At 45.4% G+C, this 63,851-nt stretch overlaps 1 protein-coding gene across 7 annotated transcripts; it reads right to left on the minus strand.

Annotated features, from left to right (window-relative positions):
* Nucleotides 1-15,316: 15,316 nt before the first annotated feature.
* On the minus strand, nucleotides 15,317-40,957 carry POLM (DNA polymerase mu). Of its 7 annotated transcripts, XM_075558086.1 has the most exons (13): nucleotides 40,575-40,954; nucleotides 34,466-34,520; nucleotides 33,384-33,577; nucleotides 28,878-29,061; nucleotides 28,043-28,141; nucleotides 27,740-27,910; nucleotides 26,080-26,151; nucleotides 21,060-21,180; nucleotides 16,670-16,802; nucleotides 16,401-16,503; nucleotides 16,056-16,301; nucleotides 15,896-15,979; nucleotides 15,317-15,647 (listed from the first exon to the last, which is right to left on the minus strand). In XM_075558086.1, exons 4-13 carry the CDS (start codon nucleotides 29,037-29,039, stop codon nucleotides 15,561-15,563), a joined length of 1,278 nt encoding a protein of 425 aa, XP_075414201.1. In that variant the 5' UTR covers nucleotides 29,040-29,061; nucleotides 33,384-33,577; nucleotides 34,466-34,520; nucleotides 40,575-40,954; the 3' UTR covers nucleotides 15,317-15,560. The 7 variants fall into 7 exon arrangements, 5 of the variants coding, with proteins under 5 accessions (XP_075414201.1, XP_075414202.1, XP_075414200.1 ...); XM_075558087.1 differs by lacking the exon at nucleotides 34,466-34,520 and having other exon boundaries at nucleotides 33,384-33,479; nucleotides 40,575-40,957; XM_075558085.1 differs by lacking the exon at nucleotides 34,466-34,520 and having other exon boundaries at nucleotides 40,575-40,944.
* Nucleotides 40,958-63,851: the final 22,894 nt, after the last annotated feature.

A 63,851-nucleotide genomic window follows, 5' to 3' on the forward strand; every position in this document is an offset into this window, starting at 1 on the left:
AATCGAAGCCCCGTGTCCCGTGCTCGTGCTCTCTTTGCTGTCTCTTTGCTCATTAGTCCAACCACACTCAATGTCAAGGCTGCAACATCAGGTCAAAGCCGGGAGCAAGGCTACCTTCTTGAGACTACGGAGAACTAGCAAATAAGCCTATTCGAGGTTGTGTGAAGTACAGAGAAGTAAACAAAATCATAGGCTATGGGAGTGTGTGTGTGTGTGGGGGGGGTGCACCCAGGGATGACCTCTGTGTGGTTGTTACCAGTTTTGTACCCTGGGGCAGCAGAGTCCATTCACTAACTTCACGTTAGAGAGGGAAAAAATGAAACGTACCAGTGTGTTAGCCTATGGAGACTAGAGAAACAAATTCATAATCACACATATGTGTATGAGAAAGAGGTTTAGATACAAGGACAGTTGAATATTGAGAAAATACCCCAGCCCAGATCAAGTCCATACATTTGATATTAGCCCATAGGCCTGATACCAATCTAAAGTCCTTTTCAGACTCACGAAACACATGCGATGATGCCGAATGCAGAGGATCACAGGCCTGTGGATGGAAAGTCTTGTGGATCCAGTGCGTTGTAAGCATCTCAGTGCTGGCAGGGGTCTCCACGTGGCTCCTCTGGCTCCAGAGATCGGGTAGTGGCTTCTCCAGCTTGCAGGGCATAGCATCATGTGCCTGTCAGTAGAGCATCTCCAAGGGAGTGAGCAGAGAGCGGGAAGTGTCTTTGGCCTCCAAAGAGGAAATATAGCAGTTCCCAGAATTCTCAGGAGAAGGCCATGCCCACAAAGAAGCCTCATTGGCTGTGACCCAATTGACAGACTAGACTCCACCTCTTCACTCTTAATCCTCTCAAGTCTCCAAATGACACCAGATTATGTAACTACCACAACCAGTGAGAAGGCCAACAGCAACACAGCCTGTCTGATGGCATCCTGTTTGAAATCAGAATACACAGAGAAAATACCGTATGTACTCGAGTATACGCCGACCTGAATATCAACCAAGACACCTAATTTCTTTTCTCTCTTTTCCTTTTCTTTTATTATTTTTTCTTTTCTTTAATCATTTTATTGGGGGCTCATAGAATTCTTATCACAATCCATACATACAGCCATTGTGTCAAGAACATATGTACACTTATTGCCATCACCATTATCAAGACATTTGCCTCCTACTTGAGCCCTTAATGTCTGCTGCTCATTTCCCCCCTCCCTCCCCACTCCCCCCTACCTCATGAACCCTTCATCATTCATATATTATTATTTTGTCATATATTACACTGTCCAATGTCTCCCCCCGCTTTCTTCTCTGCTGTCCCTCCCCAGGGAGGAGGCTATACATGGATTCTTGTAATCAGTTCCCCCTTTCTACCCCACATTCTCTCCACTCTCCAGGCATCGCCGCTCTCACCACTGGTCCTGAAGGAGTCATCTGTACTGGATATCCTGTGTTTTCAGTTGCTATCTGTGCCTATGTACATCCTCTGGTCTAGCCAGATTTGTAGGGTAGAATTGGGATTATGATAGTGAGGGGGAGGAAGCATTTAAGAACTAAAGGAAAGTTATGTTTCATCATTGCTACCCTGCACCCTGCCTGGTTCATCTCCTCCCCACAACCCTTCAGTAAGAGGTGTTCGGTTGGCTATCATTGGGCTTTGAGTCTCCACTCTGAAGACACCTACTTTTACCACAAAAACGGCATTTAAAATATGCTGGAAAACTCGGCTTATACTCGAGTACATGTGGTATCCTATTATTTTAGAATTGACACTTGGGAAGCCACATACTGAAGCTTTACATTCCTCAGGCTTTAGGATAACCACAGGAACCAATTATTGACCATGAGCAAAGAAACAGAACAACAAGGTTCTTTACATCTTAGGCCAGTCTCGGGATGTCGCTCCGAACCAGAGAACAGGATCTGGCTTTTAAAACCACTAACAGGCAAATAAGAGAAGGCTCTGAGCGTTATCTGGCCCTTCCGGTGACATCTGCACCCAGCCTGTTTGCCGCTGAACAAAGAACAATGCAGTGAATTATAAGAATGGTACGGAGACTGCATTAAGTAAAGTACCCCAGGCTACCTGCATCAAGTACAGTAACTTGGGCTACAAGGTGGCGTTTGAGCAGAGACCAGTGCATGCAAAGGACTCAGCTGTGGAGAGCTCTAGGGAAAGGGCACCCAACAGAGGAACCAGCAAAGACAAAGGCCCCCTGGGCAGAGCAAGGAGGCAGGGAAGAGGTGTAGGCATGATGTGCAGGGTCCAGCAGAACCCAAGAGAAGTGGCTACCACTGGGGAGTTCAAGCATAGTTAATTGATTATGCGTGGCTGCAAGTATATACAATTGTTTTGCTGCTCTGTAGAATGGATTGTGGGAGCCCAGGGCTTATGGACATAGGCGAAGATCATTCAAATGAGAGCCATTCAGAGGCTGCAATTGCAAAGAAGTGAGTCGCCATCTCTGGCATTTACAGATATTTTATGGTCGGTAGGAGAGTGGAGTAGCTTTGCCATGGGACAACACGGGCAAGCTTCAGGTTTGTCCCAATTGAGGGCTATTTGTGTGGGGGACGTTGGAGAGAGATGAGCTACAAGTAGAGCATTTTATAATATTGATTAGGGAAGTAGATTTGGCATTCTCTGGTCCCAAATTGGAAATTGGGCCCAAAAAATATCAAGAAAGTATCAGTTACTAATCAAATCCTGGCCATAATGGACCCATTGATTGATACAGGAATGACTGCTTTCCAGTGTCCCAGGCTGGTGAGAGTTCTGTTTATGTATGTATGCCCTGGCCATGACTTGTTCATTCCGTCTCTTAGTCTCTCTTTTGGTCATTTTTCAGTCTTTAGAAATAGGCCAATTGAGGGAAAGCTCGAAAGGTTTGAAACCAGTAGCCAACGCCACCGCAGGAAGTTGAGACTTCGTGCTCCTGTAAAGAGGTACAGTCTTGGAAACTCACAGGGGCACTCCTACCCTGTGCTCATGGGGCATTTACTTAGGAGTCAACATTAACACGACACGAGTCAGTGAGTCAGTGAGTTGAGTTTTTCGAGAGGAACTAGAAGCTATCTCACTGGTATTTCAAATGCAAGCAGTTCCTACGAAATTGACGGGTTTCATCAAAGCTTCCAGACTCAGAACAGACTGTGAAGCATGAAGAGGCTGTGCATTTCAGAGGAAGTAGCCACTGCATACCTTCGGGAAAGCATGGAAACACTGTCAGATCCTGAAAACCTCATGAGCTGAAGCAGAACCCTGTCAGAGACGGTGCCAGGTGCGGAGCCTCTGAGGCCGGAAGAGCTGCTTCCCACACACAGAGGTGACCACGGGTCGAGGGGGCCTATGGGACTCCCCCTTGCTGGTGACGATGACTCAACGGGAAAATAATTAGCTGCAAACATCTGTTAATGATTGGAACTTGGAACTTTCCAGTTTCTAGGAAAATTGGAAGTCATCAAAAAATAAAATGGAGCATATACAGATCGATATTCTAGGTGTTAGTGAGCAAAAATGGACTGCTATTAGCTATCTTGACTATTAAAGGCATATGCTTTCCTGTGCCGGGAATGACTGATTCAAGAGGAACGGCTTTATATTCATCGTCAAAAGGGGCACTTCAAGCTGTCCACTGACAAGGAAATCCGAGCTAGAGATAAAGAAATTGAAGAAGTTCACCGTCTTCAGACGGAAATCGATCAAACATGCGCTCAAGATGCACCGATGCGATCAGAATGCCAAAGTGGGGAACAGAGACGTAGGAGTAGCTGGGAAATGTGGACCTGGCGATGGAAACACAGCTGGAGAGCACACGACCGAGTGTGACAACACCAATGACTGCAGCGCAATACCAACGCAGACCGTGACCGGACACGTGAAGCCCTCTAAATGGACTATCCAGAAACCAAGTGGACTCATTCGTGGGAAGAGATGATGGAGAAGCTAGCTAAGAACAGCATATATATATGTATATATATTTTTTCCTTCAGCTTTAACCTGAACTTATATATGAGTATATATATGTATATATATGTGAGTGTATATATATAACATATATAGACATACACACATATATAAATTCAGGTTAAAGCTGAAGAAAAAAATTTTAAAGTCCAGGAAAGCCAAAATGTGTCCTTAAGTATATATATCTCACTTGAATTTGGAGAACACCGAATGACAGAAGACCTGTGTAATGACATCAAGAACACCATTCATGAAGAAAGCAAAGGGTCACTACAAAGATGGAAAAGAAAGAAAATGTCAAAGTGGATGTCAGAAGAGACTGACACTCTGTCTTACTCACAGAGGACTTAAGGCTAATAGAAGAAATGAAATGGTGACATCCGAGAGCTGAACAGAAAATGTCAAAGAGCAGCTTGAGAAAACAAAGTCGAACTTATGATGAAATGTCCGCAGCCCTACAGCTAGGACATCAAAACAGAACAATACACTCGGCCTATCTTAAACTGAAAGAACTAAAGAAAAATTCAAGCCCCGAGTTGCAAGATTGAAAGATTCTCTGGGCGAAATATTGAGTGATGTAGGAAGTACCAAAGAGAGATGGAAAGAGTACACAGTCACTATGCTAAAAGGAACTAGTTGACATCCCACCATTTCAGCAGGTAGCACATGAACAAGAACCAATGGTGCTGAAGGAAGAAATTCAAGCTGTACTGAAAGCATTCCAGTAACAGGGCTCTAGAAATTGATGGAATAGCAGTTGAAATGTTTGACCGAGCTGATGAAGCTCTGGAAGTACTCGGTTATCTATGCCAAGAAATTTGGAAGAGACCGAGTTGGCCAACTGATGGGAAGAGATCCAAATTTGTAGCCATTTCAGTGAAAGGTGATCCAACAGAATGCTCAAATTATAGAACACAATCCCTGGTACCACATGCAAAGAACATTTTGCTACGGACCATCCAACAGTGGTTGCAGCGCTACATTGTCAGGGCGCTTCCAGTTCAGGCTGTCTTCAGAAGAGGCTGTGGAACAAGGGTATCACTCCTGTGGATTTTTTTCTGATAGAATACCAAAAATATGTATACTTGTGTTTACTTGACTGTGTGAAGGCATTGGACTGTGTGGATCACAACAAACTAGGGATTGCCTTGAGAAGAATGGAATTCCAGAACACTCTGTTGTCTTCATGTGCAACCTGAACATGGATCAAGAAACAGTTCTGTGCACAGAAAAGGGGATTACAGCATGGCTAGAAATCAGGAAATGTATGCTCCAAGGTTGCATCCCTCACTATACTTATTCAGTCTGTACGCTGAGCAAGTAATCAGAGACGCTGCCATGATGTGAAGAAGAGTGTGGCATCGGGATCGGAAGAAGGCTTATTAACCACCAGGTGAATCAACCTTGCTAGCTGAAAGTGAGAAAGACATGGAGCACTTGCGGATGAAGATCAGGGATTTCAGTCTTCAGTGTGGATTAGAACTCAATGTAAAGAAAACAAAAAAATCCTGCCACCTGGACCAGTAGGTAACATCAGGAGAAATGAAGAAAATCTTGGCCTTGTCGAGGAGCTTGTCCTGCTCGGATCCACAATCAAGTTCATGGAAGCAGCAGTGGTGGTCAAAGGGCACCTTGCCTTGGGTCAGTCTCCTCACAAGCCCTATTTAAAGTGTAAAGAGCTAGGATATTACTTTGAGAACGAAAGGGCACCTGACCTGACCTGATTGGTCTTCAATCACTTCCTATGCATGTGGAAGTTGGACATTGAATAAGGAAGACCAAAGAATGCCTTTGAATTCTGATGCTGGCGAAGAATAGTGAAAGGACCAGGAACAAATAATCATGTCTTGGAAGGAATACAGGAAAAATGTTCCTTAGCGGCAAGGAGGGCGAGATTTTGTCTCATGTGCTTTGGGCGTGTTATCGAGACAGACCAGTCCCTGGAAAGAATCATGTTTGGTAGAGTAAGGGACAGTGAAAAGGAGGGAGACCTTCAACAAGATGAGTGACACAGTGGCGGCAACAACGGGCTGAGACATAGAACAAGTTGGAGGATGGTGCAGGACTGGGCCGTGTCTGGTTTGTTGTACATAGAGGGTCACTGTGAGTGGGAGCAGACTCGGTGGCACCTAACAGCAATAGCAACAGAGGTGCCCTGGTGGCCTAGTGGGTTGTGTGGCAGGCTGCCAACCACAAGGCTGGAAGTTTGAACCAAAGTTGTTCCATGAGTGAAACATGGGGCTTTTTCGTCTCACAAGAATTACAAGCAAAGGGGCAACGTTACTCTCTCTCAGAGGGTCACTACGAGGCAGCAGTGAGCTTGTTTGGGGGGAAGGTTCAGCTCTTAGCCACTCAGCGGTCATGCCGTTTTCCTCACTGGAAATTATTCTTGGGCTCCTTATCCTTGTTTGATTCTGGAAATCATCCGCTCAGAGTGTTGTGCATTAGGAACAATCAATACCAAGCAGGTTCCTATGTGGCAGTGTCCAGATAGCCCTTTGTTCTCCATCTTCTCCATACTTTCTGACCCTAACTGTTCCTCCCAGGGCACCCAGTCTCCATTGTGCTTGAAGTGGTATTGGATCAGTCCCAGGGAACGCATGCAAACAACATTAATGCAATAAAAACTTTAAAAATGGAGAAGGATATAAACAAATGAAGAGGTGCACAGACCAAGATGTGCACAGGCTTCAGTGTCTACAGGAGAACTGCTGTGTCTCCCAGGGGGCTGACTTACAGCTCCCCAGAGCCAATGTGCATTCTTTCCCATCTGGAAACTTTCCACAGAAACCGCAATGATGTCACTGCACAGGCTCCTCTCAGCTGCTGGTCAGGGTTCCGTCTGTGCACTCTGCTGCCACCATCTGGGTCTTCCAGTATTGCTTCTTCTGGTACCAAACCAAAAAATCAAACTCACGGCCATCGAGGAGTGGAGGCCAACTCACGGCGACTCTATAGGAAAGGCTTGAACAGCCCACTCTGTGTTTCTGAAACTGTAACTATTTATAGGAGTAGAAAAACCCATCTTTCCCCCTCTAAGGGGCTAGTGGGTTTGAATTGCTGATCTTGTGGGTCACAGCCCAGTGCATAACCAATACACCAACAGGTCTTCTTAATAATGAACCTGGATTTTCCCATGATTGTCATACAAGATGATACAAGAACTGTTCAAAGGAATGACAAAAATCCCAAGAGAAGTCTCCTGTAACTAACAAGTCTTTGGAAGGTTTCCGGATACCGGTCAACAAGTCAATTGCATTGCTTCATGCTAGCAATGAGTAACTGTAAACTAAAACAAAAAATACTTTACAGTGGCTCCCAAAAAGGAAATACTTAACTGTAAATCTAAAACACGACAGACTCTGTATGTTAAAAAATTACACAATACTGGTGAATTAAAAGAAAATGTAAATAAATGTTTCATCACATTAAAAAAAATAATTTCATTGGGGCTCACAACTCTTATGACAATCCACACATACATCAATTGTGTAAAGCACACTTATACATTCGTTACCCTCATCATTCGCAAAACCCTCGCTTTCTGCTTAGGCTCTTAGAATCAGCTCCTCATTTTCCTTCTCCCCCCCTCTCCCTCCATGGTCCCCCCTCTCTCATGAACCCTGGATAATTTATAAATTATTATTTCATCATATGAGATCTAGTATGTTTAAAAGCCTGAATGATTCATGACACTGGTCATCATACAAGAGGGCACCCCCACCCAAACAAACAAACAAACAAACGGAAAAAGCTCTGCTAGGCGATGCTTTTGTAGTACACATTTTTCCTGCTAGGCGAGCATGGAGGAATTCGTTCTGCCTTGGAAGGTTCTCGTTGGGCACAGTGAATTTTTTTGTAAAAGCAGTTTCACTCAAATCTCATTTTTGGTGATGGCCAATTTAAGAAACAGTGTGTGGCTGTGAACTTATGTTTTTTGCTCAGGAAAAATGCCGCAGAAATTTTTGTGATATTGAACACCACTTAGAAGGGCAGCGCTATGGGAAAAACCCAACTTACAAGTGGTTTTCTCATTTCAAAAAATGGGAAATGTCGATTGATGACAAACATTGTCTGGACTTCCATCAACTTCCCGAACAGATGAAACTGTCGACAAATGGTGTGCACTTGTGCTCTAAGACTGACGGCGGACCATTGAAGCGATGGGGAAGTCATCTATCTTGCAGCTCGGGTCAGCAAATTGTAACGGACCATTTGGAAATGACAAGGGTCGCCACAAAATTTGTGCCTGGGGTTCTGGCTGACCAGCAAAAAGAGCGCTGACACGAAAGAACAGCTCCGAAGCAACCCAGACTTTTCCCCAAGGTCATGGCTGGTGAGGAGACATGGTGCTATTCTTGTGACCCTGAAAGCAAACATCAATCAAGCCAGTGGAAGATGCTATGGTCACCTTGCCTAAAATAAGCTGGCCAAGTGAAACCAAAGAGCAAGGTGATACTCCTTTGTTTTTGGTTTTTATGTGAGGGGGATAGTGCATTTCGAGATCACTCCACCAAGCCAGACGTTCACCGAGCTTTCCTTTCAGAGGTTCTTAAATGATCACATAACAGCGTGTGACCAAAAAAGGCCTGATGTGTGGCACAGACTGGGGACTGGTCTTGCCATTGAGACAATGCACCTGCTCACACCATCTCAGTGCACCAGTTTTTGGCAAAAAGCAGCACGCCTCTTCGCCATGCGCACTTTACTCACCTGACTTTGCCCCGGGCGACTTCTTTTTGCTTCCATGAATGAAGAGGGACATGAAAGGACAGCGATTTGACAATGTAGAAGAGATGAAGAAAAAAGCGAGGGAGGTGCTGTCAGCCATCCAAACAGATGAGTTTGAAAAATGTTTCCAAGAATGGAAACGCAGCTTTTATTAAAGTAATGGGGGGTACTTTGAAGGTGATGAGGTTGTTTTGTAAAAAAAAATTTAAATACATACCTTTGAAAAGAAAGTTGTTTTTTGGGGGGTGGGGTGGGGATATCCCTCTACATCTTGGTGCTTCAAATACTAGACTTGTTTCTGCATGTTTGATCCACGGATCCCCAAAATGGCACGTTCCCCCTATCAGCTCTAGTTTTTGAGATACAGAAGATATGCCATATGTCCCTCTTCACTCTGCTCACTCATTAAAACCAGGATATTGTAAAGTAGTGTTAGCTAGCCTGATCTAGAGGAAGCATACACTGGCTTTATTTGCTTTTTGTTGCACTAAATAGCTAGGTCAGGGTATACTTCACATAGTGTCCTTTCACCCAAAGAGATAGTTCTATAGTGTAAATCACATGAACTTGAAGATTTCCCCAAGATTCACTTCCTTTATTAAAAATTGAATAGCAGGCAGTTCCCATTTGTTGTTTTAAAATGGGGGCAGAAATCAGAGTCCCTGTAAACTGAAGAAGGAGCTCTGATTGTGTGTGGGTTATGGGCTTCACAGCAGCTACTGGCGCCCACCAGCTGTGCTGCAAGAGAAAGATGAGACTCTGCAGCCTCAGAAACTCACAGGAGCAGTGCAACTCTGTTCTATAAGTTTAATCAACTGACTGGTGGTGAGTTTGGCACACAAAAATAGAGATTCTTGCCATTACTCACCTGTTCATTTAAATTTATTCAGTGCATTAAAAAAGGGTATTCATAGCGGTCTAAACAAAGGCATGTACATATGTAAATCTATTTATATAGGATGGTGGGGAAATAGATCTACGTGCATATATGTATAGGTTTAGTATTAAGGCAGCAGATGGACACTGGACCTCCATTCAAGTTCTTACTCAATGCAAGAACATGTTGTTCTATTAAATTGGCGTTCCATGATACACACCTTCCCGACACGATTGCTGAAGAAAAATGAGTGCATAAGCAAATGTGGTGAAGAAAGCTGATGGTGCCCACCTATCAAAAGATATAGCGTCTGGTGTCCTCAAGGCTTGCAGATAAACAAGCAGCCATCTAGCTCAGAAGCATCAAAGCCCACAAGGAAGAAGCACACCAGCCTGTGTGACCACGAGGTGTCAAAGGGATCAGGTTTTAAGTATCAAAAGAAAAATCATATCACTGTAAATGAGGGTGAGTGCAGAGTAGAGACTCGAAGCTCATCTGTAGGCAACTGGACATGCCCTTACTGAAGGGTTGTGGGGAGGAGATGAGCCAGTCAGGGTGCAGGGAATCAAAGATGAAACATTATAACTTTCCTCTAGTTTTTTTAATGCTTCCTCCCCCTACTATCATGATCCTAATTCTACCTTACAAATCTGGCTAGACCAGAGGATGTACATTGGTACAGAGAGGAACTGGAAACACAGGGAATCCAGGACAGATGACTCCTCCAGGACCAGTGGTGAAAGTGGCGATTCCTGGAGGGTGGAGTGAGGGTGGGGTAAAAAGGGGGAACCGATGGCAAGAATCCACATATAACCTCTTCCCTTGGGGATGGACAACAGAAAAGTGGGTGAAGGGAGATGTCGGACAGTGCAAGATATGACAAAATAATAAATTATGAAGGGTTCATGAGGAAGGGGGGAATGGGGAGGGAGTGGGAAAATGAGGAGCAGATATTAAAGGCTCAAGGAGAACGCAAATGTTTTGAGAATGACAATGGCAACAAATGTACAAATGTGCTTTACACAATGGATGGTGATAAGAATTGTACAAGCCCCTAATAAAATTATTTTTAAAAACCCTGCTGCCATTTCATCTGTTCGAGCTCATAGAGACCCTGTAGGACAGAGAAGAACTTCCCCTTTGAATTACCAAACTTTAACTCTTTTAAAGGCTGCAGAGTGACTGGTGGGTTTGAACCGCTTACCTAATGATTGGCAACTCAATGTGTAACCAAATAGCCACCAGGGACCCATATACAGTTTTTCTTATAAGTCCCTTAATAGATCATTCTTTTTCCAATTAAAAAAAATCTGATCCTATAATTTGTAGGTCTGAGTTTTTTTATATTTTATTTTTATTTTTTAAACGTTTTATTAGGGGCTCATACAACTCTTTATCACAATCCATACATACATCAATTGTGTAAAGCACATCTGTACATTCATTGCCCTGGTCTGAGTTCTTATATTTAAAACTAATACTGTATGTATGTATGTATGTATGTATGTATACACTCAAGTATAAGCCAACCCGAATACCAGCCAAGGCGCCTAATTTTACCACAAAAACTGCATTAAAATGTGCCCCCAAACTTGGCTTATATTCAACTATCTATGATAAATTAGTATAACTTAGTAGCTGAAAATACAGTGGAACACCATATCAAAGAAACTGGAGCTGATGTGATTTATCCGATGTAATTTTCTGAATGAGCTCCCCAGATAAGCCCAAGAATAGGCCTAAAAACCAAGACACTAAGAAAAAAAATTTGTTGTTGGACTGTGTTATAGTTGCTGTCAGTTTTCCCCAATGTTCCATCGAGAGAGTACAACTCAAATAAAAATCCCAGAAATAAAGACTACCGATCTTAAAATTTATATGGAAAGTCAAAGGAAATAAAGCAGATTTGAAAACTAATTTGGAACAGCACAAAGGGGGAAGAGGTACCACACCTGGTATTACACATTACTGTGAAATTAGTCATGTACTTGTGAAGAGGCAAACGCAAAGATAAATGGAACAGAAAAGGAGATTGAGAACAAGAGGCAATTGATATAGTTTGGTGACCAAAAAATAACATTTGTCAATGCAAAAATATTCATAGATATCATTCAGTGATATTATGTTTATTAGGCTGTACAACAGTTACCAGTTGCTGTCAAACTCATTCCAAGTCACGGTGGTCCATGTAGTTATTGTGCCACAGAACCTGTGTCCGTACGGTTTGCATGCCTTTGGGAAGCAGCTTGCCATGCTTCTGTTCTGAAGGGGGGACCACCACCCTTTCCATTTCTAGGACAGCAATTCAGGTTACTCTGGAACCCTCACCACGCCCCCTCTCCTAATTGTTCTTCCACAGTTAGGAGAAGCTGTGTCTCCTGAGAAATGACCCATTTTAACCTCCTCCCCGCCACACTAGTACCCCCAATAAACTCTGATCTCTATACCTTTGCTTACTTCATATAAGTAAGTTCAAACAGTATTTGTCCTTTTGCGACAGATCTCTTTCACTCAGCATATTTCAAGGTTCACCCAGATTGTGACCTTTATTTCTCTACACAGATGAGTAATATTCCATTGTATATATGTGCCACATTTTGGTTATCCATTCGCCTGTTGATGGATGTTCAGGTTGTTTGTACCTTTTGATTACTCTGAATGCTGAAGGGATAAACACTGGTCTACCCAATTGATTATTTTTTTTTAAACAGAGGTTTAAAGCCAAATGATAAAGAGTGTCTTTTCAACAAATGGTGCTAGAGCAAAAATATATAAAACTTTAATGTCAACCTCACATATCAAAATTAACTAAAAAATTAATCATAGATCTCAATGTAAAATGCTAAACTATACAAGAAAATATGAGGAAATACTTGTAAGTTAAGGTCACATACCCAGAGAAATGACCCCAAAAGCATGATCTAGAAGAGAAAAAAAATGGATAAATTGAACTTCATCACAATTTCAACTTTTGCCTCTGCAAAATACAGTGTTCAGAGAATGAAAAGATAATCTACAGGCAGGGGGAAATACTTGTAAATCATGCAACCGACTAAGTACTTGTAGACTGATTTGCGCACTCTCAAAGATCGACAGAAGGAAACCCAACAGTCCAACTTAAAAAGTGGGTGAAAGACCCGAACCGATACTTCAGCAGAGGATATACAAATGGCCTATAAGATTGTGAAAAGATGCTAAATATTATCAGCCACAGGGAAATGCGAGTTAAAACCAGAGTGAGCTACCACTGTACACTTAGTAGAATGGTTCAAATAGGGCTTCCCCCCACTGTTGGTCTCCCCATCTGGAACAAAGAGGAGCGAGGAAAACTTAAGATGCATGGAGACCACCAGCCTCATGGGCCCACGGAGCACACAGACCAGCTTCCAAGACTCTGAAACGAACAGGAATACATGTGGCTGGCTGCCAGCACCGGTCCCTCTAACAGGAACCCCATTAGAAGGTCCTGGATAGAATCTAAGAAAAACGTGGTACAAAACTGAAGAACAAAAACGCCTCCCCCACCCCGCCCCCCAAACCAAACCAAACCCAAACCAGGCTTAGTGGTCTGATAAGAGACTGTGGGGAGCACACAGGGAGTGGACCTTTGTCACCCTTCAGGTGTGGAAATGAACTCACCCTTGTGGCTCCATGGTTAGCCAAACAATAGGCGAGGTCTGTAATGTGAACCGTAACAGTAGGGCCACAAGAGGACCTTAAAAAATCAGCCACTTGGGATCAAAAGAGTAGCATTTGAACAGGGAGAAGTCAGGAAGGGTTAGGAAAGAAGGAAGAATGAACTGCAAGAGGGAGGAGGCAGGGTATCTGATTTGCTTTGTGAACCTTAACCCAGTTCACAATAAAGTGCCTCTTAAAATCAAACAAAGCGATGGGCATGAGGTGGGTCAGAGTGGAGACCCAAAGCCCATCTGTAGACAACTGGACATCCCCTCGCAGAAAGGTCACAGGGAGGAGTCAGCCAGGGTGCAGGAGAGCACCAAGGCACACACACAACATTCTTCCAGTTCTTTAATGCTTCTCCCTGCCATCATGACTCCAGTTCTACCTTACAAATCCAGCTCGACCAGAGCATGTACACTGGTACAGTTAAGAGCTCTCAACACATGGAATCTAGGACAAACACCCCAGGAACAGTACTGGGAGTAGCAATACCAGGAGGGGAAGCGGAAGGTGTGGGGAGAAAGGGGGAGCTGATCACAATAATTTATGTGTAACCACTCCCATTGCCACCCCCACCCCTATCCCCACACCAAGGGGGAAGAAAACAGAAACATGGGTGAAAGGAGACAGCAGATGGTATAAGATACGAAAACAATAATAATTTATAATTTATCAAGGGTTCATGAGGGAAAGAACTGATAGCAAGGGCTCAAGTAGAAAGAAAATGTTTTGAAAATGATGGCAACATGTGCTTGATACAATGGATGGATGGATTGTTATAAGAGCCCTCAGTAAAATGATTTTTAAAATCCTAACTCATAAAACTGCACACCAAGAATGGTTTTACTGCACGTTATTGCTGACATTACGAACGGTGGGAAATCATCCACTGACAGTGACTTGAGGAGGAAGGCGATCAAGATTGAGACCCCGGGCAGACTGTCTTCCAGGAAGATGACGGGCGTGAGTCTGGGGTTAAAGAAACACAGCGGAAACCTGGGAGCTAGCCACCCTGGTACTGTTGAGATATTTGGTTGATGACATCAAGGGGCAGGTTGGCCTGTGGCTCTTTGGGGGCAAATGTTCCAGGCAGGGGCACATCAAGCAGGAGGCGGTAACGGGTGGAACAGGGCCACAAGAGCAGCCAGTGTGTCCAGATGGAGGGAGAGTATAGGACGTGAAGTGGTCAGAGAGGACCGTGTTGAGGCCTTAGGTTTTTAACAAGTGAGATAGGATTTGAATGACATGATCCAACCTGCTTAACTCTTTCATAACTCACAGGATTTACAGTACCCACCACTATCCCTCTCGAGTTTATTAAACAGCTGCTTTCCCACTAAAAGTACATGCAGCCATCAAAGGAGCAGAGAGTGGGGGGGGTAACCGTGCATAATTGGAGTATTAGAACTAGGTGTATGCCAAAAATAACTCTTTAGACAGGGAAGCTATCGAATGAGGTCCTGGGAAATAATCCTTGTACATGTATTTCCAGGTTCCTGCTTTTGGAAAGCTTCTTGTGATGATTCTAAGTTCACATGAATACCACATTGTCAGGTACCCTAAGTTTGTATGCACCTGTCAAGGTAGCTAGAAGGCAGTTCAGAGGTCACAAGGACATACATGTTCTATATGATCCTACCTCAGAGTTGAAAGAGGGGACATGTGCATCCCACATAGTTCTACCCCCAAACCAAACGAGGGGCTTCCGAAAGTTCATGGAAAGACCTGTTGGTTCAATGTCCTGCAATGGCCATCATAATCACCGCCAGTGTCCCCTGAGCCCGACCGAGGCCTGGGCAGGCACCGAACTGAGCTACACACATTCCGTCTTAGGCTCACGGATTCCATGAAGAGGACACCCTTCAGAGTCACTCTGCAGGTGAGGAGCCTGAGCAGAGGGCTCAGTGCTCACCCAAGGGTGCCCTCCTGGCTTAACCTAGGAGTAGCACAGTGCTCCTTCCTGCAGTCTAGACATAGCTGTTCGGTGGGTAGTGAACCAACAGCACTAACATGCAGAGCCGCATCTCCCCGGCCCAATCACATCCTACACAGCACTATGTTAAGAAAACACAGTGCTTTAAGCCTTTAATGAGGGAATACTTTCATCTGCTCAACAGAAACAACACAGCTTCCAGGCCCTGGGCTGGGCTGGACAAGTGGCGCCTCACTCCAGGGCGCTAAGAACTCCGTGGAGACGCAGGGACAGTAGCCTATCTTGAACCGCCAAGGGGCATGTGGAGTCTGGCTTCCTGAGATGCCCCCATACAAGGACCTGGTGGTAGGGGAAGTGCTGGTGGAAACGATCAGGCATTTCTCTGCTCAGGGGGAAGGTACTCCAGGCCCAGATGTCTGAATATCTCCTCTTCTGAGGTCAGGTGAAAAAACTTTTCCTGCAGTGAGAGAAGAGGAAGGGTAGGAGCCAGGCGTGGAATATCCTACAACCCAGCGTCCTACCCATGGCTGGCACCTGGGGCGTCCAGGGCTGCCTTCACAGAGAGACCCTGGGGCATCCTGTGAGGGCAGCTGAGGTGAGCTGCCACTACCAGGAGGGCTGGGACCACAGAGGTACCCAGACTCTGTGCCAGGGAGCGTACTGTGAGGGTGATGGCCTGTCCCCGGCGCCCAAGCCCCAGTGTACCTGCTTTGGGTCGAAGAGTGCATGGCTGTTTAACCACAGCCCCTTCTCTTTCCTGCTGAACCAGCGCAGGTCCCGTTCAAAGTGCTGAGGAGACAAGAAGCTCATGAGCCCACCGCACCCCCAGCCCCGCCCAGGCTCACTGCACAACACAAGGCCTTACCCTGGAGCCAGTCCACCCAAGCAGGGCAAAGGGGAACTGGCTGAAGGGGGTGACTACGAGGTCTACCCTCACAGCCTTCCAGGGCCTCTGGGCCGCCCCCCCACTGATCCCGGGGGGCTGCAGCAGGCGGACAATGCAGAAGCTCCTCTCAAAGGAATCCATGGTTGAGTTTGGTAGTGCCAGGTGGGTACTGTCCCGCATGTCCCCATAGTGGTTGTGCTGGTGCAGGTGGTACAGGATAAGACCCTGCAGGGACAGGCATGCAAGACAGGCAACCAGCCAATGGCGCTGGGAGAGTTAGCAGCCAGGGCCCAGCCCGGCCACTCCTGCCCCTCCGCCCTTCACCTGGTTCTTCAGGCAGCCCACCACTCTGGGCAGCAGTCCTGCCTCCTGGCCCTCCTGGGGATGCGTGATGAGCAGGTCCACGTCGTGACCCTGCAACTTGCCCCTGAAGGACACAAGGCTGCCTCTGTGGCCCCGAGCCGGGAATGCAGTCCACCAGAGAACCCCGTGCCTTTCAGTGGCCACAGTGCCCCAGCCCACGGCCCTGCGGAGATCTGGAGCAGAGCCAAGAAGGACACATTGGGATCTCTGCTGGGCAATGGCCACCTTACCTCCGGAAGCCGCCGGTCAGTGTGACAGTGGCGCCAGGGAGAGTCTGCACCACGATGGCCTCCACCACCCGCTGCAGAGCCTCCGCTTCCTGCCGCTGCACTGGGGTGCTCAGGTCTTGGTGGTGCTGGAGCCCTGGGAGCACCCACCTCTGCTGAGTCCAGGCCTCCTTACCCGCTGGAACCCACTGCCTTCCCAACCACAGGCACTAACCCCAGGGCTCCACAGAGCCGCCAAGCAGCCCCTGAGCAGGGACCAGACTTAGAATTTAGGTATGACACTATCTTCTCGCCCTCGGTTTTGTAAAAGTGACCCAGAGAAGCTGGGTGTCCTTTGGCCAGGTTAACCCCCACCCCCCACCCCGGGGTAACACTGAACAGAACTGGGAGCACCATCACACCAGGACACCTGCATGAGCATAGTCAAGACACGCCCTCTTCCTTTTCACACCTAGGCTTCCTATCTGGAGAATGGGATAGGATGGGACATGGTAGGGAGAGATATGGTTAAGAATATGACTCTTGGTTTAGGGCAGGGGTGTCAAACTCAATTAAAACATGGGCCATTTGGGGCAACAGGCAAGAGTCATGCGGCCACATCACATTTACAAGTTTTGTTAAATTTATATTTTGAAGTGAGGATTCAGGAATAGGGATACGATAATTAACACAATCTATAACTCCTTTTATTTAAACATTTATTTTATTTCATGGATTTATAAAACTAAAATTATTCTTTTTCACCCAAAACTTGCAGCGCTTTCCCCCTACTAGTTTCCACTTACCTCTTAATGTTAGAAAATATGACAAAGTAACTAATAAAAAACACAAAATGTTGGACAGCGGACAAGCGTGATGCACCATCGTAATGGCTTCCCTCTAAACATGTTCACTAGCGCTGCCGTGAGGTATGATTCATAACAGCACAACCCAGAGTGCTCTTTTTAACCTTTTCGCTATTGGGATCTGTTTACATTACGTGACACTGACAGTGGCAGACATATCACTTCCAAACATCGCTGGAACTGAGTCAGTGCGTTTACAGATGTCCACAGGCCCCCAGGAAAGGCACTGGACCACGTGTATACCCGTCCTCAGTAGTTAAAGGGTTAATGAGGGAATGGGGTGTACGGTATAGGTGGTATTTTCTTCATAATAAGAAGCACACCAGCCTGTGTGATCATGAGGTGTCGAAGGGATCAGGTATCAGGCATCATCAGAACAAAAAATCTTACCATTGTGAATGAGGGGGGGGGTGCAGACTGGAGACCCAAAGCCCATTTGTAGGCCACTGGACATCCCCTTACAGAAGAGTCTTGGGGAGGAGACAAGCCAGTCAGGGTGCGACATCGCAACGATGAAACATACAACTTTCCTCTAGTTCCTACATGCTTCCTCCTCCACTATCATGATCCCAATTCTACCTTACAAATCTGGCTAGACCAGAGGATGGACACTGGTACAGATAGCAACTGGAAACACAGGGAATCCAGGACAGATGAACTATTCAGGACCAGTGGTGAGAGTGGCGATACCAGGAGGGTGAGGGAGGGTGGGTTGGAAAGGGGGAACCAATTACAAAGATCTACATGTGACCTCCTCCCTGGGGGACGGACAACAGGGAGACGTTGGACAGGGAAAGATATGACAAAATAATACTTTATAAATTATTAAGAGTTCATGAGGGAGTGGGGAAGGAGGGGAAATAAATGAGGAGCTGATGCCAGGGGCTTACGTAGACAGCAAATGTTTTGAGAATGATGAGGGCAATGAATGTACAAATGTGCTCTACACACTGATGTATGTATGGATTGTGATAAGAGTTGTATGAGCTCCTAATAAAATGATATAAAAATAATAATAAAATTACAGTCTTTTCTATGAAAAAAACAACAACCCCAAAACAAAAAAACAATTTTTTCTATTTTCATTTTATTTCAGAGCATCACAGGCCACAAAAATTACCGTGGAGTCCGCATGTGGCCTGCGGGCCACCAGTTTGACACCCCTGGTTTAGTGTACAACAGAGACCCCGTTTCAAATGTAATTTCTTTTTTCAAATGTAATTTATGGAGGTCACTTAGTAAGTCTTAAGAGACAAAGACAACACACAGTCACAAACACATCATCTTGGACGAGGGAGGTCATTAGCATGAGGTCAAAGTGGTGTCACAAATGTTTAAATAAGGCATGGGACACAAGGAAACTGTCGCGAATTCGTGACTAGTGGCAGATCAATCGTCAGTTACAGGTGGGACTACGACAGAGGCAGGAATGAAACCATGAGTGGAACACACATATTACACTAGATAGAAGGACTTATGCCTTCCGACCAAGACTTTGCGAGCCCCTGGACTGTCCCGGGACAGTGACCTCCATCAATGACACATCCAGTCAGAGAGACTGTCCGTCCTTCCTGGGCTGGCTGGGTGGAGGTAATGTACTTTCTAAGGGGGTAATTTACCCAAGGGCAAGTTGATCTACCCACTTGGTGATTGATCAGAAAAAAATTCAATGGAGGCCTAGTCTACTTGGGGACCCTGCACATGGAGTTTCAGGAGCCCTGGTGGCACAGTGGTCATGTGCTGGGCTGCAACCTGCCTGGCCTGAAGTCCACCTTGCACAGTTACTGGGTCAGAAACTCACAGGGGCAGTTCTACCCTGTCATACAGGGTCACTGTGAGTCGGCGGCGACTGGATGGCCATGGGTTTGTTTGGGTTAGCAAATGGATCTTGGGCTGACACTGTCATCCATGCAGCCTTTTGCAAACGAGGGGGCTAAAAATTTAAGCTCTAATACACTCTTCAATTTTTTCATACTTTTATTGTGGGCTCTTACATCTCTTATCACAATCCACACATATGTGTCAAGCACATATGCTGCCATCATCATTTTCAAAGTATTCTCTTTCCACTTGAGCCCCTGCTATGGCTACCCATTTCTTCCCCCTCCCTCCACATGCTTCAGTTTTTAACACCTTATCAACACTTAACAACTTAGTGATGCTTTATTGAGCCTAGGTCTCTCAGCCTCCTCGTTGCCTAGTCGAAATTATAAAGCTCTCCACACACAGTTGGGGTGTTTCAGTGAGGAATCACCAGGCCACACTCAGAGCACGTGCTAAAAAAGGTCTCCTGGCTACTTTCACTTTATTTGTGGGGAGGGTGGAGCCAGGGGAAACTACACACTGCACACGCCATTGGACAGGGCTCTCAGTTCCTGTTGGCTAAACCAGGTGGCCCTTCTAAGACCTGTTAGTGGCCTCTCCTGCCCCCGCCCCACTCCTGCTACAGCCTCCAGGAATGGCTTTTGAAACAATCGTAAGAACCGTCTTCGCTCCCCACCCCCAGGGAGCTGTTCAAAGATGCAGAGAGCTTGGCCGCGGGCACCTCCTCAGCATGGAAGGAACCTGGGCCACCGCTGAAACAGAGCTCCCAACCAACCCATTGTGAGTCTCGCAACCTGGCACACCTCCATGGAGGAATGCCAACCATGGATCCAGTGTTCCCAGAAAAACCTACAGGATCCCATCAGCAGTTTCCTCCTTTCACAGAAAAAGGAACAGGCACTGCCATGGGGTCCATTCTGACTCACAGGGACGAATCACGCCGCCCCTGTGAGTTTCCAAAACTAAACCTTTACGGGAACAGAAAGCCTCATCTTTCTCCCATGGAGTGTCTGGTGGTTTTGAACTACTGAATTTGTGGTTAGCAGCCCAGAATGTAACCCTCTTTGCCACCAGAACTCTTGCAACAAGCTTCTCACTCCCTGTCACTGAGTCAATTCTGACTTGCAGTGACCCTGGAAGGCAGACTAGAGCTGCCCTGTGGGTTCAAGACGGCAGCGTGACCCACCACAGCACCAATGAGGCCAGATCACCTATAGACTAGGTGGCAAAGACAGGACTCAAACCCAGGCCTGAGAACTAAAGCGAATGGTCTTTCTAGTGCGTGGTGTCATCTCCCAATAGAAAGCACTTCACTATCCCCTGAGGCCACCACTCCCTTCCCAACCCCTTTCTTGGCATGGGCTGCAACCTTTGGTCAGGCCCATGTGCACCCAGTGCCAGGAGCCACACTGGGCTTGCCTAGCCCATTTAGGTGTATCTCCCCATCATGTGTGCGCCAAGACAGTCTTGGAGTCAGAAGTAAGAAGCCCAACCCGAAACCTAGTGGGAGCCCACAAAATGTCACCATCATGAAATAAGAGGGCAGGGTGGAGACCCAGGACCTTTCCTTGGTTGCCTGCTCCCCAGCTTCTCTGCTCCTGGCCCTGTGTCAGTGCAGACGACTCTACCGTATGGGAAGCTTTCAAGGTCTTCTGCACTGACACGTAGGAAATACGGATTGCTTTCGGAGAAGCCCAGAGCTCGGTCCCTCACAGATAGCTCACCTGCTTTCTGCTGCTGGGTCAGTTTCTGGTTCTGCTTAAGGAGGTCATCCAAGGTCCGCAGCCCTTGCCGGTACCACCGGTCAGCAGTCTTCACCCCAACGCCAAAGATCTGAGTGAAGAGCTGTAAGGAAAGAAAGCGCACAGCGCGCTCAGAAGTCACGCTCTTGCCACATACAGCCAACGGTCCTGTTCCCTATCGAAGGTGCAGTGTGCTGGTCTTGCGGCAGGGGCTTCACCTGCACCCCTACAGGAGCTTCCCTGGACCCCCTGCACTCAGTTATTATGGCAGGACAGGGCAGGCAGGCAGGACTATCATCTGCATCTTGCAAATGGAAAACTGAAGTTTCGGCAACTTGCCCAGTGTCACACAACGGAAGGCACAAACCCAGGGGCCTGGCTCAGAGAATGTGCTCTGCACCTACACCAGTGTGGCTGCCCTCCCTGGGCACTCGGAGAAGTGAATTCTTTCCTGCCTCCCAACAGCAGTGTGCGGGCTCAGCTTTGGGGTCTACCTCCCACTTGCTGAAAGACCTTAGAGAACCACCGACTTCTCTTGGCCTCCTTCTGCTCTGGCACTAGCCTGTGAGTGACTCCAACATAACCCAAGTAGTCACCCAACAAGCCAGCAGAACACTGGAAAAACCATGTCCCCTGGCCTCAAGGTGCAACGCAACACCAGCTCTTCTCTGCCCCAAAGGACAAGGAGCCGGAAAGAGTCTGCAAGGGTGCAGTGACCCACCACAATCACCCCCAGGGTAACTACGATGTAGTGACCAATTCAGGTGGAGCCAAGTGTTCAGTGTAACCATTCCGTATTAAATGAGCGTAAGTGTAGCCCTGTTTGTTTTGAGCCAAGTAAGGCAACTTTGAAAATCCTGCAATTCCTCTTGTAACTGCTGCTTTCTGTAACCTCTGAACCGTGTCATTTATTTTTGAAATTGCTGATGGGTGTGGAAACCTCTGCTCCTAGTTCCCCATTTTTGCCATACATTGAGTCGCCATCTGCCCCCTTTGCCTTTGTACTCAAGTCCCCCTTTTCTTTTTACAATGTAACAGCCTCCTACCTCCTATGTCTTGTTTTCTCCCTAGTTTAAAAACCTCCCACTTTAGGCTCTAGCAGCCCTAAGACCTCAAGGTAATCAAGACTTACTAACGTTGATTAAAGCAGCATGCGGGTTAATTAATCTCATTCCGGCACAATAAGGGAACTTCTAGAGCTAATAGAAGTATTTAGCAAAGATGCAGGGCACACGGTCAAATAAGCAAAAATCACCCGAGTTTCTATACAACACGAGGAGAGAAATTAATGAATGAATTCCACTTACAATAACATCTAAGAGAATAAGATACCCAAGAATAAATTTAGCCAGGGATGTGAAGGACTTATTCAATGACAACTATAAACAGTGCTGAAAGACATTAAAGACGACAACACAGAGAGACAGATGTCCCATGTTCATTGATTGACAGATTTACTATACAGTGGGGCAGGAGGAAAGTCAAGGGAAATACAGCAAAGAGCTGGGAGGCAAAGGGCATTTATAGAGGCCTAGACAAAGACATGTACCTATGCAAATATATATATGAGGATGGGGAAATAGATCTATGTGTCTATATTTATAGGTTCAGTATTAAGGTGGTGGAAAGACATTGGGCCTCTACTCAAGTACTTCCTCAATGCATGAATACTTTCTTCTATTAAACTGACATTCTATGATGCTCATCCTCCTGACACAACCGCTGAAGACAAAGCGGGCGAATAGCAAATTTTGGGAAGAAAGATGATGGTGCCCGGCTATCAAAAGATATAGCATCTGGGGTCTAAAGGCTTGAAGGTAAACAAGCGGCCATCTAGCTCAGAAGCAACAAAGCCCACATGGAAGAAGCACACCAGCCTGTGTGATCACGAGGTGTCGATGGGATCAGGTATCAGGCATCAAAGAACAAAAAAATCACATCATTGTGAATGAGAGGGAGTTTGGAGTGAAGACCCAAGCCCATCTGTAGGCAACTGGACATCCCCTTGGGGAGGAGATGAGCCAGTCAGGGTGCAGTGTAGCAACGATGAAACATACAACTTTACTTTAGTTCTTTAATGCTTTCTCCACTGTCATGACCCCAATTCTACCTTACAAATCTGGCTAGACAGATAGGAACTGGAAACAAAGGAACCCCGCTTGCCAAGTCAACTTTCACCCCAAACTCAATAAACTACTGTTTGAGAAAGGAAGGAAAAAGATGATGTACAGATTTATCCTCCAAAACCTTAGAGGTTAGAAGGCAATGGAATAACAAACTTAGGTGCTAAAGAACAGACTTGTAACCAAAAATACCAGATCTAGCCAAACTCACCCACAATGAAGGTGAGCGTTTCAGATCAATGCGGCAAGTGGAGCGTTCCTACAGCGTTCCCCCTACAGCTGATCAAGCAAACAAGCCAAGCAAACTCCATTAGCGGCAGCATCACAGGCAAGTTAGAAGCTACATTTGGTTGGTCATCTAGTTGTTAGGTCATTCATCCTTTATAAAGACAAATGCATAACAGACACAAACTAACAGAACCTAAGCGGCTATGTAAAGATGTAACAGGTGACAACAAAGGAAGGGGGGAGAGGTGGGAAGAGAGGAATAGTATAGGTTTAGTTTTTTTATGCCATTTAAATGAAGTTGGTACCAATTTAAATAAGGTTGTTATAAATTTATGAAGTTAAATGTAATCCTAATGGTAACCAAGAAGAAAGTATCGTAAGCATGCATATAAAATGAGAGAAAATTACTGTGGCTCACTAAAATATCAACAGAACACAAAGGTTGGCAGGACTGCAGGAAGTGAGAAGCAGAAGTCTAAGACACACAGAAAACAACGTGGCAGAAAAAAAAGACCATCGAGACCTACAACAACAGAGTGCCCAAAGTCAAGCAGAGAGAGTGGGGTCGTTTCTCTGGGAAATGAAGGAAGTCAAAAAGTATGCCTGTGTGTAGGGAGGAAAGTAGAAAGTCATGTGCATCCCGGAAGCATGCTGTAACAAAGTCTGACATGACCCTATGCCTTCCCGGGTAAGCACCAAGTTCAAGTAAAGACTGAGGCAGTGTGAGCTGTAAACAGCCTAAGTGTAAAACGTGCACGCCAACACAGAAAGTTGATGGTGCCCGGCTATCAAAAAGATATAGCGTCTGGGGTCTTAAAGGCTTGAAGGCAAACAAGAGGCCATCTAGCTCAGAAGCAACAAAGCCCACAGAGTAGAAGCACACAAGCCTAAGTGAATATGAGGTGTTGAAGGGATCAGGTAGCAAACACCAAAGAACAAAAACCATCATTGTGTGATCACCTGCCACACATAAATGCTGAAGACAGATGTGTGCATAAGTAAGTATGGTGAAGAAGGCTGATGGTGCCCAGCTATTGAGAGATACAGTGTCTGGGGACTTAAAGGCTTGAAAGCAAACAAGCGGCCATCTAGTCCAGAAGCAACAAAGCCCACATGGAAGCAGCACACCAACATGTGTGATCATGAAGTGCTGAGGGGACCAGGTTTCCCACAACAAAGGCAGGAGAAAAAAATCCTATCACCGTGAAGGAGGGGAGTGCATGATGGGGACCCAATGCCCATCTGTAGACACCTGAACATCCCTTGCAGAGGGGTAGTGGGGAGATGAGTCACTCAGGGTTTAGTGTAGCAACAATGAAACTCAAAACCTTTCTCTAGTTCTTGAACGCTTCCTCCCCTCCCAATTATCATGACCCCAATTCTACCTTGCAGACCTGGTTAGACCAGAGGATGTACAGCGGTGCAGTAGGGATCTGGAAACACAGGGAATCTAGGATGGACGAACTCCTCAGGACCAGCGGTGAGAGTGGCGACACCGGGAGGGAAGGGGATGTAGAAAGAGGGAACCGATCTCGGGGATCTATGTGTAACCTCCTCTCTGGGGGATGGGCAACAGGAAAGTGGGTGAGGGGAGACGCCGGGCAGTGTAAGATATGATAGAGTAATAATTTATAAGTTATTAAGGGTTCATAAGGGAGGGGGGAGCGGGGAGGGAGGGGAGGAAAAAAGGGAAAATGGTCTGATTCCAGGAACCCAAGTGGAAGGCGAATTTTGAGAATGATGAGGGCAACAAATGTATAAGGGTGCTTTACTCAATTGATGTATGTATGGATTGTGATAAGAGTTGTATGAGCCCCAATAAAATGATTTATTAAAAAAAAAAGAAAGGGGGAACCAATTACAAGGATCTATATATAACCTCCTCCCTGGGAATGGACAACAGAAAAGTAGGTGAAGGGAGACATCGGGCAGTGTAAGACATGACAAAATAACAATGATTTATAAATTATCAAGGGTTCATGAGGGAGGGGGAAGTGGGTAGGGAGGGGGAAAATGAGGAGCTGATCCCAAGGGCTGAGTGGAAAGCACATGTTTTGAGAATGATGATGGCCACAAATATACAAGTGTGCTTGACACAATGGTTGTATGTATGGATTGTGGTAAGAGTTCTACGAGCCCCCAATAAAATGATTTAAAAAATAGTCTGGAAGTACAAGAAGGAAGAAACTGTTCTGGAATTGTGGTAGTAATTGTACAGCGCTTCTTGATATGACGGAACTATTGAATTGTATGATGTTTGGATTGTGTCCCAATAAAACAATTTTAAAAAATAGTTTGAAAGCGTCATTAAATAAACAGACAACTTCATCGTCAACATTTAAGAGCAGCAAACACTGGGAAAGGGGGCTATTTTGATTTCCAGAGCCATCATATTATACGATTCAAATGTCTGTATTTCAACAACCATAAAACTCGCAGAGCATACAAAAGAACAGTACAGAATGTCCCGTTCAACAGCAAAAATAAACAGGCACAAACTGCTCCAGAGGACACGCCGGTACCCGCGCACCAGTCTGCTTGTGCCCTGCTCAGGGTCATTGTCAGGGAAGAACGGGCGGGTTGTGCTGCCAGGGCGGGGCCACTGGGGGATTCCAGGAGCACAGGAGCACCCCCAGCCGCCTCACACATACCTTCATGGTCTGGTATCTCTCTGAGCGCCGCACTCTCTCCACCTCCTCACAGGCTCCATGCTCCAACATCTCCTGCGGGAGAGGGAACATATCAAACGCTATGTCAGTAGGTAGATGTAGAACCATGGCAGCCTGATTGGTGAGAAGGAGAAAAGGACGTCAGAGCAGGGCTGGGGCCTGGGCTCACGGGTAGCGCCCTCCAATACCCTAAAGAGAGGCAGCTTTGTGGCACAGGGAGAAGGTGGGTCCCGGAAACTGAAGTTACAGGAAGCAAGAGGTTAGGCCAAGGAAGATAAACGATGATGCTGCCACACAGATGGAGGGGCAAGGGCTCATGCCTCAAATCTGTTGGGGGGCCTAGAGGTACATCTGAGAGTCCTGATCAAATAAATCACGCTCCAGATGAAGAACAAATCCCACAGTACCCAATGACTTGTCAAGCATATGCCATAAATTCCATGTAAGGCCATTGAAAAACATGACTTTTAAAGCATTTAAAAGTATCTGTTGTGACCATGCATCTTTGCAATTAAAGTGTTTAAAAGGACAGCCTAAAGTGTTGAGTCCGCAAGTATTTTAAAAAGTTGTACTCCCCAAAGACTACTTATGCATTTCAATAGCACCCGGTCAGTAAACAGACACAAACATAAAAAACACACACCACCAAAGTACCAGAAACACCAGTGATCTCAGTGGACATGATAAAACACTCAGAGAGGAGTTGACTCTAGCCGTACTAAACCTCCTCCAGATGATAGAAGAGGGAAATACACTACCAAATTCACTTTATAAAGGAAGGAAATAAAACAAAACCAGCCAAAGACGTTAACAGAATAGAAAATTAGAGCCCAAAGAACCTTATGAACACAGATGTAAACACTTTCAACAAAATCCTAGCCAGTAGAAATCTGCAAAACATTAAAAAAAAAATCACGATCGAGGGGGATTTATACCGTGGATGCAAGGATGGTTCCGTATTAGATGAAACTTCCAAATACCTTATAACATGGATGAATTTGGAAGGCATTATAACTAGCAAGTTGGTCAATCTCATAAAAAACAAATACTGTATGAGAGACCACTATTATAGAAGGAAAAAAATCAAGAGAAATTATTTTAACAAAGAAATTATTTTTATCAAAAAAGCAGACTTTGCTAGTTATGGTGAGGCCAGTGGAGGTAAGTTGGGGAATGTGGAGATAATTCTTCTTTTTTTAATGTAACTGTGTTGTCACCACTCTGTTACAGCAAGTGATCTGGGCACTACATGTCTATGCACACGCTTAGCCTAGCCTAGGGGCTTTGAGCTGCCTTGACAGTAGCCTAGGTAGGCATATAATTTTGCTACTCTAAACAATATTTTTTCTCTTTGGAAAATAAGCCTTATAGATAACTGAGTCCCATCGAGTTGGCTCAGAGTAACAACACTAATTCTTTTTTTTTTTTGAAGTGATGCTTCTACTTGGCTGCTTCCTCCCACAGTTCGGGGCATTTGGGAACTGATAATGACACTGAGAGCAATGTACACTCGGAAGAAATCTGAGCTGTGTTGTGTCTGAGGTCTTGGGGCCTCCATTTGAACCTATATCAGTCTGCCAATACAGCTGGGTTCTCAAACCACATTTACAGCCATGCCCTGTTCTGTGTGGTGAACACTGACCTGGACGACCCTAGAAGAGTGTTTTCCAAAGTGAGGGAGACCTTGCAACTGCTGAATGGCTGTGATGGGGCCAGGCAGGGCCTTGAGCACAGAGGCTGCCCTTCTGAAGGAGAGGAGTCGGCCCTCACTGCCTTCGAAGCCTGCTGCCTCTGCCAGCGTCTCCAAAACATCCTGTAAGAGAAACCCTTGGTCAGGCACAAAGAGAACAAAGCTTCCTCAAGTCCCAGCTGTGCCCAGACCCCCAGGCCCAGGGCCAGGCCAGGCCAAAGCCCCATCGAAGGGAGGCTCGGATACATGGCTCACCGAGAGCATGGAGTTGTGGTGGGCAAGGAGTGTGGCACGCTGGCAGGCATAGGTCGGCATCCATGCTAGGCTAGGAGTCTCCTTCCTGGGCTTGGCCACCTAGAGATGGGCAACCATAAATTACAGGTCCGACAGGACCCAGAGCTGGATGCAAGGCATGATATACCATATGGTTAATGCAAACAACACACAGCTTCTATGTGTGTGTGTGCGTGCGTGTGTGTGCAAGCCATACTACTCCCTTGCATCTTAGTTTCCTAAGTGCAGTTTATAACAAAAACACACGCTGGCAAGGGAATCAGGCAGCACCTGGGAACCTTGCCTCTCCGGTGGGGCTACCCTTGGGCTCTTGGGCTTCTAGGAGAGCATGTACCAACTCTGGGAGGGTGCAGCAACAACCCCAGGCTTGAGGCAGAGGGAGGTGCAGTGTCAGAGGCAGTAGTGACAATGACTGCTAACACTCACCACCTCTCCTACTGCTGCAATGCACTTGAGGTGGGGCCGAAGCTCTGAACCTCAAAGCATCCTTTCCTGCAGACTGTTGGTAATCTCACTTGGAGTCAACTACTTGGTAAGGAAGAAAGGCCTAAAGATGCTAAAAATAAGCAGAACCCCTAAGAGTTTGCCGCAGTGGCAAGAATGAGCACCTGATGACCTGACCTTTGGGGAGGAGTGGCCAGTCAACACCAGCCCTCTGTGGGCCCCACGGCAGCCTTCTGCAGGCCTCCTGGTGGTCCTTATCCCTGTGGGAAAGATACTGAGGTGCTGTTGCCACATCCCTGGTCCTAAGGGAGCTGTGGCTTCTACCAGGGTTTTCTTTGTGGCCCCTGCTCACCTCCAGGCGGTGTCGGCACTCCACAGGCACAGGGTGCCCAGCAGCCATGCTCTCTGTGAACCAGGTCATATCCAGCAGTGCTGAGAAAGTACAGCCTGGGGGAGCAGCCGGCCCCATGTGCTCCTGCCAGCAGACAGACTCCCCTGCTGAGGTCTGTTCCATTACCACGTGCGTCACCTCGGAGCTGTTCCAGAGGAAGGAGGAGGAAGGTAAGGACCAGAGCCGTTTCTCAGGCCCCAGCATCCTTCTGAACCTGAGTCTTTGCTGCCCTTCCTACCTGGTACTTTCATAGGCTTCAACTGCCACATCCTCCAAACAAGCCTTCCCAGCACCTCCTGGCAGACAACCACCTCCACCACGCCATCACCTACAGAAGTGTGGTCCCTGCTCTAGCTTTGCTCACAAACCCAGTCTACTTGTCTCCCTCCCCGTCACCCCCGTAAAAGAACTCCTTGAGGATACCTGTCCTTGAGTGCTGGGATACAAGCACAAGTCCCAGAGCCCAAACTACTGGAGTCTGAACACAGCTCTGGCACGTACGTCATTCAGTCTGACCTCAGACACGTCACCCATCCTTCTGTACAGGCTGCAGATGCAGGTTCGCACCACTCCAAAAGTGATGATCACGACAAGCAGGTTGTACATTTTTTTGGCTTTCCAGTGCACATAAAAGGTATGTTTACATGACACTGTAGTTTGAAGTGTGCCAGAGCGTTATGAAATACACAGGTCACCAATATTGTGAGAATGACCAAAATGTGACACAGACACACAGCAGGAGCACGTGTGCTTGACGCAGGATTGACGTACAGCTCCAAATGACTAACAATCCATTCTCTGCCTAGTGCAAGAAAGTGCTATAAAACCGAGAATAGCTCTACTTCAGTTTTTCTCTTCGGCAATACACAAAAACTAACAGACCTGCTTTGTCTGGTGGTTGTAAAAGTTTAATGAGTTACCAAGCAAAAGGGCTTAGGCAGTGCCAGGGACTGTGTCGTGTTAGCTGTCACCATCTCTGAGTGAATGATAGGGGCAGTCCCTGGACATGTTTAAAACAAAGTTAGAGAAATGGTACAGAGGAGTCAGGCTCTGGTTCAGCCGCCCTCCCAACTTCAAACCTATGGGCCTGCCCTCTACCCCAGTTCTGTTGATTTCAGCATTTCCTTCATATACCGTTTCTTCAACTTGGGGTTCCATCCCTATGGGGGGTGCTCGGTCAGATCAGCCTGGAGAGGAGACTCAGAGTTGCCTGAGAAGTCAGTCTGGATCATAGGGCAAGGTGGGGCTCACTCAAGATGGAAAGGCTGTTAGCAAACGACACTGTTGATTAATTGCTCATTACACTCAGTGCTTTTTATAAGCTTTTAGTGTTCTCCCACTTGAGTTGGAAGGTGATCCAGCTAGTACGTGTGTCCTTTCACTGGGGAGGATCACGAGATCCTTGCAGTACAGAAAAGGCCCTGTGCCCAGGTGTCAAGGCTGACTTGGAATCAAACACCTCAGGGCCCTCCACCTCCATCAGCTGCGTGAATCCCTGGCACCGCAGCAGGCCAACTCCAGGTAGAGGAGGAGGTGCCCGGTGCGCGTGCACGGCCGCGTCACCCACCGCGCCGCGGGCTCCCCCTCGGGGCACCTGTACTCGTCGAGGACGCGGAAGCCTTTGGAGCGTGCCAGGCGGGTGAGGAAGGCGCGGCGGCTGCTGCCCATCCGCGGCTCGGCCAGGTAGATGGCGACGCCGGGGAAGCGCGCCGGGAGCGGGGCGCCGCGAGCTGCGGCGCCCGTCGGAGACCCGGCGCGGGTTCGCCGACGCTTCGGGAGCACGGGAGCCATTGCGGCTGCGCGCGGCGGCAGGGCGCAGACCGGAAGCCAGCTCGGACAGGAAGTGGCTCCGGCTTTATCCGGGGCCACCGCACGGGGGCGCTGTTGGCCAAGCGCTGCGGGACCGCAGGCTGTTTGCCCGGGTGACGTGACGCCGAACCGAACCCAACTGCCACCAAGTGGACGCCGCCGGCTCGCTGGGACCGTGCCCGCTGAGGGGAGTGGAAAGTCCCGGCTGGAACCAAGTTAAAGCCTCCCAAACCCGCCCGATACAAAGGGTCGTCAACAGGAGGAAGCGTCTCCGGAGGGACGAGGGACCCGCACCGCCTCGGGGCAACTACCAAGAGACCACGCCTTTTATTCAAATTACCTTCTCGGAAGGCCCAGCCCCCTCCCGCCCACCCCCGCGCCCGGCAGACTGCCGCGGACCTGGAGGGGAAGCCTGATCTGGAGGGTGGCAGCGGTGGGAGGGAGCTGGAGAAGAGGAGGGAGTTGTGGGCAGCACCCTGGGGGTCAGTCGGCGTGGCGTCCTTCTGGCCGACCCGCGCGGGCGCTGGCCAAGCAGGCCGACGTGGGAGCCCCGCAGCCCTGTGCCCTGGACCACTCATCCCGGGGCTTTGGGGACGGGCCGGCCAGTAGCTGGGGCTCAGCCCGGCGGAGGCCAGGGATGAAGCCAGAAAGCCTGCATCATCCGACAAACGGGCCGCGTGCTTCTCCAAACCCGTGACTGGCTTTCGGTAAAATGGCACTCGACAGCAGCTGACCATCTGGAAAGACAGCCTCGGGCACCCGCCCGCCCTCTTCAACGCCAAAATAAATTCCAGATGGATCAGATATTTTTTTAATCTAAAAAAGGAACAAAAAATGTGCTGGGGAAAAAGTGGAGAAATGTTTTTGCAATCTAAGTACGGCAATCCATGTGGAACGTTAAAGGAAAAGAATGGTAAACTTTACGTACAAATGTAAGTTGTTAAAAACAAAATGTGAATTCCTGGTGGCGTAGGGGTTATGCCTTGGGCTGCAAATTGCCAGGCCAGCAGTTCGAAGCCACCAGCAGCTCCATGGAGACTCCCCCACTCCAAAAAAAAAAAAAAAAAACCAAACAAACTCCAAACTCAGTATCACTGAGTCATTATTGATTCATAGTGACCTCTTGAGGGTTTTCAGGATTGCAACTGCTAACAAGAGTAGAAAGCCCAGTCTTTCTCCTGCTGAGCTATGGTGATTTTAAACTGTCCACTGCAGATTTCAGTCCAATGTGTAACCATTACACCATCAGGCCTCCTCTCCAGGACAACCAGGAGACTTTCCACTCCAGTAACTTTTTATGGTGGGTGGGGGTCACCACAACATGAGGAACTATTAGGAAGGTTGAGAACCACTAGTCTAATGTGATCCCTTGCAGAGCAGTTGGTAGTGGTAATGGTGCGATTTAGTTCTGGTCCGTAAGTCTATTGGATTAATTGTTATCCTCTATTTTCCATTTTCTCCACATTTCTTTAATCCACCATTAACAGAAGCTGTGTGCCTCTAACCAATGACTTCTGGTGTTAGTCTGAGTAGAGAAACAAATTCATAGACACTCATATATGAATAGGAAAGAGCTTTATAACAAGAGCAATTGAATATTGAGAAAACATCCCAGTTCAGATCAGGTCCATATGTCCAATTTTAGCTTATATGTCTTATACCAATCTATAAAGTCCTCTTCAGACTCACAAAACATATGCAATGATGCTGAATGCAGGAAGATCATGGGCCAGTGGGTGGGAAGTCTTGTGGATCCAGTGGCGATCTTAGCACTGGTAGGGGTCTCCATGTGGCTTCTCCAGCTCCAGAGGTCTGGCTCCATCAGCTTCTCTCCATGTGTCTTCTCCATGGGGATGTCTCCCAGGAAGTGAGCATGTGTCCCGCCTCCAGGGAGCTATGTATCTCCTTAGCTGATTGACAGGTTAGACTCCACCCCTTCACTCAATCCTCAAATTGACACAGACTATGTAACTACCACAGGTTTCCTTTCTCTACTCTCCCACTCTGGTAACTAACAATAAACTTTGATCTCCATACATGTGCCTGTTTCATAAAAATGGAATTCAGACACTTGTCCTTTTGTGGCTGGCCTGTTTTACTCAGTATAATTTTCTGAAATTCATCCATGTTGTGAAATGTCTCAGAACTTCATTTCTGCAGTCAGTGACATGAGCCAAAATGTGTATGAACTGTTGAATGGAAAACAAGATTTTCTCTGTCAACTGTCACCCAATTCACAGTAAAAAGTAAAAACAAAAACTGGCCACAACCCTTCTAGTTGCAATTTCTATCTTGATGTGATTTATAAATCACCATATTAAAAAAACAAAAAAACATTTTAAGTACTTCATTTCTCATTATTGCTGAGAAATACTCTGTTATGTGTTTATGCCATAGTTTATTTATCTTTTTATCTTTTGATAGACATGTAAGCCATTTCCACCTTTTAACTATTGTTATCTCTGATACTCTTAATGTCCCTCAGCCTGTAGCTGCACCAAACTCCACTTCTCTCAATCTCTGCAGAATTCTCTGCTCTCACAGCTCAGGCTGCAGCTGCTTTAGCACCCATTGCTGTCTGCTCCCATCACTCAGTCTCAGACCCAGCAAGAATTCTCCTCACCAGAGGCAGGGGAAAAGGGTGACTGAAGCACTTACCTTTAAATGGCCTGTCTTTCATTTGGATTACATGAGATGTTGCGGTGCGCTCACTCCACATGATCTTATTCCCCCAAGGTGCTTTTCGTCGGGTCCCTAGGTGGTGCAAATGGTTTTTTGCTCAATGATTCTGGAAGGTTAGCAGTTTGAATCTATGTGGTGACATCTTGGGAGAAAGGCCCGGTGCTCTGCATCTGTAAAGATTACAGCCAAGAAAACCTCACAGAACATTCAACTCTAACTCCACAAGGCAGAATCAGCAGTTGGCAATGGGCTAAGTCACTTTCGACCAAGAGCTTTGACCTTGTCTTGGAGGTTCCCTGATAGTTATTCCCTGTTCCTTGCTTTTAGGAACAGAATTTTAGAGCTTTCCTTGGCTCCAACTCCTTTGCAGTGAGCGAATCATGGAAAGAAGACTAACTCCTCCTGGTAATACCTGAGGAGAGGTGGTAGATATGTCCTTGCCTTTAAAGTCCTTGGACATTAATCCTGGACATTAGCCAGCCCCTGGCTAATACATTTAGGTTAATGACCAGCAGGGTCTGTCCTGTCTGCTCCCTGGAAGAGCAGCAGGAGGGAAGCAGTAAGGCTCCTGGGCATCCTGGGAAGCATAACCACTAGCCTACCTGTCGGCCAGGGGAGGCAGATTCTTGTGTAGAGCGCCAGGGAGTCTGGTCTTTTAGACCATGAGGTCTCTGTCACAGCTACTTGACTCTATGATTGTAGTGCAAAAGCAGTCACAGACAATACATCAATGATGGGCAAGACTGTGTCCCAATAAAACTTTATTCACTAAAGTCGGTAGCAAGTAGATTTGGCTGTGAACTCCAGTTTGTTGATACCTGACATCGGCTTCTATGTGTTGCCTGAACAGAAGCTATCTTATGTTGATCTATATTTGGAGATCTCTTTGTTTCCACCGTTTAACCTATACTCAGATTAACTAATAGGACAGGTCAAGTGTGACTTTTAGGACAAAAGGAGACCCTAAGACAGCAGTTCTCAACATGTGGGTCATGACCCCATTGAGGGTCCAACGTCCCTTTCACAGGCATCGCCTAAGACCATCAGAAAACACATACCTCCAATGGTCTTAGGAACCGAGACACCGCTCCTCCCACATGCAGATATGCTGATCTGGTGAGAAAGAAGCTATCTCAACTGTAGCACTGACGTTGGCTTTTTATGCACACTGTGGCAAAATATAGCAATGTACTTTACTGTTATAGTAAGAGTGTTACTCATTCTATACCATGCTTCAAGACAAAATTTCATTTCTTTGTCATTAGAAATAAATATTTCACAATATAGAATTACATATTGTTTTTGTGGTTAAGCACTATGCTTTAATTATGTTCAATTTGTAACAATGAAAATACATCCTGCATATCAGAGATTTACATTATTATTCATAACAGTAGCAAAATTACAGTTCTAAAGTAGCAATGAAAATAATTTTATGCTTGGGGGTCACCACAACATGAGGAACTGTATTAAAAGGTTGCGGCATGAGGAAGGGTGAGAACCCCTGCCCTAAGAGGTTCTTTTCTAGACAGGTAGCATTCTCTATAAAAACCAGGACACTTATTTTATATATATATGGTTAGATTTATACAGCACAAAGGAATGTAACAGCTAATTAGCCCACACAGCAGTACAGAAGGCTCAGTTCAACTCACTTTCCTGGAACAGTTAATATACTGGATGTCCTTCAATTCACCAGTGCTACCAGGTCCAAGGTCAAGGAAGCAGACAGCTGAGTCTTCCCTCAGACAATGCAGGCAGCAAACAGTAGGGCAGGTCATTAACAATCAGCAGCTCAGGAGCTTAGCAAAGCAGGCCCGGGTGGGATATCTAACAGCAAGCAATGCAAGATGATAGGATCCACCAGTTTGAAGCTCCAGTGATATGCACACCAGCAGGGTGGCACAGCAGGTCTTGAAGGAACCTCAAGCTCTAGCTACAGGATCCACGGGCTAGCTTGTCCCACAGGTAGTGCAGCTCACAAGTGAAGGCAGAAAACTAGCTAAAGCAGCCACATGCTGGTCTAATAACCAGAGTAAGAGAGATGGGTAGGCCTCGTTGAGCCATTTATCTCTTTGCCGTCCAAACTGCGACCTAATTAGTCCCGCATGTTCTTATTAGCTAGGTTGGCACAATAAGCCAACCTATCACAACAGGATTCTCCTCTGTTGCAGCTTCCACATGGGGTCAGGGAAGAGTTCTTTTCCTTCCTCAACTTCCAGTTTTTCCGGCCTGCACCAACTGCCTGTTCTTTCTTCTTCTCCTGCAGCCCTTCTCTGTTATGTTCAGTGGGCTGACTCCCCAGCTCTGTGATGCAGGTGCTGAATACGTGCTTCAACTTAGGCAGCCTCTTGCCCTCACACAGCACCTTCCAACTTACCAAATATACCTCTAGAACCCACACACCATAACAATAAACCCTCAAATGTATGTTCCTCTTAATATCCTGGATACCTGGGCCGCTCCCGTCCCACCCCACAGAGTCCCTGCCCTTCCCTGGGGAGGCAAGTATCTTCATGGTGGCTCCTATACGCGAGTCCACTGTTGCTCCCATTTTGTCAATCCGTCTCATTCAGGACTCCCTCCGTTTTCATTGGTCTCTATTTTACCAAACATAAAGTCCATGTTCAGATTATGGTTGGATGCTTCCTGCTGTTACTTCTCATTTTGAGTTCTGCCATTTTAACAAAATAAGGTCCCGAAGACTTCCCTCCATCTGTGTGACCGAAGCCGATGCTGCTTTAAGGAGGCAGATTTCCACCAGTCATACGTGAGTGTCTTCCAACCTGAGGGGTTACATTTTCCAGCCCTGTGCTGTTGTTGTCAAATGTCATCCGGTGGGTGACTTTAGTACCGCGGAAGGAAATACAACCCGACCCTGCCCATCCTTGATTGCGCTTATGTCTGAGCCCATTCTTGTAGCCCTCGTGTCAATCATCCCGTTGAGGGCCTTCCTCTTTTGTTGCTGCCCCTCACTTTACCAGCATGATGTCCTTTTCCAGGGACAGGTCTCTCTTGACGACCTGTCCAAAGTACGCGAGACAAGTCTCACCATCCTTGCCTCTAAGGACGCTGGCTGTACTTCTTCCAAGACAGATTTATTGGTTCTTTGGCAGTTCTTGGTACTTTCAGTATTCTTTGCCAGCACCATGATTCAAATGCATTGATTCTCCTCCAGTCCTTATTCAGTGTCCAACTCTCACATGTCTAGAAGGCTATTGAAAATACCATGGCTGGGGTCAGGCACCTTAGTCCTCAAAGTTGCTCCAATACTATATCAGGTAATATTCACTTTCAGTTGACAGGATTGTCAGTGGTTAAGTTTTTGGAAATAGATGATCATGCATGCCTTTCTTTCTAGTGTATTAGTCTGGAAGTTATTTTGAAACTTTCCATCGTGATGAACTCTGATGATATTTGAAATATTGTGACATAGTTTTCAGCATCATAATATCATACAAGGCAGGAAGCAGAGGCGGCTTTTAATGGTGCCTACGCCAACTTCACAACATTGTGTATGAAGGAGAATATCTTTGGAAACTCTATATGCAATGAGAATTTAACAACAAACAAATTTAACAAGCACATATACAAGGGGGTACTTAAAACCCCCCAGAATTCTATTTATTTATTTTTCAAAGCTATATATTAAAAAAAATTTTACAAAGCAACCTTATCACCTTCAAAGTACTCTCCATTACACTTAATACATTTGTCAAATCTGCGATTCCATTCTTGGAAACATTTTTCAGACTCATCTGTTTGGATGGCTGATAGCACCTCCCTTATTTTTTTCTTCACCTCTTCTATGTAGTCTAATTGCTGTCCTTTCATGACCCTCTTCATTCGTGGAAACAAAAAGAAGTTGCACAGTGTGCAGTCAAGTGAGTAAAGTGTGTAGGGAAAGAGAAGCGTGCTGTTTTTTGCCCAAAACTGATGCACTGAGATAGCTGCATGAGCAGGTGCATTGTCAGGGTGGCAAAACCATCTGCCATAAATCAGGCCTTTTTTGTCACACACTGTTATGCTATCTTTTCAGAACCTCTAAATAGAAAGCTTGATAAACAGTCTGACCAGGTGGAATGAACTCCAAATGTACTATGAGTCGACATTTTCATCCGTTTGGGATGTTATGGATGTCCAAAATGAGGTTTGTCATCATTTCACCTTTTTGAAATGAGAAAACTCACTCCTACATTTGAGTTTTTCTCATAGCTGCCTTCTTGTAAACTGCGTTCAACATCACAACAGTTTCTGCGGTATTTTTCCCAAGCAGAAAACAAAATTTCACAGTGGCACGCTGTTCTCTTAAATCGGCCGCCATAAAAAAAAAAAAAAAAAGAGGTTTGAGCAAAACTGCTTTTACAAAAGAATTCACTGTGATCAGAGAGAACCTTCCCAGGCGATGCCACTGGGAGCACTACCTCAGAGTAGTATGCTCGCCTAGTGGGAAGCATACTACAAAACCTCTGCTTCACCCAGCACAATTCCAGTTTGTTGACAACAACAACAAAACAATTTACTCAATCATAAAATGAGGCAAGGACTTGAATAGACATTTTACTAACCACATGATACTCAAAGAGATGTGTTAGCTATCAGGGAGGTGCAGCTCCAGACCACAGTGAGAAACCATTTTACTCATTAGGATGGCTAAGATAAAAATCAAACCAGCAAAGACACACCACAAGTTAACACACTTGGAGAATGTGGAGAAGTTGGTACCCTTACCTAGTACTGGTGAGATTGAAAAATGGCACAGCTATTGTGGAAAACAGTGGCCGTGCCTCAAGAAATTTAAAAACTACCCTATGACCCAGCAATTCCACTCCTAGGGATATACCCCAACGACTTGAAAACAGAGACTCAAAAGGGGCTTGTGCACCAATGTCCACTGCGGCACTGTCCACAGTAGCCGAAAGGTGAAAATAATGTAAATGCACATCAACAGATAAATGGATAAACAAAATGTGGTACATACATTATATATATATATATATATATATATATATATATATATATATATATATATATAATTCTGCCAGTAGGAGGAATACAGTCTTGATACTTTGTTCAATATGGGATGGAGTTTGATAACATTATGCCGAGCAGAAGTAAGCAATTTACTAAAGCATAAATATTGTATGACTGTGGTAGTTGCATAATTTGGTGTCAATTTGAGAGGATTATGAGTGAAGGGGAGGAGTCTGGCCTGTCAATCAAAATATAGCCAATGAGCCGTCTGTGTGGGCATGGCTTTCTCTTGAGAATTCTGGGAACTCCTGTATTTCCTCCTTGGAGGCAGGAGACACTTCTCTCTCTCTCGCCTCATTCCCTGAGAAACGCTTTACTGACATGACCATGGCACTACACCCTGGGAGCTGGAGAAGCCACACGGGCCTACCCTGATGCAACCAGACCTCTGGAGCCAAAGAAGCCATGTAGAGACCCTGCCAACGCTGAGATGCTTCCACTGCAATCCACAAGACTTTCCACCCACTGGTCTTTGGTCTTCCTGCATTCCACATCATTGCATGCGTTGCGTGAGTCTGATTGACAGGCTAAACCCCACCCCTTCACTCTTAATAGTCTCAAGTTGACAAAAAATTATGTAACTTCCACCACTATTGCATAGTAATTATTGTCAATATATTGTACACTTATAAAATAGTGAATTGGCAAAAGTTATAGGATACATATAGTTACAGCAACAACGACAAAGTGACTCCCGAGGTTACGTATGTACAACCAAATATCTCCTTGGTTTGGCAATTAGGGTAATAGTTTCATGGAATATTCCAGTTAAAGCTAATAAAGTGTTTAGTGCTTCTGTTCTACCTCCTATAATGCATGGGGTCTAAAAGCTTGAAAATGCCCTCTGAGGTACAACAATGGTTGTCTATTTTTATCTGGAGTCGTAGAGGAGGAAGGAGAGACAGGAATAGAAGGAGGGTATGAAGTGTGTGGCTTAATGTCATTAACGAACAACTGCCTCCTTCATCATGGGACCAGAACTGGATGGTGCTCATTATTGAATATTTTGATCAAAGACTACATGGAAAAATCATGATCAAAATATGCAATTGCAGAACACTAGTTCAAATTCTCATGCCTCTAGATTTCTGCGGCAATGGAGGCTAGATGAATCTCTGAAATATTGCCTTGAGATACTCTTTCAACGTAAACCAAAAAACCCTCCTAAAGTCATGTTAAAACCCAAACAGTAGCTCAACGAGTAAGACATGTCTACCTTGATTATTATTATCGTTTAAAAATTATCTCTGAAAACTCAAATTCACTGCCATCAAATCCATTTCAACTCATTGTCATCCTAGAGAACAAGCTAGAACTGCCCTTGTGGACTTCCGTGATTGTAACTCCTGATGAGGGTAGAAAGTCTTATCTTTCTCCCTTGGGGGTGGGGGGGGATGTGGTGGTGGTTGATAGCAGCAACTACAAAGATTGGGTAGGAGCCTTGTTGGGGGGCAGTGTGCTTATGTCATGGGGATGGAATAGTTCAGAAAAGGAATATGAGAAATGTTTGCACAACTTGAAGAATAAAATCGATGCCACTCTGTATATTTTAGAGACTATTCAATATCTGGAACTTAGGAAAAAGAGTGTGAAGGAATTTCACTCAGTTGTCACTAGAAGTTGTCTCCCACCACCATCAAGAAACAACCTTGGCATTAAAATCAGTTGAGCCTTTTTAAGTAGTCATTGTAAAGTATCTGCTAGGGCCTTGAGTGGCTAAGGGAGTAACCCTGAAGATCAGCCCATGCCTGTTTCCTTCAGGTCCCTTTGGGTGGTGGCAGGACAGAGGACAGGGTGTAAAGGGAGTTGTGTCTGTTTTGCATAGTGAGGCAGGTCCCCCATTGACAGAAGACTGATAGCATTTTAGAGCACGGAAGAGGTTGTTCCTTTGCTCTGGGCAGTAAACAGGGAATGTAATTGTGAAAGGAGTGTGTGTGTGTGTGTGTGTGTGTGTGTGTGTGTGTGTGTGTGAGAGAGAGAGAGAGAGAGAGAGAGAGAGAGAGAGAGAGAGAGAGAGAGAGAGAACAAAAAGCAGAGGCCATATCTGACCTCCTCTGGCTAGACAAGATTCCACCTTCTCACCAGCACAAGGGTTTTTGGCATGAGGTAGAAAAGGTAAGGGAAAAACAATACCTTTTTCACCCAGGTGTGAAGCTGGTGACTGCTGAGTGGTCATTCTCCTCTCTCTCTTGAACTGCCAGGCCTGGTCTCCTGGGAAGCAGAACTGTCACATCTCCGGCTCTCTCTTCATCACACTGAAACCATCCTACCTCCCACCCCACGCCACCCCCAACAGCCAAGGAGCCTTTGCAGATCATCTCGCAGCTCAGCCACCCCAGGCTTGGCTGGGCCCGCATGTTCCCGGCTTGGTGGTTATCCTCGCCCACCTCATTCTTGTGTTTTGGATTATTTCTGCCCAGATGAATGAGCTTGCATTTTTCCAAAATGAATCTCACCAAGCTATTTCCTGTTCACATCTCCAGCTCTCAGAGGTCTTTGAGAGAGGGGTGGTGCCTCAGCCCTCAAGGCCCTCACAAAACTCTTCTGTGGAGAACATTCTTGGAAGTTCTACGTAATACTGTTCACCATTGTCCTCTGCTCTTCTCAAAGGGGGCGGGGGGGCGAGACCCTTACACCGATTGTCTTGGGAGCTGACCTCTCCCAATTTTTGTTTTCAGTCCAGCAACGTTTTAGGGTCCGTGCATGCAAACTGGTGGTCCAGAGCCCCTGAGCCGCAGTCCCCAGGCTGGAGACCCAGGCCTGAGGGTCTCTGCTCACCCCTGCTAGTGCTACCCTGAGCCTTGGCAGACTGTGCTGCCCCAAGGCTGTGAGTTAGGATTGGCTGGTCTATGGATTTCTTGTCTCTGCTGTAACAATACCACAGGCTGGTGGCTTCAAAGAGCCCAAATGTATTTTCTCTCAGTCCCAGAGGCCAGACTTCCAGAATCCGTCTGGAGGCCCTAGAAAAGAGTCCTTGCTGGCCTTTTCTGCTTGGGGATTGCTTCTGGCAATTCTTGGCATTCCTGAGCTTTTGACTACATCCCTCTTATCTCCTTCTCTACTGTCACAAGTCTCCTTCCTGACAAAAACCAGCTGAATCCTGACACTGACTAAGGGTCTTTGTAAATGTAATAAAGTAAGATTTCGAAATGTAATGGGCTTAGGTTGGGCCCCATTTTCAGTGAGAGATGTCTTCCCAAGAAGGTGAGATACAGGGACACAGAGGAGACCTGGAAGGAAGGAGGCTTGTAGAGCCGATATCTAATTTTCGGATTTCGTGTTGAGTTCAGCAAATCGGTTCTTAAAACGGCACCTGTCATGCAGTTCTCTCCAAGGCGGGAAATCACAGATTCCATTCCTGACTCTTCTCCAACGTTCACCAGGGCGACAGTGTATTCCAAGTGCCCGTAGAAGTGTTTGTTCCGTCCATAGGTCTAAAAAATTAGACGGAACTATGCTCGTCATATTTATTTATGCATTTCCTAAAACTCATTGTGCTTTTGATGAGCTACTCCATCACTATTTCCTGCGTTTGCTATTTCAGTAAAGAAATATATACTGTAAAGAGAGAAAGTGCCATTCGCTTCAGCTTTGTGCTCTATGTCCTAAATCCCCACAACCTGTGCTGAGTGAACCATACGATTCCTGAATGTGTTCAAGCGCAGAACACTTGCTGTGGGTTCAGGAGAAGCAGAAAGGGGTGTTAAATGATGAGCATGATCTGTTCAGCGAAGAGAAATAGCCTATTCCAAATATATCAGACACAAGGACCTTACTCCTACAGGGAAAAGAGGGTTAAGGGTAAATCACACAGCCAACCACGCTCAAATGAAAGTGAAGGATATTGCAAGTAAGGATGCCAATCAAGAAGCAATATGGAAATATCTGAAAAGTGTTATTGTTTTTATCAGGTCTTAATATTTTTCAATTCTTTTTAAAAATCATTTTATTGGGGGCTCTTACAACAACCCATACATTATTGTATCAAACTCTTTTGTACATATGCTGCCATCATCATTTCCAAAACATTTTCTTTTCTTTTTTAAAAAACTCATTTTCTTTTTACTTGAATCCTTGATATGAGCTCCTCTTTTACCCTCCCTCCCACTCTTACACCCTTCTGATCCCTTGATAAATTACAAAAAGTTTCATATTTGACACCATCCACTGTCTCCCTTCACCCACATATTTGTTGTTCATCTCCTGTGGTTATATGTCAATCATTGTTATCAGTTCCCCCTTTCTTCCCCTTCTACACCTACCCCTTATCCTCATGGTATCGTTTAAAATTCTTACATTATCTAGTTTTGTGAACCTCTTTTATTGTTCTTATTTAAATATTAACTGTATGAAATAATAAACTACCTTTCAGTATATCTTTTTATACTGAAAGTGGTCCTGAGGGCAGTGAACTGGTTGTTAAATGATTTGAATCCCACCACCGCTTCTGACCCTTCACTTCCTTATTTGGATAGCTGGCTCACATTAGAGACATGGGAATTAAGGGCTTGGGTCTTACGCACAGGGGTTTGATATGGCATATAACAAAAATAAATGCTTTATTTTTGAGCCCCTATTACTGCCTTCTAAAGCCCCTGATAGGGCTTTTACTGACTGAATGGTCTCCGAATGAGAAAAAGATGGGTGAATGTGAAGTCCAGGCAGTGAGTCTAGAGTGGAAATCTGGATGGGAGGAGCAGGAGAGAATTTCGACTCCCACCCACGTGGGGACTTTGGCGGAAAATCATGGAGAGGCGATGTGCCAGCAGGGATTTATCAGCTGTGTTCCGGAGTATGAGACACGTATTTAACCAACCTATCTCCAGGCAACTCTTTGTTTGGGGTCTGTTCAAGTTTTTACTTCCATCTTATTATTCAATTTCTAGAAACACACAAAAAAACTAACATTTTCTGTTAATGAACTTATAAACTAACAATCTCTTCATATTATCCATTTCTTTTTGGTTTTTGAATTTGCTGGACTCGTTTCTTCAAAGCATTCTGTTCTTGCTCTTCTTGGTTTCAGTTCATTCTGTTGCGACACCACCCGCACGCTGGCTTATTAGTGTTGTTTGCGTCTTCCCCTTCTTTCCTTTGTTAGACTTGTCAGTGGTTTCTCAACTTTATTAATCTTTTAAAAAAACAGCTTCTAGTCTAGATTTTTTTTCCTTTTGATGTTCCTGTTTCATTTTTTCTGCTCCCAGCTTTATAATGTTTCTGTGGTGACTGCTGGTATATGCTGCTGTTCTTTTTCTAGTTGTTAAAGATGTTGGGTTGAGGCGTTGATTTTGCTTCTTTGTTCTTTTTTGGACATATGTGTTTATTGCTATCAATCACCTTCTGGAAATTGCTTTGGCAGTACCCCAAAGGCTTGAGGATGTTGTGCTTTCATTCTCTTTTAATTCAAATAAGTTAACATTTTTCACTTTTCTGATAATTTTTAAGTAGGATGGTAATTACTTTCCATGTATGTTATTTCCCCTTGATCTTCCTATGGCATATTTTAATTTTATAGCATTAGGATCTGAGAAGATGTTTGGCAGTACCTCGGTGCGTTTAAATTTATTGAGACTTGTTCTGTGGCCTAAGGCATGTTCTGTTCTGCAGATCATTCCATATGCACTGAAAAAGGATGTTGTTGGACGGGCTGCTCTGTGTATGTTTATGAGGTCAAATTCAATGGTTGTATTGTTGAGTTCTTCTGCGTCTTCCTTAATTTCTTCCTAGTTGTTCTGTCCATTAAAAGTGCTGTGCTTTTATTATGCAGTCATCTCGTTCTTTTTTTCAATTCTGTAAGATATCTATATATATGTATTTTGAGACTATTTCTTGGGTGCATGCATATTTATTAGGGCTATATTCTCTTGTCAGGAGCCCTGGTGGCACATAATGGGCTACTAATCCCAAGATCAATAGTTTGAAACCAGCAGCCACTCCAAGGGAGAAAGATGAGACTTTTTACTCCCATAAAGATGTACAGTCTCACAAACCCCCAGGAGCAGTTCTGCTTTGTCCTATAGGGTTTTTATGAGTTGGAGTCGACTCGATAGCAGAGATTTTGAGTATGTTTTCTTGTTAAATTGACCCTTCAATCATTATATAATGTTCTTTCTTGTCTCTTATGTTGCTGTTTTTGCCTTATATTCTATTTCATCAGAAGTTAACATTGCCACTCTTGCTTTTTTTCTGATTGCTATTAGCTTGACATATATTTTTCCATTTTTTTATGTTTAGTCAGTTTTGTCTTTGTTTCTCATAGACAGCGTATTGTTAGGACCTGTTTTCTTATCCATTCTACTCCTCTCTATCTCTTGACCTGTGTATTTACTTAATTTATATTCAGTATAATTGTCAATAGGTGTGAATTTATAGCTGCGTTTTCTTTTGGTGTGTGTGTGTGTGTGTGTGTGTGTTGATACTGCTCTCTTTGTTCTACATAATTTTTTGTGCCAAGTTTATTTTGATTGTGGGTTTTCTTTAGTTTTCTATGTTCCTGTTATTTTAGTGTTTACTAACTATTTGATTTTCCTTTTTAAAATTTTGGTAATAAGGCTTATTAACTATTTTTGAGGTTATGCTATAATTTATTCATTTCTCCTCAATTCCTAAACACTGTTTTGTTTTGAAATCTACTTGTGTTTCTATTTGAAAGTTCTACACTATATAATCCCTCTTTTTCCTTCATAATTTGTCTGTATTTACAAATCGATATCTCTGGTCCCCTAATTTCCATTCTGTAGACTTGTTTTACTTCAAATACTTTTCTATATCTGGATTCACTTAGATGTTGTTTTCACATTTCTTAGTCTCAAGTACTTGTTTGCCTTTGTTGGTCCTCTATCTGTGGCAGTTACATCATTTCATGCCAACTTGCTGATGTATGAAAGTGTAGGGTGGTATTCTTCTACCTATCAATCAAGCCACAGCTGGATGGTGCCTCCCTGTGGGCGTGGCCCTATCAGGAGGAGGGCCCTGGGAACCTCCTTTTCTTTCTCTCTGTGTTTCACCGTCCTGCTGGCTGACCCTGGTTGCTGCCAGAGCCCTGGCGATGTGTCCAACACCATTGGATCCACAAGACTTTGCACCCACCGGCCTGTGATCTTCCTGCACTCAGCGTCATTGCATGTGGATTCGTGAGTCTGAAGAGGGGCCTGTGGACCAGTATCAGACTTAAGGATTTGAGTTGTCCTGGGCTGGGATGTTTTCTCAATGCATAATTAGTTCTTGATATAAAGCTCTCTGTTATATAGATATAAATGTCTCTGGATTTGTTTCTCTAGTCAAACCGGCCTAACACACTATCCAAAGAATTACCTTTAGTAGTTTTTGTAAGACTGGTCTGGTCTTCTTAAATTCCTTCGATTCTTGTTAATCTGGAACTGCCATAATTTTGCCATCATATTTTATGGACAATTTTACAGGTATATGATTCTTAGTGGCATGGCTTCTGGTAAGGAATTAACGTTTAGTCTTATTGGTTCTCTTATGGAGGCAGCTTTTCTACTTTACCAGGCAACGTTCAGAATTCTTGCCTTGTCTTTGTCTTTGAAATGCTGATAACCGTATGTTTTGCTGATTTTCTTTTGGGGTCTGTCCTGTTTGAGGGTGTTTGGCTTCATTTTTAAAACTTAAAAAACAAGACCAGAGGATGCACAGCGGTACAGATGGGAACTGGAAACACAGGGAATCCAGGACAGATGAACCCCTCAGGACCAGTGGTGAGAGTGGCGATACCGGGAGGGAACAGGGGTGTGTTAGACAGGGTTCTCTAGAGAGATTGCTGATAATTATATATATATATATATATATATTTATAAAGATATATATATATATATAACACAAGAAATGAACAGTTAAATTATAAACAGATATATAATACAAGAAACAAACAGTTAAATTATAAAGCAGTACAAATGGCTCAGTGCAACCTACTCCCATGATAGAGTTGTGAGACACTAGCAGTCCTTCAAGTCTTGAGGCCCACAGTAGTCCTCTGGAGAGAGAACGAGAGCTAGGCAATCCCAGCACAGGCAGCAAACAGCAAGGCAGGTCACCAACCATCAGCCAGGTCACCAACTGTCAGTCCTCAGCTCCTGAGATGTAAATTTCATTCGTGTGACCTAACTGACAGTGACACAGTCCACAGGCTAGGCATCCCACAGGTAGTGTACCCTTTAAATTGAAGAAAAGACCAAGCAAGGCAGCTGCACACTGATCCGATGATTAAAGAGTGAGAGACAAGAAAGGCGAGGCTCACTGAGCCACTTATCTCTCCACCCTTCAATTAACCCCACTGTGTTTATCAGCCAGGCTGGCACAATAAACTATCTCAGGGGGGTAGATAGGGGGATCCAATCACAAGGATCTACATATAACCTCCTCTCAGGGGGATGGACAACAGAAAAGTGGGTGAAGGGAGATGCCGGGCAGTGTAAGATAAGATAAAATAATAATTTATAAATTATAAAGGGTTCATTAGGGAGTGGGGAGGGAGGGGTAGAGGAAAAAGGAAAATGAGGAGCTGATTCCAGGAACCCAAGCGGAAAGTGAGTTTTGAGAATGATGAGGGCAACGAATCTAATGTATAAGTGTGCTTTACACAATTGATGTATGTGTAGATTGTTATAAGAGTTGTATGAGCCCCAATAAAGTGATTTATAAAAAATTTTTAAAACAAGTTTTTATTGGGGTTAGGTGAAGGTTTGCAGAGCATATCATAGTTTTACATTTAGCAATTCATACACACTGTGATTGAACTCATTCATTGTAATCTATTCATTGTACTATCATGTACCCCACTTTTTGTATCCCACTTCTCTGTTTCCTGTTTCCAAACCTCTCCTAATCCTCTGAACGTTATCTTTGGGTAATTTCTAGACCTTTGAACTTAAATGGTTGATTATTTTAACATGGAAGTGTGTTCAATCGTAGACCTGAAAGGTTAGGGTCATAGTCTTGTGGGTCCCACATATATCTATCTGATGAGTAAGCATGGTTACTTTTATGAGTTTGAGTTAGTCTACATTCAGAGCAGTTAGTAATGGTAGCGGTCATCACCTTGTTATTTTGGTTTCAGCATTGTGGAGACTGATATTTGGGGAGTCCGTTGGTCTTTGGGACTGTTTCCATGTGAAATTCAATTTCATCAATCTTATTTCGTTTGGATGAGCAATGGTTACACCTTAGATGGCTGCTCATTATAGCCAAGACCCCAATCATTACTCACCAAAGTAGGGTGTACAACATTGGCTTGGTGAACTATGTTATGCCAATCGGTCTTAGTGTCCCATCAAACTCTGGTCTTGAGCCCCTAGGTCCAGTGACTCATCCCTCAAGGTGTTTTGTTATGTCTAAGAAATATCCATAATTTTGCCTCTTGTATGGCCTACTACATTCATGGATATGTTTCCAGCAAAAGTAAATGGCATATAAAAATGTCCTCTGTCGAACTTATCCATGCGTATCCTCCATTCTCCCCATCCCACTTATTCACCCTATCGATCCAAGATGTGTATCTAACCAAGAGCTTGCCATCCCCACTCCTTAACGTTATTTTTCTCTGTCGCCTTTAACTCTCGCAGCCTCCCCAGTGTCTTTCCTTGGCTCTTTGCTTCCTAATCTCCCTTTGTGTATTGTGTACTGCCTTCCCCTTCACCCAGGTTAGCATGTGTCTACCCTCTAAACCAGCAGTTCTCAACCTGGGGGTCGAATGACTCCTTCGCAGGGGTTCCTCCTTTCATGACAGTAGCAAAATGACAGTTCTGAAGTAGCAACGAAAGTAATTTTATGGTTGGGGGTCACCACGACATGAGGACCTGTATTAAAGGGTGGTGGCATTAGGAAGGTTGAGAACTGCTGCTCTAGACCATGACTTCCTCCCTACCCCCCACCACTCCATAACAAAGAACGTGTCTTTCCATGTGAAAACCCATCCCTGACTTTCAGTAACAGTGGCCACACACGATAGTTGTCCTTTTGTGCATCACTAACTTCATTAGGCACAAATGCTCCTGGTTGATCCATGGTGTCAGGTGGTTGGCACTCATTGGACTCTTTTTTTAAAAAATTTTTCTTATTTTACATTTTTTATTGGTATATAATTCACATCTCATACAATTCACTAGTTCAGTCACGTCAAGAAGAGTTGTACAGTCATCCCCACTATCAGTTGTAGAACATTTTCTTCATCCTTGTTCTCATCCTTACTAGCTCCCCATTTCCTCCCAGCCTCCCCTGCCGTAGCCCCAAGGGACCAGGAATCCAGTTACTGTCTCGATAGGTTTACCTGTCCTGGAGTTCATAGACAGGACAACATCGAAACAAAGAAACAAACAAAAAACCTTAACAATAACAAAATAAAATAGATAAAACCTTTTGAGAATGATGAGGGTAACGAATGTCCAAATGTGCTTTAAACAATGGATGGATGTATGGATTGTGGTAAGAGCTGTATGAGCCCCCAGTAAAATGATTTTTAAAATGTAATACTGAAAAAATAGATAAAAACCTTAATCAAAAAGAAAGCAGAAAATATTAAAATATTTAAAAGCTAGAACAAATTTAAAATGGGTCATAAAACCCAAACTCACTGCCATAAAGTCGATGCCATCTCATAGTGACCTTTGAGACCAAGTAGAACTGCTCTGTCAGTTTCCAAAGGGACAGCTAACGATAAGGCGCTAAATTTGAACGTAACTGCACCTGCGGTGATGGGACATGGTGACCTTGAACAGCTGAAAAAATATTCAAATGGAGACGTACATCGGATCTGAGGCTGAAAAGAACAGTCAGAGCTGGAGATGTAGACTTGTGGTGCTAGCACAGACATAGGGATAGAAGCTCTGGGCAGGGCTGAGATTTACTGAGAACTGAGGATGAGGTCAGAACGTAGGGCACAATGGTACATCATTGAGATACTTCATAGCCAAAGAATGACAGTGTCAAGAAGAAAGAACTGTCTAACAATGGCAGTTGTAGCTGGGCGCTCTGAAGTCAGTTCTGGCTGATCGGGACCCTATGCCCGACAGGATTTTCTTGGCTCTCATCTTTACATCGGAAAGGTTTCAGCGGCTCCTTCCTCTGAAGAAGGGAGCCGAGGTCTTCCTTGTTGTCTGTTCTGAGTCTGCAGGTTCTGCTGAAACTGGTTCCCTTTGAATGACCCAGCTGGCATTTGACATACCCTTCCAGCCGCACAGCGACGCACAAGCCACCACAGCATGACCAGCTGACAGACGAGGGATGCTGTGGGTCGGACCAGCCTCGATGGCACTGGGCAACAGCAGCCATTTTTGCGGAGGTGGATTGCCAGGTCTCTCTCCCGTGGCACCCCTGGGTGGGCTCCAGTGGTCACCTTTTGGGTTGTTGGGCTTTTTAAAAAATCATTTTCACGTTACGTTTTTAAACGCTGCATAGTATGCTGTTGTGTGTATGCACTAGAGAGGATTTGCTCATCCTTCCACAGCTGGACATGTAGGTTGTTCCTATCTTCCTGCTCCTGTGAACGGCGCTGCCCTGAAACGGGCACGTACACATCTATTTGTGTCGTGGCCTTGATTTCTCTAGCCTCTGCTCCAGGGAGCGCGCTTGCTGGGTCAGCTGAGATTTCTAGTCTCAGCTTTTGGAGGACATGTCGTACTGCTTTATGTCTTGTTTTTAATTTAACTCTGCTATTAATGTTGCCGTGAGGTGGTATCTAATCGTTGTTTGGATTTGCAGCTCCCCATTGGCTGATGATTGTGTGTCTTCTTATGCTTGGTGGCCGCCCGAATGTCTTCTTGAGTGAATGGTCTGTCCATGGCCTCGGCCAGTTTTTTTTAAATTGGATTATCTGTCCTTTCATTGTTGAAGTGCTTTTCATCCACTTTAGAGGCTAGTCCTTGTCTGATATGTCACCGTCAAAGTAGGCTCTCTTTTTATTCCTTTGGTGGACTTTCGATGCACTAAGTGTCTAATTTTTAGGCGCTCCTAATTATCTAGTTTGTCTCCTGACATTTGGATTTTTTTTAGTTATGTTTGGTTGTGAGTTTATACTATGCACTAGGGTCCTGTGACAGTTTTTTGTTTGTTGGGTTGTTTTTTTTGCAAACATGGTACCTGTTAGAAGATATGGTTGGAGTCTAGCCTGTCAATTAGGTCACAGCTTGCTGGTACCTCCTGGTGGGTGTGGTCTTCTCATACAGAGGCTCCTGGGAACTTCCTCTCTCTTTCTTCCTGGAGGCAGGCCACATCCTCTCTTTCTGCTTTCGCCTTCTTGTTGACAAGCCACGTGGAGCCACGCTGAAACCGGCGAGAGTCCTGGAGATGCTTCCACCACCACTGGATCCACAAGACTTTGCACTCACTGGCCTGTTCTTCCTGTGTTTTGCCTTATTGCATGGCTGCATGAGTCTAAAGAGGGATTTGTGGACTAGTATCCGACGTATGGGCTAATATCGGAGTTATGGCCTTGATCTAGGCTTGACAGGGATGTTTTCTGAAGATATAATTACTGTTTGATAGAAAGCTCTTTCATACACATATATGCATGTCTGAATTTGTTTCCTACGTCAACCCAGTCTAACATGGGTCCCTAAGTTGTCCCTATTTTTCACTGATGATCTTTCTATTCCTAGGTTTTACCTTTAGGCCTTTGACCCATCCTGAGTTCATGTTTTAATATGGTGTCAGAAATGCCTCTTGCTTCATTCTTCACAAATGGATATTGGGCTTTGCCAACACCATTCATTAAAGAGACTATGTCTTCCCCATTAAGAGTTGTGGCCCTTTGCCAAAGGTCAGCTGCCTGCAGGTGGATAGCTCTACCTCTGGGCTCTATTCTCTTCCACTGGTCTGGGTATCAATGTTGCACCAGCACAACGCTGTTTTGACTGGACTGGAAAACACGAGGCCTCCTGCTGCGTTCTGTTTTTGTAGGGTGCTCTGCTGCCCTGAGGGGATCCATCCCTTCCCTGTGAAGTCACTGCTGTTGTTGTTAGCTGTCCTTGAGTTGGTTCCTACTCACAACAACCCTAATTACAACAACAAGACACTGCTCAGTCCTTCCGCACCCAAGAAGATAAACAGAGACTCTTGTATTTTCCGTTCACACTTTCTAGGCCTCTCTTTTAATATTTACATCTTTAACCCAGCTGGAATGAACTGGACGGCTTACTATTTCCCCCCCCCCCCCCCATTAGATCCTGTCTTGAATAACCTCCTTTCTCTGATTTAACACTGGGCTAATTGTGACGCTGCATGTCCTCTTTCCCAGTCAGGGGAACCGCAGAATTACTCACTGGGCTCAGTCATCTGGAAACCGGCCCGCCCCCCACTGCTCAGTGCCCCATCTCCAGAGACTCCCAAGGCTGCTCTGGTGTGGTTGCTGTCTTCCCTGCAGTGAGTGGAAAGAGTGCAGCACAACCCTGCGCACTCAGCAACAGCCGGGACCTGGGGAGAGGGGGCCGGTGACTGGAAAATCTACGTGTGGTTTTGTAGTTGGAGGAAACCAAGGGCCTTGTTCTGCCACTTACATGGAAGGCTAGACACTCTGCCTCACTGGCTCTGGAAGCTGCCCTTCTGTGCAGCGCAGACGAGCTGATGCCCTGCAGTTCAAATCGGTGCTGCCGGGTGTTGCAGCCACAGGGAAGGGGTGCTCCTCAGGGCCTCCGACAAGATCAAGCTGGTTTCCTTCTTCTGGAGCCTGGAGAGGACTGGACATGGCTGTCTCCCTTCTGCCCCAGCTTTCCCTCTTCCCTGGTGCAGACAGACCTGCTGCATGTGCAGTGGTTCCCCTGGTCCAAGCCTCACGGCCCCAGGCTCTGCCAGTTCTGTTTGGCCTTGCAAGGCCTGGTTCCTCTCCCAGGACCCTCTCACCAGCTTGTCTGCCCTGCGCCTCGCAGCCGCACAGTTAGGACTCAGTCTAGGGCCTCTCCAGAATTGTTCCTGTGGCCCTGAGAGCAGTGAAGGGTGGGGCTCGGAGGCATGGGAGCTTGTGTGAACAGAGCATCAGGCCCAGCTGTCTCTCCCTTTCTTACATGCTTGTGACACAGACAAGTCACGCCATCTCCTCCAGCCTCAGTTTCCTCTCTTAGAAATGGGAATAGAACCATAAGCATTGATCCAGTGCCACTTACTGTCCCAGGGCCTGAGACACAGAATGAGTAAGACCTGGCCAGGCCCTGAGGATGAGAACTGATTGCTGCCTCTGCGGGTGCCCCCGACCCCCCTTCATTCCCCATTGGCCGGGTGGCTCACAGCCACTTCTACTTGGAAGGTCATTGCCCTCGCTGGACTGAACCGCAAAGAAATATGTCGATGGTGAGGTGTCTGGGTCACGTTCAGGCCATTCCCTAAATGCTTGCTGAACGAGCCCATGTCCTACAGCCATAGTGGAGGGCTGGCTCTGTGGGCCCACCGGTTGCAGATTGAATGGGCAAGGAGCCGTGCTCCGTCCCGCCTGCCCCCAAGACCTGAGCATTGAACAGAGGAGATCACGGGCTCTCTGGCTGCCTGCCTCCCTGCGTGGCACAGCTTCTTGCCAACATGGTCTTCCTGGTTCGGGCATTACTGCCTAGAGACAGCTTTTCCCACATTTAGGAAACCAAGATGGAGGTGCCCTGTCCCTGTGGGCAGCACTGCATTTGGGACAATAGTCTCTTCCAGGTTCCGGGCTGGAAGACCATCCTAAGGCAGTGGTCACACAAGGCCTGGGCCCTGAGCTCAGCCCCCTCCTTCTGGAGGTGGTCTGCTCTCTTCCTGGATGTGGGGAGTGAGTGGCTGCTCAGGAATGCGGGAGCGGGAGCCCCGGAGTGCCTGTGGGAAGGAAGCCACATTTCGAACCTGAGGTACAGGGAGAGCAGGGCCGGGGCCAGGGTGGCTGGAGTGGGCAGCAGCGTTATGTCCGGACCCCGTGCGCCCACCCCTCATTACTACTGAGTGCATTGCTGGCAGATGTCGCCAGGTAACGTGAACCTCATTTGAATGGGCAGCACCCCGATGGATGAGCAGACCTTCAGACATCAGAGAAGTCAGCTTTCAGTGTCACTGAACTACACCCTCGCCCCATGTCCCCCACATGAAGTCACAGCTTCACATGACACGCTTACTGAAGGGGCTGACCGCAGGGAGAAATCAGGAAGCACCTTATTTTTTTTCCCTCAAGGGTGCCTGTCCTTTCCCCGGAGGCTTTTTGGAACTCAGATCCCCCTCCAAGAAAAGCAAACGATTGCTGAAGGAGTCACGCACAGAACGTGAAAAGAAGACAAAAAGAAAAGGGGGGGCATGGATTTCCGTAGTTCCCCCTCACCAGGACCGCTGAGGTACTAGCTGCTCCTGATCACAGTCCCGTGGTGAGCATGCCCTCCCTGTCTCGTCTCCCACCACTGACCAACTCTGCTCCCTAGCGGAGGTGAAACCTGCCCATCATCGGAGAGAGGTTGGCTGGGAACTTGGCCTGGAGGCTATCCGGGCTTCTGAGCTCCAGGACTGGGAGAGTCCCACGTCACACATTGCCCGCTGGCTGGTTGGGGAGACTGGGTGTGCGGAGGACTGGCTCCCAGTATCTGGCCGGACCTCTTGGGGTTTGGGTTGCGGGCCGAGTTTCCTTGGAGCCTCAGGAGGACTGGCCAGCTCTGAGTGGGTGCACATCTTAGGGGAGGCAGTTGGTTCAGTGAGCATTTCTCTTCGGCTCAGGACTCCGGCATGCCCATAGCCCAGGCTTAAATAGTAATGGGGTCCAACACTGGCATTCAGCCCCCATAGGAGATTGCTTTGGCGAAAGCTCTTCTAATTGGCTGCTCTTCTCTCCCTCAACTCACTGGTTTGATCAATAATTGCCAGGTACCCCTGGAGACTCAGGACCTGCCTCACAACCAGGACTTTGATAGAACCCACATTGACTTGATTGCTGACTTTGGCTCTGCTGGGGCCTAATTGCTTGGCCATCTGCGACTACCTAGGTTTCACGGACGTGTGTGTGGGTAGTTCTGTATTCAGAGTGAAACATTCTAAAGAAATTCACCAGTAATAACACGATGCCACTGAAACAGCACTCGATCTCCACACGGTTTTGAAAACACGAGTAACTACAATGTGTACCCAGCGATGGACCCGGGGGAGTTCCTAGCGGCAGAGAGCACTAGGGATACTCCCAGGAGGGAGATTACAGCCGTGGGTTCCAGGTACTTTAAGCGACTGGAGGAAAAAGTAGATAAGAGATTGAGGCGAAATGAAAGTCATAATTCAACAACTCAGGAATGGCCTAGAGCAGTGGTTCTCCACCTTCCTCATGCCGAAACCCTTTACTACAGTCCCTCATGGTGTGGTGACCCCCAACCATAACATTATTTTTGTTGCTACTTCACTGTAACTTTGCTACTGTTATGAATTAGGCGACCCCTGTGAAAGGGTCATTCGACCCCCCAAAGGGGTCGCGACCCACATGTTGAGAACCCCTGGAAAGGAACATTCTGAGAAAATGAGTCCAAAGTCAGAAACAACACAGTAACTTCAAACAAATACAAAAGGCAAGAAATTAGAACTGAACAACATTGTGAAAAAAGGAAGCAGCAGGACAGAGCCTTGGGATCAAGAATCGGTGATCTTGAAGATAAATCTCCTGAGAACAAGGTACAAGAAGACCAGATTATAAAAACAACCAAAACAATGGAAGGTAACGTAAGACTGCCATGGGACACAATCCAAAGGCACAAAGTGCACTGATGAATGTCCCAGGACAGAAAGAAGAAACAAGAACTATGGAGAGAAATCGTTCATGAAATATTAAGGAGGAACTTCCCTAACCTCATGACTTCCCCACAGCAGGACATTGTCAAGAGACCATAACCATAATTAACATCTATGCACCAAATGAGAGACCATCTAAATATATTGATCAAATTCCTACAGGAATAAAGGGACAAATATATTATAATGTGATAATACCAGGAGACATCATCAACACATCACTTTCAACTAAACATTGATCAACTAGAAAGAACAGCAAAGATACAAAAACATGCAATCATATGAGAAGAAATAAATCTAGTCATAAAAAGCTTCCAACATCAAAAAGTCCAGGTCCAGATGGTTTCACTGGGGAATTCTATCAAACATTTAGAGGAGACTTTAATACAAATTTTATATAAACTATCCCACAATATACAAATGGTCAACCTACTACCAAACTCATTTTATGAAGCAATTACAACTCTGATACCTAAACCAGGCAAAGACATCACCAGAAATGAAAAGTACAGATCAGTGTCTATAATGGAATATAGGTGACAATATCCTCAATAACATTTTAGCCAAGCAGAATTCAACAAAGCATAAAAAAATAAAAAGCAAAAAACACATCACAATCAAATGGGATTGATGCCAAATATGCAAGGATAGTTTAATAGAGAAACAGTCAATGCAATTCTCCACATAAACCAAATAAAGGAGACCTATCTGATTAGATCAATTGATGCAGAACAGTCATTTTATAAACTTCAACATTCTTGATAAAAATACTCAATAAAATAGGTGTAAAAAGGAAAGTCCTCGGCATAAAAAATGCCATATATGAAAAACCACTGGCCTACATCTCAGTTTCTCGTGGAGAGAAATTGAAAACATTTGCTCTTCAAACAGTAACTAGACAAGTTGCCTTTCTTCACCACTCTTATTTAATTTAGTCCTGGAAGTTTTAGCTAGGACCACAGACATGAAAAAGATATTAAAGGTCCCTCCACATAGGCACAGAAGAAATAAAACCTCCCTATTTGCAAATGACATATTCTTCTACATAGAAACCACCGAAGATTCAATTCAAAAACTGCTCAAACTAATTGAGAAATTTGGCAGTATAGCTGGCCAGGAGATCAATATACAGAAATGAGTTGGGTTCTTGTATCTTAAAGACGATAGTATCGAAAAAGATACCAAAAGAACAATACCATTTATAATAATTACACAAAAGACTTTTTAAAAATTGTTTTTCCAGTTTTATTGGCACATAATCTACATCATACAATTCAATCGTTCCAACATGTCAAGAAGAATTGTACAATAATTACAGTCAATTTCAGAAGTTTGTCTTTTTTTCCCTTCATGAATAAATCAGCTTTAAAATGAGTTGTATAATCACATTCAGTTCTAGTGCTCCCTCCCCGTCCCGCCTTCATTGTTTACTCCCGAAATCCTCTCACAGCCCCCTCAAGATACAATATTTAGGAATAAATCTTACCAGAGAAACCAAAGACGTAAACAAGGAAAAGAAGGGACCGGAGGAGACAGTGCATGGCTCTCTCCTTCCTGCCTGGTGGACCATGCCCTCCTCTCCACAAACAGTATGTTTGGTCTGCTTCCATCTTCTCTTACCCAGTGCCTGCCTTAGTTAGCCAAGTAATATCCCTTCTGTCATTGAGCCACAAGAGCTGCCGTGGTTTGCCTCCTCCCCTCTTGTTGCACTTGAGACAATACTTCTTTCACAGCATCTCCAGGACAGCGGAGAGTGAACTGCAGGACAGGAGCAAAAGGCACGCCCGCCCATGAACTGACAGTAACTGTACTGACGGCTGGGTCCCCGGGACATTCCATCTCTGCGATAGCTCGGATTTTTGATCCTGTCTTTTTTTTTTTTGCACACCAGCTCTCTGTAGTACAACTGGAATTTACAACTGTAGTACGACTGCATTATGACATTCCGTATTCCAAAGAACCATCATGAGTGGGTCCAGTTTGTTCATCCTAGGGTCAATTTTTATTTGCAGTTTGAGTTTTTATATGCAGTTGCATTATTGTGAACTTGGCTCTCTTTTGATGAGTTTTTTCATTTGTATTTGTACCATACTATTGTTAAAATGAATTATTGCCATCGTGAGGTGGATTTTAACTGACCTATTACGGATTTCTTTTGAATGGCACTACTTTAGGGATATTCTAGTATTTGCTTCTATTATTTAGGGCAAATTATTCTATTATCTGGGGGGTAATGTACAGATTTAAAAACGAATCTAGTTGCTGATTTGTCCCCTTCTTTCTCTGCCCTTTGTTACATCTGAGATATAGTCCAACTCATCTTATTTAATATGCATTTTCAAAAATGCCGTAACTACTATACACCTTGTTTACAGACAGATGAAATAAATTTATTCCAACCAACCAACTAAATTAGTTATTAATTATTTTTGTTTAATAGAAAAGAAACTTACATATGTGGAACAAGCAACGGTGTTCCCGGATAGGCAAGCTAAACATTGTAAAAATGTCAAATTATCAAAAATACTTTACAAATTCAATGCACTTCTGATTCAAATCCCACCCCAATTCTTCAAAGAAATGGAAAGATTAATCACCAACTTTATATGGAAAGGAAAGAAACCCAAGAGAAATGAAACACTATTATAAAATAAAAACAAAGTAGGAGGCCTTTCACTCCCAGACTTAAAAACGTACTGTGTAGGCACGATCATCAAAACTGGCACAACGATGGATATGAAGATCAATGGATTAGAATTGAGAACTCATAAATACAACCAAGTACCTATTAAACGTTTTTTGATAAAGGACTAAAACACATTAAATGGGCAGAGCCCACCTTTTGAAAACATGTCTTCACCTACAAAAGAATGAAATGGGACCCATACCTCAAACCATGTATAAAAATGAACTCAAGGACACGACGCCCCCTCACTGTCCCACAGCGCTACGGGGACAGCACTGGAGACACTGGAGTGGGTATTGTGCCCAGTCTGACCCCTCCACACCAGGCGAAACATGCGGGGAGCAACAGAGCGCAAGGGGAGCAAAGCAATGAAGTCCCCGAGGAATACCGAAAATAGACTTTGGAATCAGCGCCCAGGGTTTGGCACCCGATTGGAAAACATTCATAAGGATCAGCAGACAGACCTGAAACTATTTATAGGATTTTTATTCCTTTTTTTTTCCTTCTCATATCTATCCATATAAGATAGGCAGGATAAACAAACCCGAGGAGAGAAAAACAGGGCCAATGGCTCCAGGGGAACATGGGAGAAGAGGAGGTAGGAGAAAGGGAGGCGGGAGCCAGCAACCTAGGGACAAGGGAACAATAAGAGATCTAAAATCGATTGCGAGGAGGGTATAGAATGCCTGGTGGGGTGTGATCAAATGCAATATAGCCTAGAGAAAGTACTGAGAGCCGAATGTAGGTCGAACATGACAGTACGACAGGAGGAAAGTAAAAGGAAACAGAGGAAAGAACTAGGAGGCAAAGGGCATTTATAGAGCTATAAATATAGGCATGTACATATGTAAATATATTAATATATAATGCTAGGGATATAGGTCTAGTACATCTATTTAATTGTTAAGTATTAATGTATCAGACAGGCATTGGACCACTACTTAAGTCCTCCCTCAACACAAGAACACTTTGTTCTAATAATCTAGCATTCTGTGATGCTCACCTTCCCGACAAGATCGCTGAAGACAAAATGGGTGTGTAAGCAAATGTGGTAAAGAAAGCTGATGGTGCCCACTTATTAGAAGATATAGCATCTGGAGTCTTAAAGGCTTGAAGTTAAACAAGTGGCCATCTAACTGAGAAGCAACAAAGCCCACAGGGAAGAAGCACACCAGCCTGTGTGATCATGAGGTGTCCACAGAATCAGGTATCAGAAGACCCAAAACAAACAAATATATTAATGCAAATGAGGGGGATAGGAGTGGAGACCCAAAGCCCATCTGTAGACAATTGGGCATCCCCTCACAGAAGGGTCACAAATAAGGGATAAGTCAGCCAGGACGCAGTATAGCACCGGTGGAGGACACAACATTTCTCCTGTTCTTTAATGTTTCCTCCCCCTCCCACCCCGACTATCATGACCCCAGCTCCACCTTACAAATCTGGCTAGACCAGAGCATGTACACTGGTACAGATAAGAGCTCTCCACACAGGGAATCCAGGACAGATAACCCACTTGGGAACAGTAATGGGAGTAGCAATATCATGAGGGTAGAGGGAAGGTGCGGGGGGAGGAAGAACAACAGTAACATGGGTGAAGGGAGACAGCGGATGGTGTAAGACATGGAAATAATAATTTATAATTTATCAGGGGTTGACAAAGGTGGGAGGGAGGGAGAGAGGGAAAAAAGAAGAGCTGATACCATGGGCTCAAGATGAAAGAAAATGTTTTGAAAACGATGATGGCAACATATGTTCAAATGTGTTTGATATAATTGATGTATGGATTGTTCTAAGAGCTGTAAGAGACCCAAATAAAATTATTTCTTAATAAAAAAAAGTCTGTGCGAGGAGGTCAGATGCTTATAGACATCCTCCCTGAAGACAGTCAGTCACCAGGGAGTAGCCACCCCCCCTGCTGTTAAGGACAATGGACAGACCTGCAGTCATCAATTTGGTTCCTGAAGGTGGAGTTCACACCCTACTGATAATGGTTCCCATGGAGATCCAGAGAACAGGTCAAAGTTAAGCTGCCATCCTAAATCTAGGATCCGCCCATCTTGTCACATGTATACCCCAATCCCTCCTCTTCCTATTGAGTGTATGTTCCTCTCACTGTTGTATAACCTATAGGGCAACCCCTCCTGTGACATCATATGCCTTTACCTGTAATTAGTAGGTTTGCAAGCACCCAAGGGTATATAGGCTTGGGTTAGCAATAGAGAGCTCTCTCTCTCTCTCTCTCTCTCTCTCTCTCTCTCTCTCTCTCTCTCTCTCTCTCTCCTCCCTTGACCTCTCCTCAGCTCCCTCTCCTCCCCTGTTCCCTTTCCCCTTGTCCTCCTTCCCTTCCCCCTCTCTCCACGTGGACCACCAAGCAGGGCTGAGGTGAGCATGCTACCATGAAATGTGCCTGACTCCATTATTGCAATATCTATTTTATCTCTCATGCTCTCGATGAATTTAATATAGTATTTATATATCTCAACCGTATAATTGTGCTTACTGAACCCGTGATTAGTGTTGGGGGTTGGCACCCCCCAATTCATACCACAAGAGCCCAAGATGGATCAAAGCCTAAATATAAACCACACAATTATTCAGACCATCAATGAAAATTAGGGACAAACTTAAAGACCCTAACACAAGGCATAAACACACTACCAAACATGATGAAAAGTATTCACACAATAGAAGACAAAATAAAGAAATGGAACCTACTGAAATATGATATTTATGCACATTAAAAGAGTCAACATAGAAATCACAGACTGAGAAAAAAGCATTCAGTACTAATACATCAGATAAAAGGCTAATCTCCAAAATTTACAGAAAACTAAAACAGTTTAACAAGAAAAATACATATAACCCAATTAAAAAATGGGCACAAAAATGAGTAGATAGCTTACCAAAAATAACATCCAAGTGGCCAATTACCATTTGAAGAAATATTTGCATTCATTAGCAATAAGAAATAAAAATTAAACCAACAACAAGATATGTGGCAGTTACATAATCCTCTGTCAACTTGCGAAGGGGTGGAGTCTAGCGTGTCAATCAGGTAGCAGCTTGAATACCTCATTGGAGGCTTGAGATAAATAGCTCACTTGAGGCAAGATACACTCACTCCCTGCAAGACATTCCTGTTGACAAGCCACATGGAACCATGCTGTTAGAGCCCGAGTCCTGGAGCTGGAGGAGCCACGTGGAGACCTGCACCACCAGCGCTGAGACGCTTCCACCCCCTCTGGATCCACAACCAACCACTGGCCTGTGAGCTTCCTGCATTTGGCATCATTGCATGGATGCGTGAGTCTGAAAGGGAATTTATAAACTGGTATCAGACATATGGGCTAATATTGGACTTATGGACTTGATTTGGACTGGGCTGGGATGTTTTCTTAATGTACAATTAATTTTTGATATAAAGCTCTCTCTCACACACATATGAATGTCTCTGGATTTGTTTCCCTGGTCAACCCAGACTAACACAAGTAATCACTTCGCACCAACACTTTCGGCACACTTCAATAAAACAGAAAACAATAAATGCTGGAGAGGATGTGGAGAGACTGGAACGCTTTTCCATTGCTTGTGAGACTGTAGAATTGTGCAGCCAGTATAGAAGTCAGAATGGCATTTTCTTAAACAAATGCAAATCCAAGGACATTAAGATCCAGCACTCTCTCTACTGGGAACATACCCTAAAGAAATATAGAATACACCACGAGCAAGCATATGCACACCTATGTTTATCGCAGCAACTTCCATCGTAGCAACAATATGGAAACTGAAAACCCTCTTTGTAGAGGGTGGATAAACAAGCTCTGGTGCATTTGTACGATGGCACATTGTGCATCGATGAAAACCAGTGATGACTCTTAAACACTGCACGACATGGGCAGTGCTGGGGCACGCTCTACTGAGTCAGTCTTCCAAACACATTCAATAACACCATTATTTTTTTTTCTTTTTCTTTTTAACAATTTATTGGGGCTCATACAATTCTTATCACAGTTCATACATATACATACATCAATTGTATAAAGCACATCTGTACAGTCTTTGCCCTAATCATTTTTTTCTCCTCTTTTCTTTTTTTTACATTTTATTAGGGACTCATACAACTCTTATCACAATCCATACATATACATACATCAATTGTATAAAGCACATCCATACATTCCCTGCCCAATCATTCTCAAGGCATTTGCTCTCCACTTAAGCCCCTTGCATCAGGTCCTCTTTTTTTTCCCCCTCCCTCCCCTTGACTTTTCTCCTGCCCTACTACCATGCTTCGTCGCCACCTGGGCTAGAGTATACCTCTTCTCTAAGCAACCTTACCCTTGATCATTCCCCACCAGGCCTGCCACTCCCTCTCCTCTACCATTTGGGGTCCCATGTTTTTCCCTTGTCCCTGGGTTTGTTAACACCACTTCCTTACCCCTACCCCCCCACCCCAAGTCCCCCCGGAACTGTCGGTCCTGTTGTTTTTCCTCCAGATAGTTCATCCAGCCTGTCCTATTCAGACAGACCTGTGGAGACACTAACATGCACGAAAACAAGACAGAGGAATTAGGAAAAACAAAGAAAAAGAAATGAGGTTTATACACCAAAAGACAAGACTTTGATGACCACGCGTGGCAAAGAACAGGGCACACAGAGAGGGGAGGGGAAGAAGATTGCGGACAGGAGGAAAGATTAGAGGGGTGGAGGAAGGGAAGAGAACCACGTACGTGGAGGGTGTAATAGGTTATTGTTGTCGACTTCATTTTTTAAGATAGACTGTGTAAATATAGTATGTTTCTTTAAAAACCCCAAACCCAAAACAATGAAAATTCCCTCCAGATTCTTTATCCCTTAAACCAAAATAGTGGGTTCACTGGCTTAAAAAGAAAAGGAGGAAAGTAAACCTGAAATGGACTGGCGTCTAGAGCGACAAACATAAAGAATGTCCACACCAATCTCAATCAAAAAGCTTCCAGGTCATGTCCAACGGCAACTGCCTTCCCCGCCTGGACCTCCACTCAGGGACTACATGAACTAATCCACGATGTACAGGCCTGTTTCTTCCCACCTGCCCCACTTCTCCCCTATGTGGCGCCAGGCTCCTCCTGGCAGGTACTGAAAGGGCAAAGGGTGCTTGCCTAGAGCTTGTCTGGCCATTGGCATGCCCCCTCGATAGCCATGCTTGGGGCCTCTCTACTTCCCTGCCTTGGGACCTCCAGCTCTTCCTCAGCGCCTCTCAGGGGTATCCTTTTGGCCCACCCACACCTTGCCAGAGGGGAAGGGGACAGAACCTGCTCTTCTTTCTTGACTTCTCACTAGTCTCTTTTGCCAGCTTCTGAAGCAGGCACCATTGACGGCCCCCCTTGAGCCCGCACGTGGCTCTCCCAAGAGCTCTGCTAGCACACTACTCTGGGTGAGCTCCTCTCTCTGCAAGTCCGTTCCTGCTGAGGCTTCCTGGGCAGATGCTCCCCAAGGGGAGGGACATAAAGCAGCCATCCAGAAAGCTAGTGATGGGGTCCTTGGGGTGGGGTGGGGGGACCCAGATGACCAGTAGACCATTACAGAGTGCCAGGAGTGCTTACGGTGAGCTCTTGGGAGGGTGAGCTGCATGGCGACCTGCCACCTCTGGCTTTGGTTGCTCCTGGAAGAGGAGCCAAGCCAAGGTTCAGGTTTAAAGAACTTCCTGGGTGCTATTTACAGCTGGGGGTGGGGCAGTGTCCTAGCTGTACCCTTTGGGGAAGATCACTAGGCCTTGTAGGGGCCAATTGTACATCCTTGTCTTCTGCCCAGACCCTCCCCCACTCCCTGGGAGCTACTCTTGCTTGGCGGTTTGGGCTCAGAGCCCCGCTGATGAATCACTGGGTTTAAGGAGACAGCCTTAGTTTGTTTCCTTGTTTTTAAACTCTTGTGTTTTTCCCGTTAGGCAATGTTCATCCAAATCCGATCTACGTGGGAAGCCCAAGAAACATAGGCCCTCTTCTCAGGGCGGGACATTT

Source organism: Tenrec ecaudatus, chromosome 9 (genome assembly GCF_050624435.1).
Source record: "Tenrec ecaudatus isolate mTenEca1 chromosome 9, mTenEca1.hap1, whole genome shotgun sequence".
NCBI lineage: Eukaryota > Metazoa > Chordata > Mammalia > Afrosoricida > Tenrecidae > Tenrec > Tenrec ecaudatus.

What these genes read in the sequence shown, in the direction of transcription:
- POLM (XM_075558089.1), bottom strand. Translation starts at nt 30,707, where the DNA reads ATGGCTCCCGTGCTCCCGAAGCGTCGGCGAACCCGCGCCGGGTCTCCG. An exon ending in GACCCAGCAGCAGAAAGCAG is followed by an intron (nt 16,803 to 21,059) that starts GTGAGCTATCTG and finishes GGGTGCTCCCAG; the next exon opens with GGCTCCAGCACCACCAAGAC. An exon ending in TTGGGTGGACTGGCTCCAGG is followed by an intron (nt 15,980 to 16,055) that starts GTAAGGCCTTGT and finishes TTGTCTCCTCAG; the next exon opens with CACTTTGAACGGGACCTGCG.